This window comes from Equus caballus, chromosome 26 (assembly GCF_041296265.1).
Source record: "Equus caballus isolate H_3958 breed thoroughbred chromosome 26, TB-T2T, whole genome shotgun sequence".
Lineage (NCBI taxonomy): Eukaryota > Metazoa > Chordata > Mammalia > Perissodactyla > Equidae > Equus > Equus caballus.
This window is the reverse complement of record NC_091709.1, coordinates 36,743,851-36,804,798: the sequence shown is the minus strand read 5'-3', so window position 1 is coordinate 36,804,798 and position 60,948 is coordinate 36,743,851. Positions and strand designations below refer to the sequence as shown.

Genomic DNA, 60,948 nt, shown 5'->3' with positions numbered 1-60,948 from the left:
TTTAACAGCCCTGGAAACCCTGTCAGGTAGGTCGTGTTATCACCCTGATTTCACCTGCGAGGACAATGAAGCTCAGAGGGGCCACACAGCTAGTCGACCACCCTATGGCGTGTGTCATACGTCATCAGCTTCAGGGCCACTGTGAACGAGATGGTTTGGAGGGGAAACAAAAAAAAGGAGTCCAGGGCCTTATCCTCAGCAAGCTTAAATCTGATGGTGGAGTCAGGATCAAAATATCTGAAGAAAAGGGAGGAATCTGCATAAGGGGAATAGAGAAGCATTTACGAACTGAGCATCTCAGAATCAGAATTAGCTTAACATGAGGCTCAGGCTACTTTTCTTTTCTGAAACTCCTGACATACTAGGAAAAAAAAAAAAAGGCATGCCAAAACAGGGTGACATAAAGTAGACCTATTTTAAACATTTACATTAAACAACTGAACACTTGGACATGTCAGAAATACAGTGTCAGAGTTAGCCTCAATTGGCGATAACATGAAAAGCCTGAAAAGTGAAGCCTGCTGGGAATGTGAGCTTCCGGCTCTGGGCTGCACACAGACCACAGAGAAGAGCCGACGTGAGCAGTGCCTGTGGTCCAACAATGAGAACGGGGTAAGCACCACTTTGCACCGTTCAGCTGGGAGGATGGAAATCCCCCATCACACAATGACCAGAGGGGTTGGACAGGACGTGTGAGGGTCAGGAAGGGGAGGGGTCCGTACAGAGCAGGCTGACAGAGCAGTTGGTGACCCCGTTTCCCCTGCTTTCAGCCAAAGAGATCCCAGATGTCCTGGGAGAGCCGTTGGATGCCCTCGGCTCTGAGTTTCCATGCCTCTGCCAGCTTAGCACCAGACAGTGGTCTCCATCCAAAAAAAATGTTTTTAGAGAAAACCTTTTCTTGGGAGCCCTAAAGCTTGTGGCTTCAGAATTAATCCAGAAAAAGGTCTTTGCTGTGCTTGGGAAGGGAGCTGCCAGCCTCAACACAGCTCCTAGGAGCAGACATTTGAGGCTCGGATTCAAGCAGAAGTGGTACATGTCATTCTGTTTTCTGATCTTCTTAGGATGAATTTCTCCACCTGCAATCAGAATTACCTGGCTCCCATCAAAACCTGCTGAATCAGAACCTGGGTAGAGGCAGGGAGGGGCCAGAGCTATTGCGGGTGATCGTCAAACACCCCGAGGCCCGAGGTCCATCACTCTAAGCTTTGGGATGGACGTAGGCTGGGGAAGATGCTGTAAGTTGCTGATTCTTGAGTAACCAGGAAGTCGCTTCAAGTGACTGGGAAGGACAAGGCCCATGTGCTGGGGTGGGTGGAGGCTGTGCCATTGTGCTGGCGGCTATTTAGGCAAGACTGGGCCGGGCACCATCCCCTGAGCCTCAGTTAAGAAACAATTCTCATATCATTTGTTGTGTTCTATTTATTCTGGTTACCATTGCTGTGCAGCAAATCAGCCCCAAACCTAGTGGTTTAAACAACAACAATAATTTTATTATCTCTCATGATTTCTGTGGGTCACAAATTCAGGAGAGGTTCAGCTGAGTGGTTTTGTTGGAGTCTCTCCTGTGGCTGTAGTCAGATGGTGGTGGCAGCTGGAGCCTCAGGGATCTGGGGCAGCTCGGGGCTGGCTGCGCATCTCTTTCTCCGTCTCTGTGTGTACTCACATGGGATTGTTTGGGCTTCCTTACAACATGGCTGCCTCATGGGCCCTTTCTCAGCATGGCGGCTCAGGGCGCTGCATAAGTAAGTGTTCCAGGGAACAGGGTGGATGCTCCATCACGTCTTCTGACTGAGACTTGAAAGTCATGCAGTGTCGTGGGGGCCGGCCCGGTGGCACAGTGGTTAAGTTTGCACGTTGCACTTCAGCAGCCTGGGGTTTGGATCCCAGGTGCCAATCTACACGCTGCTTGTCAAGCCATGCTGTGGCAGGCGTCCCACATATAAAGTAGAGGAAGATGGGCACGGATGTTAGCTCAGGGCCAATCTTCTTCAGAAAAAAAAAAGAGAAGGATTGGTGGCAGATGTTAGCTCAGGGCTAATCTTCCTCAAAAAAAAAAAAATCATGCAGTGTCACTTCTGTCACATTCTATTGGTTACAAGTGAGTTACAAGCCTGTCTAGATTCAAAGAGAGTGGGCATGGACACCTGCCTCTCAATGGAGGAACCTTCAAAGTCATAGACTATAAGATCACGTGGGATGGGAGATATTCTTGCAGCAATCTTGGAAATTATATATATGTGTGTGTGGGTGTGTGTGTGTGTATAAAATATATATAATATATTTGATTCAGGGTGTGATTATTAATAATTATATATTATATTATATGTAATACATATTTATAATTATATATTTTATTATAATGTAAATATAAATATAAAATATGCCACACACTGAATCAAAACATTGTTTTAAAAACAGGCATTTCCTCTGCTGATCCTTCTGTCAGTGATGGGGGAAGCCGCCTTTCCTTGGATTGTTCTCAAGGAGTTGGAGCCTTTCAATTTGCAAATAAGGAGCTGGAAAGTCTTTCTTCTTCCAAAAATATGTCAAGTGATTTTTGAGGCCTAAGTCCTAGGTAGCATTTCTTCAGACAGCACTTAAAAAGTTTTGCTTGTTTCTGCATGGATGGGTGCCTAAGAAATACTTCTTCCTAATTTTATTGATACGAAATTGAGGTTCTGAGAAGAGACCCGAGGTCCAGTGTAATAACAGAACTGGGACTAACTAGGATTAAGAATTTCTGGTTTCCACGTGAATACACTTCACACTACTAAAGTGTACGATTAAAAATTGTTAAGGTGGTAAATTTAATGTTATGTGCTTTTTACCACAATAGAAAAAAAAGAATTTCTGGTTTCCACACTGACGCCTCCATCAGGTGCCCTGTGAGTGTGGGGAAGCTGTTCGCAGTTTTCAGGACCCATTTTGCAATATCTGGGAGCTGATGACACTCCAAAACTCTTACAAAACTGAGAGCAGTTTGCTCCTTGCTCAGAGGTCTTCAGTGGCTCCCAGCACTGAGGGGATGAGGTCTCAATCTCTTTGCAGGATGCTCGGGGCCCTCCATGATCCCACATGTTCCCTCAAAATCTGCCTGCGAAGGGAGAGCCCAGCAGGGGCACTGGATACCTTGCTGACCTCCCACCCCTTCGATAAAACGGGGGGAGCAAAAGGGTCAGGTTTCTTGTACGAACCATTCCTCAAAATTAATTCATACTTAATAGAGGCTGACAGGCATTTGGTAAAGATGACAGTTTCTGGAAAAGCCACTGCCCCATTGCTCCCCGCCCCCAACACCCACCCACTCTTCGTTGAAGAGCTCTTGTGGGTTTTAACAAAGGAGAGAGACCCACTTTGAAATTTCCTTTGTTCCATCTGAGGCATGAAGCTGACGGAGAATAGGCTTCGCCGTCTGGACTGACAGAGGAGTGACGGGGGTGGGGGCAACAGGCTGCGGAGGAGGCAGGAGAAGTCTTGGGGAAGTTTCCATATGCTGGGAGTTGGTGAAAGAACTGGAAGCCAACTGCGCTCTTTTGGACAGTGCTTGTTCCGTACAGATCTGATATGTCCCAAGTGGCCCATAAAAATTTTACTACATTTTGTCCACCCGTGGATACTGTGACCTGCCGTGACCCAATCAGAAATCTGTTTTGGCAATGTTTTCAGAGGGGATTGGAACAGCCCCGGGCTTCGGCCGCGTTGACAGTGTTTTCTTTAATCTGGAATGATGGCTTCTGGTGGGACTGGAAGGCAGGTGCTACGGGAAGCCGTGAACTTTGTCACAGAGCAATGACTTCTGTAAAACTCACAGCAGCTCCTTCCAATTCTGTCTGGATGAGCTGGAGTGACTACAAATGTGTCCTATGGGCTGCAAGGAATGATGCGGAGAGAGTCTTATTTCAATCTTGAACCCATGGGAGGGAAGCTTCAACAGGCGGAAATATGAAATGTTTTAGTTGGAAAATATTTTACCCTATTCTTTTATTTTAATAACTCAGATTAAATAAATGAAAATAAATAAAAAATATGGGCTCAATTATTCTAATCTATTACAGTTAATTTATTTGCAGGATGTGTCTCCTAGATTATCATCGAACCCCTCCATGGTTGGTTAAGATGCACACAAGGGACAGAGAGGGTCCAGGTGAAAATGCCTGGCTTCCAAAATGATGACTGGTTTTACTCTGAAGTCCCTAAAAACACTGAGACTTTTCTCGGTGTTTCTAAATGTGGGCTAGCATCAACAAGTTCCTCTGGATTCTTATTCACGTGATTCAACACAGGGATGTCTCCGAGCCAGCATTTGATGGGCTGTTTTTGTGGCTGTTCTGGTACTGTCTCGTCAAGCACTTTAAACTTCACGCTTCTTGTACACTGTCCGTTTCTTGTTAACCTGTCAGACGAGGCCCAGGGATCCCAGCCACATGATCAATACTGTTTCTGGCAAAGCAGTGACACCATCTTGGTGAATTCTGCCTAATTTTAGGTGATTCTACTTGACCTTGGTAGAAATGGAAGCACATAAAAAATTTGGTGATTTTGGTGAAAATATACCAGATGCAGAATCTCGAAGTGGTAGAAGGGCTTTGCAGACATAAGGGTATTTGAAACAATAAGGAAATCGCCGCCGTGGCCACCACCACCATCGCGGGAACCCTGTGAGTTAACGGCCATCTGGAAGTACTGACCCTGCCATGAGCAAGGCTCCTACAACAGCTCTGGCCATGTGAGTGGTGGCTTTTCATTTTTCCTGATTTTCCCGTTTTTTGCAGAGCTACGGCCTTAGCAAGTATGCTCCTCTAAGATCAGCCTCCGGCTTCATTACGTTTACTTCACTGCCACCAGCAAAATAAGACTGGTGACTGAACCAAAATTCACCAAAATCCAAAGCAAAATAGCCACCAGAAAATTTGAGTGCAAAGGTTTAATTTGCTCAGGCTTGTGGCGTTTGGATAGGTGACCAAAATAAACTTCGCTTTCCCCTGGAGCTGTGGCTCCTGCTGAGGTGGAAGTGTGATCCTCGCTGATTGCTTGAGAGACTGGCTCAGGCCCCTCAGCCCGTCTTCCCTTTTCCTCCATCCATGAAGATGAGGACCATACCCCAGAAATGGCAGATGAGGAAAATGGGAGAAGCCATACCAGTACTGGCATGCCGGAATCCAGAGTCTCACATGACAGAGAGAAACTTATATTTCCTGCAAGCCACTTTTTCCAGGCCTTTTACCGGAAACCAAACCTAATTTTAACTTGTAAATTCCTTTTATCCCTTCAAAATTTACCTGCTTGTTTTAATTCCCCCAGACCAGAGCCATTTGTCCTACCTGGTGGTGGTTATCTGATACATTCAACTAATTCAGAGCAGTTAGTGGTTATCTTCTGCTCCCCTTTCAAGTAAGATAGTTATCTTTTTACTGCAGCCTTCAGAAGACTGCATCCCAAACCAGTAGTTTAAAAAAAACTTGCTTTCTAAAGAAATTCTGTCCCCTTCTCATTGTTTCTAAGATTCCTGGTGTGTGTGTATGTGCTGGGCTGGGGGATGAGCTTACATTGTACTGGTTAACGTCTGTCACCTCTGTGCCCATACTGGTCCCCGGCTCTTTCCTCCAACACATTTGAGAGCTTCCTCATTGCTACAGTTTACTGGCTTCTCTCCACTGCTCTCCCCAAGCATGGATGCAGTCTCCTTCTTTCATTTCTCAAGGCATCTCTAACATGATGCTGACGAACTTTTACTGTATAATGGATTTTTTTATTGAAAGTTTGGGAATACCAGAGTGTAATTACAGCACAGACAAATGAAAACTCACAACTGAGTTTCTATCATCACCGTTGCTGGAGTTCCTTACCTATACCCACTTGGCATCAGTTAGGGCGGCTTGAATGCTGTGGACTGGCGTCATCTGAAAGCTCGCTCACTCACATGTTTGCTGTTGGTGCTGGTTGTTGGCTGAGATCTTAGCTGGGCTGTCAGCTGGGACACCTCCATGTGATCTCTCCATGTGGCCTGGGCTTCCTTACAACATGGCGGCTGAGTTTGAAATGCGAGCATCCTGAGAGAGCGAGCCAGGCAGAAGCTGTATTACCTTTTATTACCCAGCCTCAGAAATTATGCAGCGTTGCTTCCACCACATTCTATTTATTGAGGCAGTCCTGCCCAAGTTCAAGGGGAGTAGAAATAGACTCCACCTCTTGACAGAGGGTGGTAAGATTCTGGAAGAGCATGTGGGAATGGAAATATTGTTGTGGTCATTTTGGGGAAACACAGTCTGCCACACCCATCATGGGTAGGCCATCACTTTGCTGGCCATCATTCCTGGGTTCCTGGTATTGTTTCTTCCAGTGGGGTCCCTGTCCACTTCCACTGTTCTCAGGTTATTCCTCTCAATAAACTCCCATTGTTTGCACCAATCCAGAGAAAACTAAAAGCACCCACTTTGTAAATGATTGTGCAGAACCATTGGTTCTCTTTGTCTCACCCTCCCCATTCCCAGCTCTGCCCTTGAACTTCCCTCTCATAACCAAGAAGTTTGTTAAAATATTCCTTAAAACTAAAGACTGGTTCTCTTCTGAAGTAAAATGGGCAGAAATAACAGGCACTTTTAAAAGTAGTATTTTTCTTTTTCCTTCATACATCGCTGACCCTTTTAGACACTAATCTACTTGCAGCTAATGACTTTTGGGAAGTCATGGGAGGGTGGAGGAGGGGTTGAAATAAGGCAGAAAAGACGAGAATCCCTGTTTTACCATTTGTTAACTGTGCTCTTGGGTCGGTTGCTTAGCTGTCTTTGCCTTTTTTCCTTCACCTATAAAAATAATAGTAAAATTCTCCACATTAAAGGTAAGGACTTTAATAGGGCGGCTGTGAGTACTAATGTGATGCTGAGTGAAGAGGGCTTAGCACCAGAGGATATGCTCAAAAATGAAAGCTGCTGATCCTATTAAGGCTGAGGTGGGGGTTGGGAGAAGGGGATAAAAAAGTTTTGTAAGTTGTTAATTTCTAATAAATCCCGAGAGAGACGTTCTTCAAAAGCATACTTGTTAAAACATTTATCAACCAGGGAAAAGTTCTTAGGAGAGAAATGGAAAATTTTTTAGCAGAAAGCTGATTTTCTAATATTTGAGCAAAGCTTAGAAGACGGAGTGGTCAGCAGAAAACAGCCCCTAGTCCCCGGACTCCAGGCAGGTCCCACTATCTTGCTGGAACTCAGTCTCAGCATCTGTGAAATGAAGAGTATGTGGTGCCAACCACGCTCTGGGGTCTCCGCCTTGTTTGTTGTACTATACATGAAAACATTTTATCAGATGTTTGCTCAAGTAGGGGTTATATGTATATATTTCTTGCCTGAAAGTCACTGCAGCGAGAGTAGGCTGGAATTATGTTTGGGGTGAGAAACTTTTCTTGGTGGGCTGGTTTTCTTGATCTTTAGACCAAAGCTTTCATTTATGATAGAGTGGTCTGTCCCTAGCAGTTCCTGAAAGCATGGGAGGTGTCCTTGGTGCTGAATTACAGGCAGGGACCCTGATAATCAACACCAAAGATCAATATCTCTGCATTTGATGAGAGACAGAAAGACACAGAGAGACGGAAAGAGAGGAAGAGGAGAGAGAGCAGAAACCCAACATGTGACACATTTCTGGGTTTCCTGGGCTGTTGTTTGTGTTGTCTTGTGTTTTGGAAGGGGTGGGGAGGGGGGATGTGCTGATCAGAGAAAGTCTGAAAAGAACAGATCCCTAAAAATAAAGCTGTGGTGATGCCCAGGGGGTGGGTGCTGCCCAGAGCTTTTCAGGGCTTCCCTGTGTTGTCATGGGGATTAATTAGTCAATGTTTGTGCCTTATTTTGGAGTCACTATGAGTTAAGCATGTGCGGGTTGCTGAGACTCAAATGCTAAACTATTTTCAAAAGGGAAAGTGTGTGTTAGGGTTTCTGAGCGGCGGGGCCCCCATACATGCAATATGGCACCTTCAGAACACTCTTTTGAATTATATGAATGACATCTTACCAAAATATGTCCTCTATTTTTTGCTTAAAAATTTTAGGCTAAAATTAAATTTGCAAGGTGACATCTCAGAAGAATACATTGGAAACCACGAGAGAATTGGAGTCAATAAGATCTTTAAGAAAGTTCCCTCCCTTCTTTTCTTTATCCTTCCTTCTCTCCTTCCTCATGACCGCTTTTCCTTTCTTACACTGAGTTTACATGAGAAACATAGGCCTTTGCATGGCATTAAGTCTTTACTGGTAGATTAAGCTGCTCAAGTTTATTCCACCATTATTCTGTATCTTTTCTTTTCAAAACAATAGATAAGCCTTATTTATCTTTGTAGTTATCAGAGCAGCTGGAACTGCATTGCATTCATTCATTCAACAAACATTCATTGCCAGTTACTCTGTGCCAGGCCCTGGGCATGGAGTGGTGTCTTGTAGAGCTCTAGTTCAATGCTTCTGTTGGGATCATAGGGGCCCCCACAATGCCAGTGGATCAGTTTTTTTTTTTTTAAAGATTTTATTTTTTCCTTTTTCTCCCCAAAGCCCCCCAGTACATAGTTGTATATTTTTCGTTGTGAGTCCTTCTAGTTCTGGCATGTGGGATGCCACCCCAGCGTGGCTTGATGAGCAGTGCCATGTCCGCACCCAGGATTCGAACCAACGAAACACTGGGCCGCCTGCAGCGGAGCGCGCAAACCCAACCACTCGGCCACGGGGCCAGCCCCGGATCAGTTTTTTTAATATAATTACCTGTCTGGAAATGTAACAGCCTTAGATTCTTTGAGGCACCAGATACATGCATATGTTTTAATTAACTCTGAGTTGATTCTCATGACCATCAACTGTTTCTGGAAACCTATATGTAATATAAACTTTCTTGCCTTTGCTTTTAGTTAAATTTTGCTTTTCAGTATAATCCTTTCCAGGCAAAAAAAACACTTCCTGGTTCCCATCTTGCTCTGAAGAAGTAGATTGTTTCTTGGTTCAGGCTGCTCCCAGGTAACCACTCGTGTACGGTGCATCTTCAGGTAGCCCATTGAAGATGCTGGTGGTCATTGGGAAACTCCTCAGGCCTGAAGGAAGACTTAGGTATTAAAAGTCACACCTACGTTGAGTATTTAAAGTTAATATTACTTATGGGGTCTTGTTTAGAAAACAACATGATATAAAGTGCTTATAAATTGGTTTGTATAAACTCAAATATACCAATCCATATTCCTCTTGAATTCACTGAGAACACTTCGTGGGTCCTTTGCACGTGCTCCATGCCTGATAAATACTATTTGAATATTTGGATTATGGGTGCAATTTGCTCTTTGGATCTTTTCTGTTTTCTGTGGCATGCATGCTAGTCCCAGGGAATCTTGAAGGATCATATGTGGCAAAGTATATGTCTGTAATTGTCATTCATATTTAGGAAACTGCACTGTTATAAATGAATTGCTGTTCAAAACCCCATTTGTTAAATCACCACGTGACATTCACAGCTTATTTGTCAATAAAAGTACCATTGAACCCATTTTTCTACGTATGTCATAAAGCTCCCGGGGAGCAAGGACAGAGTCTTACTCACTTTGGGTCTCCAGCAGCCAGTACCATGTTTGCTTGAAGTACGGGCTGCGTAGTGAAAAGAATGACAGTTTCCCCCTCTTTCCCAAATGTCCCCTCCCAGCTCTCTACCTCCTGTTTTCCTTTGAACTCTTTAAGATTCAGCTCAAATGTGACACCTTCTCCCAGTGACCCTGGGCAGAACTTATCTGCTCTTTCCTCATCCCCATGGTATTTTCAACAGGTATCACTTATCACATTGTATTTTGATGAATTTGTGATAATTTTTCTGGTGTCCCTGTGAATTTCTTTTATTTTATAGAGGTCGCGTTGGTTTATAACGTTGTATAATTTCAGGTGTACATTATAGCATATCAGTTTCTCTATAGACTGCATTGTGCTCACCACCAATAATCTAGTTTTTATCTGTCACCAAACATATGTGCCCCTTTACACCTTTTACCCACCCCCTTGCCCCCTTCCTCTCTAGTAACCACTAATCTCTTCTCTTTGTCCTTGTATTTGTTTATCTTCCACACATGACTGAAGTCACATGGTGTTTGTCTTTCTCTGTCTGGCTTATTTCACTTAAAATGATACCCTCAAAGTCCATTCGTGTTGTTTCAAATGAGAAGATTTTGTCTTTGTTTATGGCTGAGTAGTATTCCATTGTATATATATATACCACATCTTCTTTGTCCAATCATCAGTTGATGGACACTTGGGTTGCTTCCACATCTCGGCTATTGTGAATAATGCTGCAGTGAACACAGGGGTGCGTAAGTCTCTTTGTATTGTTGATTTCCTGTGAACTTGAGGGCAGGGACCCTGATTCACTTATCTGTGTATCTCTAACACCCAGTCCAGTCCCTGAAACCTGGCTGTATGTCTAAAAATTTAATTGAATAAATACATATTTGTTAGAGCTGAAGGACACCCCAGAAAAACTGTAACCTGCGGTGTGCTGGACTCTAGTGCCCCTGGAAGTGATCACTGGGGGTAATACAATTTCTAGGCAAAAACTCAGTCTGAAGTTCAATGTTGGAAAGAGGAGTGTCCAGTATGGGGGATAGAGGGTGAGAGAAGGGTCTTTGGAGGAAGGGAAGTAAGAAGAGGAGGCAAATCCCAGGCATTTCCATTAGGAATAACGGTGAGAAAGGGGAAGAGTTCCAGGACCAGTGATGGGGATGTGTGTCCTCAGCAGGGACAACCATTGACATGTGAGGGATGGACGTCACATTTGGAAACCAGAGAGCGCTTGTCAGTGAAAACCCCCCTTATCTCCCGCTCTGGCTGGATGTGTGGTGACACTGGGAGCCACGAAATGGTGGCCTGGGTCTGCTCTGCTCGTGCTCCCATGGCATGGAGGGCCAGGGGCTCCAGCCTGGCTCGCTGGGGCTGCAGGTGGGCAGTCTATGAGGCAGCCACTGGACACTGGGTTTGCTCTGTGCCCTGGGGACAGATAACTCTGTGTGCTCCATTCACCATGTCATAAAGGGATGCTGAGACATGGCTTCTGTGGGAGTCACATCCCTCAGGGTCAGTGAGAGACAAGAGGCGGCAAATGTGATGGACTTAAAAGACAAAACCTAAACCCATCCTGAGGACCTTTAAGAAATGGCAGCTGACTGCTGGCTTCAAATCTGTCACTCTTTCTCCCAGCCTCCAACTTCCAGCACAATAGGTCAATTTTACTAACAAGGCTAAGAGCCACCATTTAAAGTCGGTTCTTCAATGTGAACAACCACAGGGACATTTAAAGCAGGAAGTCGGTGGCGAAATAGAGCGGGGTGCTGGTGGTATCCTGGCCTGATCTCGGAACACTCCACGTTGTCCTCCTGGTTAGTCATTTACTCCTCTTTGTTCTGTTGGGTCAAACTTTAAAAAGGGAAATACCCCTTCTGGTCATTTGGGGGTGTGTGGAGACAGAAAGGGGTGGAGGAAAGAATATATTGAAAGACAAGATTGCGGAAACAGATGAAGTCCAGTGATGGCTAGCGGCTCTGTCTTGCTGCCGTCCGGCAGAAGGCCGGGAGGAGGGGAGCATAAACAGAGGCATCTGGTCCCCCAGCATGGAGCGGCGGGTCCGTGAACTGTGGCAGATGCAGCCTCAGCTGTGATTGGGCACGAGGCATCGGTGTCCAAGCCCGGGTCACGAGCAGGGCCCGTTTTAACTGTGACAGTGCAGTGTCAAACTGCCATTCTTTTTTTCTCGGGTGGTTTTTTTTCCTCTGAAATCTGCCAGCTCTCGGAAGCAGCATAGACTAGGCCCCTCGGGTTCACAGGCTGGAGGAAGCAAGCAGGGAAAAGCAGTGAGTGACATCCAGAGAGGGACGCTGGAGGGGGAGCCAGAAAACCAGGAGAGAGCACGGAAAGATGTGAAAACGGGCTGTTTGGGTTTTGTGTCACGGGCAGAATTAAGTACAGACAAGGCACAGGTGTGTGATTAGCAGATTATGCCGAAGGACGTTTCAGGGCTTTGCTTGTGAGGTGTAAACGTGAGCTCTGGGAAGACGTCAAGAAAGTGCTCTTTATCAAAACTTGGGAGGAAAACCAGTAGTATCAAGTTTCTTAAAAATCCCTTTGATACATTCGCAGAGGAAACTAAAAGAATAGGTATATTTGAGTTAGAGATGCTGTGTTCTGGCAAAATGTAACTTTGCTCGCCCAGCTCTGTGGGGTCTTTAGTTAATATAACTGCCCTCAGCCCGATGTTTGCCTGTGGGGAAGCTAAGGAGAATGGCTGCTTTTCTGAAGGCGATGTTCCTGCTGCTAACTATTCTGAAACCTCTTCTGAAAGTGATTTGAAATACCCTGGCTTTCTCCATTTCAGGTTTTGCTCAGTTTCTCTCTCTCTCTAGGAAGGAGGAAATTATTTCTAGCACTTGGTTTATTAAAAAACCACACCACCAGCTCGGGTTTTTACTTTCTGTTTATTTCCGAAAGCCTGGAGATGGGGAGTGAGGAGATAATGCCGTGGTCTGGCCCGGAGGAATATTTTATCAATTGGCAGAGACTGTGGTGGTTAAAGCCACATGGCTTGATAACCTTTCCTTCTGTACTCCAGGCTTTTGTGTTTAGCTTTTCCTATTCTCCTTCCTTTTTTCTTAGTGCTCTGTCCCTCGTAGGGTTCATTCCAGGCTTTCCTCATTTCCTTTCCCGTCCCTCATCCAGCAGAGATGGACTAGTAAGGCAGACAGGACTTAGAAATCTCTAGGCAAAAAATACTTCCAGTTCCAGGTGGAGAGACCTGATAAATCCCCTGGTGATGGGGCGTCCCAAGAGCCTGGGACCTCAGAATCCCAGGGAGATGTGTTGGATTGTGCTTATAGTTAAAAGATGCAGTCTATACAGAAGTTGAAATATAATAATGTATGCCCGAAATTTTACACAATGTTAAAAACCCATGTGACCTTAATAAAATAATTAAAATCATAAACAAACAAACAAAAAACTCAATCATAGTACTTGCCATCATCTGATTTCTATGAAGCTTCCAGATGTGGATTCCTGGGCCCCTACATCCTGTAATTTCCTGTAATGATAGAACTTTGCTCCTTTCCCTTCTTCCGCACTTTCTCTCTCTTTATGGACGTAGAGTGCTCAATCCTACGTCTTAGATTTTGTTTCTGTTTCTCACTAGATCTGTATTCCATACCTACGCCATGGTCCCTCTTGACTCTTCAGCTTGATGGTGTATTTCCCCATCTCTCTTTTTATTTACACATCGCCCGTGTGTTGGACTTTCTCCCTCTGTGTCATGCTGTATTTCTTCCTATTCCTCCCTCCTCCATTCCTAGGGAACCGATCAGCTTTTGGTACTCACCCAAGCACTTTTTCTACTCCAACTCTTTTGAAACGGTGCTCTGACACCCTAAACATTTGCTTAGGTCTTTGCGTGGGAGAAATCAAACAAATGCGCTGCCTCAAAGTGTGCACAGATGAACAGCCTGTTTCTAAATGACGTGCAATCTGCGTGTCAGAGCGATTTGTTTTCAAATGAGCTTGTCCCTGTCCAGAGGAAGGCTTTTATTCACCCCAAGTGAAGTCTCCCTGAGAAGGCCCTCTCCACATTTGTAAAGTGGCATGGAGAGTACAATAAACAGCAAACTTTCACACTGTCCTTGGCGCAGGGGGCCTTTCTTCTCCAAACATCTGGCCCCTGGATACATTGTTACGGTGCTCCTGGACCAGCGCGGAGGCTGTGCGCACTGCTCCAGGTCTGTTCTCAAGTTGTTGCGGGGACCCTGCCGTATGATGACAATTAGGAGCTGTTAGTGTGCAGATGAGGCCCGCGAGTGGCAGGTGGTGGGAACGGGGCTCAATTAACTAACAGGCACCAAATCCCTTCCTAATGAGGCTGGGCCACCCAGATGAGCCAGGAGGCATGTGTCAGCGACAGCAACAGAGGATTTGAACTGGAGGAGGGGAGAGGCTGGTCAACAGGTACCTGGCTTGGCCGCAGAAACAGCCTTTTTGGTTTCGTGGCTCAGAAAGACCAAGTGGCCTAGGCCAGCCTGGGGCAGTGTCGGGGGCCAAAGGCAGGAGTTGTGGGCTTGGCGCATGGTGGACTCAGTTTTGCACATTTCATCTCTCTGGGTGGCCCCCTCGGGTCAGTTCGCCTCCTTATTGTGTATAAATGAAGTTAGACCATCTCCCAGGATAAACGACACAGGAGATAAGGCCGGCCAGTGGGTAAGGTAATGACTATCAGCAACGTAATAAAGAGCCACAGTCTTGAATAGAATTTGAATTCCAAATCAGACACCATAATAATGCTGCAAGTGCCACATTGGGTTCTGTAGTTAAGGGCTGGTTGCTATTTCCATTGCAAATCTTCCGGGGGGCCTCTGTGTGGATTCATCATCTGAATTGGTATGGTATTGAAACTTGTGTGGCTCACTGTGAGCTTTTAAGAATTAAAAAAAAAAGAAAAGAAAAAGAACAACTTTTAAGAACCCCCAGAGTGTTAGCGGGGCGGCATCATTCAAAGAATTCTGTGCTGGGTTGCTCCAATTCCTTGTCTTCAACAGCTTGCCAGAAAGTTTTGAGACTTGCAGGAGCGAGATCCATTGCCCTGGAGTGTGGCTCTCCCCAGTTTTTCAAGAAGTTGAAGCAAATTAGGACCTCTCCCTAGCCGTGTGTTTGGCTTATGCTGCGGTGTGGAGAAGGGTGCCCTAATATATGCATTTTCCCGGGGCCACAGCTTGCGCCCTGGGGACCCTCAAGAGGGGCCTTTGTGCTGTGCACAGTTCTCTAAGCATAAAGCCATATTCCTGCGTGTGCATTAGAGCTGTGTTTTAAACTGGTTGTTCGCAATTCTTCCCTACCCCCTTGATTCTTTTCTTGCAGCACAGAATAGTGTTGAAAATGATCCGACACCTTAAAAATAAGGCACAGGTCTGGAATTGGGGATGTGGCTGCCTCTTTGTCCACATGTGTGAGGGCGTTTGGATTACACTGTGAACCATATGTGCCAGGCTGCAGAGCTCGGAGACAATGGGGTAAACCAAGAACCCACCAGGGACCCCCACACGTTTCTCTCCTACTGTCGTTTCTGATCCAAATGGTGTTTAATTGAACGTTTCTGTCCTTTCCCTAATTTTGTTGTTATAACAACATATGTTTAAAAAGAGGATTCTCCTTTTGAAAGGGGGAGTTTGCCAACCTTTGTACCTCCAATCGATTTTATCTTTACGTGTTTGTAGCTCTGTGGCTTGGACAACTGAAGACTCTCTATTTAAATTCTGCGGCATAAGTGTTGCCATTCCTTGTCTTGAGCATCACGTCTCCAAATCTTTTAGGGACAATCCAGAAACACCAGTGACTCTGTTGAGTTTAAGACTAGAAGATGGTACAAATTTCATTTTCTTTTTCCTTCCTTTCTCTCTTCCTCCGACCCTCCCTTCATTCCTTCTTTTCTTTCTTCCTCTCTGTCATTCTCTCTTTTTTTGGGCAAGACACAGCTCCTAAGCCACTTTAGGTCACATATGTCTTTATTCTTCCAGAAGCTCTATAGGGAATAAAATCCCTCTTTCTCAGAGATATCCAATGTCTTCCAAACCAACACAAGAAGTCTCCCTCAGTGATGCTTCAACTCCTCTCAGGCCCTGATGCATCTGTCATGGCATCCCACCTCACATCATCCCTCTGAGAAGGGCAGGGGACAGTCCTGTGTGTACCCACTTCACGGAGGAGGAAAGCAAGGCTCAGACAAGCGCAGCAATTTGCTTAAAGCTTCATGGCCCGGTTTGTGGACAGGACCAGTGGTGTGGCTTGTGGGTTTCCCTGTATATTGTTAGTCAACTTTCCATGCACGGATGCATATAATTAGAATGATACATTTTAGCCCTAGAGGTTAACTAAAAAAATGCCTGGTCCTGAAATAAGACAAAGATTTCCTTTATTTTAGAGACGCTCTGAGGACTAGAAAAGTTACCTGCTCAAGAGTCCATTGCACGTGGAGTGCGTGAATGGCCCCAAACTCTTACATCATTATGCCCACATTCCCAGGTTCCTAGTAGAGCCAAGGGGAATTTCTAGCCAAATGCCCAATCTATCCTCAGTTTTGCCTTCCCCTCTACATCCTAGGTTCTATGTTAGCTCCCTTCTCTTGCCCTCTGAACTCTAACTTGACCAGCCTCAAACTCAACAAAGACTCCCAAGCAAAAATTTCTTTCCAGCCATGGGTGCGGTCAAGGTTTAACCATTGGCTATCCAGGGGTAGGGGTGGAGACAGCCATAATTTTTAGCATTTACCAATTTCCGTGATGTAAATACTCCCACCATGGCTCTTTCTGAGCCTCCAACAGAATGTTACTAAACACAGAGTTGGGAAGAGATGCTCACCATGGGCACCAGTGCAAGCTGGGCTCCACATACCAGCACTTCTAGTCCCCAAAGCCACCAGAACTCCAAGGCTGCTGGATGAGCCTCCAACAGAATGTTACTAAACACAGAGTTGGGAAGAGATGCTCACCATGGGCACCAGTGCAAGCTGGGCTCCACATACCAGCACTTCTAGTCCCCAAAGCCACCAGAACTCCAAGGCTGCTGGAGCCGAGGAGCTGAAATGCCTCTGTAATTGGAAAATCTCCCAGCCCCACACACCTATAGTCTCAACGCCCCCCACCATCCAATTCTATTTCCCTACAGCCTCACCATCCCCCGTCCATCATCCCCTCCAGTACTTCTAGCTGGGGTCTCGGTCCTTTCAAAGGGTCCAGTGAGGACAGCTGCCCTTGGGGAGGGGCGGTGGAGGGAGGGGTCCTCTACTTCCCTCTCACCATGTGGTGACTGATGGGTCTGCCTGTCAGGTCTGGCTCTTTCGGCCTAACTGCAGAGGTGCCTGGATCTCCCTCCAAATCCTTCTGTAAGGTGCATCTTCGTTCACTGGGATGACATTGGGACGGGGTAGCATGTGAAGCTGACACTGCTTATATTTTGTACTTAACTATACTGGCTCATTGGGTTTACAGCCAGGCCCATGCCCAGGACACCTCCTCAGGGAAGCCTTCTGTGACTTCCCCCGTGTGGAGTTCTTTGTTGTCACTGTCACAGACCTGTGTTCTTCTCCATCAGAGCCCTTAGCTCATTCTTTAATGAGACTATCTAATTGTCTCTCTCCTGCACTGGGCTCTGAAAGGGAAGAGTCTGTGTCCATCTGGGCTCACTGCGGTGTCAGCAGACCCTGTACAGTGGCTGGCACATGGGATCAACAAATATTTGTGTGAGAATAAACCACACATGAACCAGATGAATGACAGAACTGGGGTGCTCCTGCTCTTGGGGAACCATTGTTCTCATCCCTGGCTGGCTGCACGTGAGAATCATCAGGGGTGCTCTCAAAAAATACTATGCTGGGGAGTTTCCAGTTCTGGCAGTTTTGAAACTCCCCAGACGAGATTCGCACATGCAGCCAGGGGTGAGAACCTCTGCCCTTGAGGAAGGGGTCTGAGGAGTCTTGGAGAGAGTGGTTTTCAAACGCGGCTACATCTTGCGACCCAGATGCCAAGACTGCCCCCTGGAACAGAGTCTTTGATGTGAGACCCACACATTAGTATTTTAAAAGCTTCTCTAACTGATTCCAATGTGTAGACAAAGTTGAGAACCACTGCAAAATGTCCTACCTCTCTTAAGCTTTCCTCCACTCTCTCATCATGGTAGATTACTTAGAAATCTACTGTTTAGAAATATTTACCCCTCCCCAACCTCCGTGGTCACCCCGTGCCTCCATAGCCATGTAGGTATGGCTATGGAACTTGGATGGCCTTGTCACTTTGGTGGATGGGACGTTAGTGGACCCGAAGCAATCAAAGGCTTTCAAAAGCTTTTGCAGGACTGGGCCTGCTCCCTTGTGCTTTTGCACATGCCGTGAAAAGAACATGTCTGGCCTCCTTGGTTCAAGGAGGATGAGAGACACGTGGAGCAGAGTCGCCCCCTCAGAGCCCCAGGCCCTCAGTGAGTCACAGGGTCACCCCAGCTGCTGCGGTCTGAACTCGGCTGCCCAGGCGAGCCCAGCCCAGATCAGCCAAACCCCAGCCCACTCACAGACACGCAGGCGCGGGAGTGATCATAAATGATGGTTCTTTTAAGCCACTGTGCTTTGGTTCGTTACATAGCGACGGCAAACTGATACATCCACTTTTCCACAATGGTGTAAATATTCACCGGGACCTCTTTAGCAGGCAGTTCACCTTTGCAAAGTTTTTATGGTGTTAGTTTCTTCACTGCTTTTCCAAGAGAAGAAAGATGACATGGAATTTCAACTAGTTTAAAAAGTTGCACTACACATGCGTTCCGTAAGTCATATGGGTCAATCTCCTTCAGTTCAGTCTGCAGGTTGGGCAACTGTGTGACCCTGGCAAAGAGGATTAGAGGACTACAGGATGGACGTTATCCATTGTTGTTATCACACCCGTGCTTCACACAATCATAGTTTTACAGTGTCATCAATGTGGCCCTGATGTGTTTAGAGAATAGAGCTCCCTTCGTACCAGCATCAATCACTCACATATTTGCATTTTATCTCCTTTCCCAAACTAAAGGGCATGGTTTGACAGGATGTTCATTAATCTTGTTGGAGTACATTTATTTGGAAATTGTCAACAAATAAAATATCTTAAATGTCTTATTAATTCAGAAAACATCAACAATTCCTTGTCTCCAAATATGAGTAGAATGAAATAAAGGCTCTGAATCACATACAGATCTTTTCCCCTTCACCTCCCTGGTGACCTTGATGTCCAGAGTCTTTGGCACCTGCGTTGGGAGCCCCAGGCTGAGGGGAGGTGTTCTGATGTCTGATTGGAGCTTGGGTTGGGTCTTTGCAATGCCATTTGGGTTGAAGTCATGTCCCCTGGACTGACTGGGGACCCATATCTCAGCTCCCAAATGTGTTCTGGGGTGGGGTGCCATGAACTCCCTGAGGATGAAGGCAAAGCGTGTGCATGAGTGTGTACTCACACACACGTGGGCACCATTCTGGGGGGAAGGTTCATAGTTTCATTAGATTCTCAAAGAGATCAGTGACGTCCTAGCAGGTTAAGAACCAGCACCCTGATGGAAAGTCCAGTGCAAAGGAGAATCTTACCCTCCAAGCAATCATCCTTTGACTTCTATAATTCCAGGGCTCTGAAGACGAGACGTAGTAACAGCAATGGCATTTACTGTGCTCCAGGCATTCTCAGTGCCGTATGTGTTTTACCGTTTTGCACAGAGACCCCATGAGGTTTAGAAACCAGGACTGTCTGACTTGAAGCTCAATCTCTTCACCATTATGCGTTGAGCTCCTGCAGAAGAGCCTCAGAACACACAGTGCTGGCCCCAAAGGGTCACACAACCAAGTGAAACACGGCAACAGCTTGCAACCTAAATACCCATCCCCCTTATTCAATTGTACTCCTCCAGATAAAAACGGGAAGGAACTTGCCAGAAGGACCCCATGGTTCCAAGGTTTTCTGTTTGGAGGACATGAGTGCTGGGTCTATTTGTGAACCTGGAATTTGGGAGGAATATCTCTCGTTGTGGCACTCAGATGCTATGCGGCACAAGATCCTGCTCCATAGGGAAACGTCCAGCAGCCACCTCCTCTCCCGGGTGTGCCGTCTGAGCTGTGCTGTCTGCACTGGCAGGATGTGAGTCTCAGGGGATGGCCTGCCCGGGCCCACCCCGGTTCCTGCCTCTGTGGTCACGGCCTCTCATGCTCCCTTTCCAGCACCTCCAGGGTTTCCTCCCCTCCACTCTTGATGTCCCATCCTGATTTCTCCCCTGGCGTGGATTCAGCTTCCCCTTGCTCTTTCGAGTCGAGATCTTCACGCAGAACCCAGGCCCCCTGCCAAGCCAACACCCTGCCCTTGCACTTCTGGAGGATTCTGTCTCCTGTTCTTCTTTGGTGCTTCTCCCACTGCAGCAGGCAGTCCTTTCGAAGTCTTTTGGAAAGAAGTAGGTAGTATAAATAAATTCAACAAACAAGGAAAAATAGTCCCCGGCAGGACTCCAAGACTCTGAGCTCTGGGCTGTCGTGTAGGCCTCTGTGGCCACCTTTGTTCTTGCTCTGGGTTTCCTTGGGCCTGTGTAACCTCCAAATTCCAGAGGTGGTTTCAAATTTGCCCCACTTCTGGCAGGTAGAAAACATCCCTCAAAAGGTGTGGGATATGGAACACTTTCTGACAACGCTTCTCAAGCTATGCCCTCAGGAAACCAAAATGCATTCATTTAGTCAATCAACCATCATTAATTGAGTACCTACTATGTGCCAGCCACCATGACAGGCATGAGGAGTAAAGAGGAGACTAAGAGGTAATTCACGCCTTCAAAGACTCCCCTTCTGGTTGGGGAAATAACTCTCTCCCTGGCGCCGACTCTCCCACTGAACGCAGTGAAGAGCATGCGTGTTAGCAACACACAGAACTCGCCTCGTCGCTTGCTTCTGACATTTGTTGAGTTAACTTGAATAAGTCACCTCACGTCTCTGAGCCCAACTTTCTCATCTGGGAGGTGAGAACTTGCCTCAGAGACAAGTGGGTCTCTGAGTGCAACGCTCCTGTCACAGTGCAGGACACATAGTGGGTGACTGATGATGAGGGCTGCCCCGTGAGCATCTCCTCCCCACCAGCGTCTGTTTTCACAGCTTCAGGAGCTCGGTGCTTCCCAGACCTCACCTTCCTCCTCCCTTCCATCTTCTCTCAATGCAGCCATGAGGGGGTTTGAGTGGAATCTCAAATGTCTTCCTACGGCATTCTTTCTCTTTCAAATGGGTTTGGTGTCTGGCAATCCAATCCCATTTCAAGGGCTCCTGGGACACAAAGTGCCCCCTTCTCTTGGAAGGTGTGCAGGCAAAGGCCTTGTCCTTTGTCTGTTCTCTGGCCTGGAGTGCCGGCCCAATGCTGGGGAGCCACTACTCAACCCCTCTGCAGAGTATCCACACACATAGTGGCAGAGGGAGGGTGACCTGCAAAGCGAATGCTCTCCACACCTCTGACCCACCAGAAGGGCCGTTTCTCTGGAACTTTCAGAGTCCACTCAGGACTTGAGTCCTCAAGGCGCTCTTCCCAATGAGAATGACCAACACTCAAGCCATTCTTTTGGGTCATCTCAGCAGTTCTGCCTCCACCCCTAAGATGAAAAAAAACAACTACTACCTATTGTAGCAACTCCCTCTGGGTTACAGCTGCATGTTTTCAGGGCCCATTGCAATCCTGCTTCTACTCCCTCCCTCCTCATCCTCTTCCTTCCTTCCAGGACACTCTCCAAGTTTTCCTTGTTGCTTTTAGGCGGTGGATCCCCAAACTTACAAGAGCATTCCCAGGCCAGGTTGAAGGCTGAGAGAAAGACAGTTAATTACAGAACTCAAATGCCAGGTGCCTCTGCTGTCACACGGAGAGCCATGTCAGAGGCTGAGAGCCTGCGGGGTGAGTGTGGTTCTGGGGGTGCTTTGGGAGCATTTGGGTGGGAAGCCCAGCACCTTGTCTGTAGTTTGGTTCTCCCTCCCACTGCTTTCTTCTGGGGGTGCACATTTTCCCAGCAGTGAGGGGCACGCCCTGTATCTGCCAACGTCTGCATGGATAGTGGGGGCTTCCATGCTTGTTCTCATTAAGAAAGAGTTAGGGCTGGCCCCATGGCTGAGTGGTTAAGGTTCTGTGCGCTCCACTTCAGTGGCCCAGGATTAGCAGGTTCGGATCCTGAGTGCGGACCTACTCCACTCATCAGCCATGCTGTGGCAGCATCCCACATACAAAGTAGAGGAAGATTAGCAGAGATGTTAGCTCAGGGCTAATCTTCCTCAAACAAGAAAACAGGAGGATTGGCAACTGATATCAGCTCAGGGCGAATCTTACACACACACACACGCACACACACACACACAAGAAACTGTTGTACTCATTTACACAAACTTAGGGGACGGGACAGTGCATTGATAAACAGTGCAAATAGTATCTAGGACCAAGTAGAGGGGAACCGAGGATTATCTGGGCAAAGGAAGATGCCCAGGTTTCCCGTCCTCCCAAGTCAGGGCACATCCCTCAGAGCTCAGAGCACAGAGGTCCCACCGATGTCAGAGCCAGATGTCTGGCTCATGTGTAAAAGGTGTTTTGTTGTTGTCCCTGAGAAACCCAAGTGTGCATCCAGTCACAATTTCTGTGTGAATGCCCCAGACTGGCCGGCCTGCGACAGGGCAGGCGAGGGCATCATAATCCTTTTCCTCACCGTTAAATGTGGCAGCTACAGAGCCGGGCACTTCCCCTTTTCTGTGTGGTCTGATCAAGCTTCTGGACCACTCCTCAGAGTAATGTTTTTAAATGCAAAAAATAAAATACTCAGGGTGACAGAGGAAACCAGTTATATTGAAATAACAGTGATGAAGATATTTTTAAAGAACAGATCTGTGATATATGTGTTTCTTTAAAACACACGTTAAATAACAAGACCCAGTGGTGAGTCATGTATGTACGTAATTTCAAAATAGTGATGTGTAAACAGTATTGCAAGACATTTCCAACGACCATAACATGACTTGAACGTATCAGCAATTTTGATTGGTGACAAATACTATTATGGTCTGTCCCCTCTATTTGTAATCAAATTCAAAATTTCAGTTAGAGGTTAGTGAAAATGAAGGTGTAATTTCTCCCCACCGAAGTTCACAGAGCTCAGTTTAAGCATGTCTGCTGCAGCCCTAGGAGGCCTGTTATAGGTTGAACTGTGTCCCCCCAAATTGGCGTTCATTGAATTTCTAACCCCTAGTAGCTCAGAATGTGAGCTTATCTGGAAACAGGGTCATTATAGATGCAATTAGTTAAGATGAGGTCATACTGGAGTAGAACGGCTCCTGGATCCAAAATTACTAGTGTGCTTGTAAAAAAGGGGAAGTTTGGACACAGAGACACATGGGGAGATGGAGTCAGAGGTCAGGGTGATGCTTCTACAAGCTATGGAACATCAAAGATTGCTGGCAGACCCCCAGAAGCTGAGAGAGAGGCACAGCACAGATCCTTGCTCACAGCTCTCAGAAGGAACCCACCCTGTGGACGTCTTGATCTCAGACATCTAGCTTCTAGAATTGTGAGACAATACAAAATTATTGTTTAAGCCACTCACTTTATTGATTATGGCAGTTCTAGCAGGCTCACACCTGGGTTTAGGGTGCAGGGGACCAAGAGTCCAGCTCTGCAGTCCCAAAAGCTGGGTTCAAATCTCATCCCCACCACTCGCCGGCTGTAGGAGTCTGGGAAAGTATCACCTGATCCTTGGGTCTCAGTTTCCCCGTTACAGAATGGAGACAGCAATAATGCCTACCTCACAGGGTTGCTGGGAGGCTGGAATGTGTGGCAAAGAGCTTTGCAAGCAGTAAAAGAACTCTATGTATGCTCCTGGCTCTAAATCACCAAGGAGAGCCTTCTTAAGTTTTGAGAAAGACTACAAATTGAGTCAATCCTTTCAAATACATTGCCCCCCAATTTTCTGCCAAACTGGTTTGGGTTTATCACCGCTGTCTTCTTTCCTTCCACCATAAACCTCTCGTTGGGGGTACACAATGGATTCCTAGGAAGATCCTAGTCATCGCAATTTTTAAACAACATCTGTGCGGGAGTTGTAAAATTCTTGGCACCAAAACAGAGACATTGTGCTTAATTGCTAGGCTCAGGCATGATTTTGACAGTTACAATACCTGGTTCAACATTGCCGCTAGCCAAAAGTCACCCGTTGAACATGTTTTCTTAAACAGTGACTGATAAGTTGTTATCTTCCAGCTTCTCCCGCTAATTAGACATCATGAGTCAAAGTTAATTTGGTGGAAAACATTTCTCAACTTAATGACATTTATGGGTAATTAGGCACGTGTGGAAGGGAACCCACATTTACATTTCAGCCTATTTCCAGGGCTTAACAAGAATCTCTTCTTTCCCGGTTGGAGATTTCTCATTCTCTGAGGAATATGTTCGATACAGACACCACGGGCCTCCTTGTTATGCTAGAAACCGGTGATTGTTTGCACGAAACAAGCTACCACACAGTAATGAGGTGCAGACGGAGATAAAATTAGGCTCAGTGAAGGCTCTTGTGTTGTTTGCACCCTGGGCTCGTGGCAAGAAGTCCTGAGCATCGTATGCAGTGAAAACCGCAGTTGCAGACTTGCATCACTGATAAATGTGTGCCAAACACATATTTCTCAGCCCGTTGTCAGAAATGGCTTCTATTTTCAGTGTTCACTTGTTTGAAAAACAGTTAACCATGTGAAAAATAGCATTCCTAAATTTCAAGATTATGTCTTTGCTGTTGGTTTTTGTTTTTGGGGTTTTTTTGGCCAGCAAAGTATTCTCAATGGGTCATTTTGTCATGATGAATTGATGCATCCCCTTGCCTCCACCCGTCACTTGGAAATCCGGTTTGAGCTGTAGCCTAGAAGCAAAGGCATAGGCTCTTGGGCACTTCAGTCCCGGCTCAGCTCCTGGACAGCATCGTGCCCACCTGCCCCTGTCTTAGCCAGCATCCGCTCTCACCTGACTTCTGCTTCGCTCCAGGAAACACTTTAGTTAAACTCACATGGGCATGCTAGTCTTTTTCCTTTGGAAGAAGAGAGTTGTGTTTGCATGTACGTACACACATCACAGCCAGATAATAAATGGCGGTAATTCCTCCTCCTGCCCCACTGGCAGGATGGTTTATGGGTATAAAGAACTAAGATTAAGTGGAGTGCCCCATTCCAGTAATTTCAAAGCAATTCAATGGGCTAAGGTATGAGTTGGGACTTCTTACAATTAACCAAATCCCCAAGCTCGGAGCCAAGGGTCTCTCATAGGATGCCAGGAATTCACCGTTCTGGAAAACCTGGGCTATGAGATACCCCTGGTGCCCCCAAATTTGCAAAAATTCTCATATTCCACTTAAATATTTAAAACATTTTATTTTGTTTAATGTGCAACACACATATATGTTATGTATACAAAAATTTTTTTAAAGCATTTTCTGGGTGGTTGAAGGGTGGACTAAAACTTTACATAACAACTAACAAAGATAACTTTGGTGGATGCTTACTCTGTACTTTAAGTATTATGAAATGATGTTTCCTAAGATAACGCAAAACAAAATGAAACTTTCTAAAAATATTGTAAGAATATTTTAACATATAAATATTGTTAAAACATATAAGTATATACTTAAGCTATAAATAATACATAAATATTAAAATAAGAAGAATGCACAAAATAAAATAATGATCAGGTTAAAGCTCCTAAAATCAGCAGGACAAATAGCACTCTCTTTTAATCAAACTTTCTAAGAGACAAATATGATTTTCTGATGAGCTGCACTGCAATGGAGATGACAGTTCAGTTAGACCCAAATGTCCCAAAGAACCAGCACAGGGATGAGATCCCCCCCATCTCGGAGAAAAGTCCACCCAGAAACCAGGGGGCAGGTCTTGGTGGGCAGCTGAAGAATGAATATTGTGCGTCCGAGGAGCGGTGAATTGCCGGCGGCCTCCATGCGCCCATTGGAGTAACCACGTGGGGCTGCTGGAAAAGTGACTTTTCCATGGAGAATGTCCTCGTGGGCTGTCTCATCTAGACTGCCAGGTGCTTGGTTACACCCTTGCTGGCTTTGTGGTTACGAATCCCGTTTCTTTCCTCATCTGGAGAATGAAGATAATGATCACCCCTCCATAGTATCGTTATTATAGAGATTAAATGAGCTTGTACATGTCAACTGCTTCCAACAGTGCCCATGATGGTGGCAGTAGTTATAACAGTAATAGAGATTGCTGACCCCTACAGCCGTGCTAAACGTGAGCTCTTACTCGTAGCGTGCCGATACCAGTTGGGCTAAGAATGCCAAAAGGGGAAATTGGAAGACCCGATTTGAGTCCTCGCTGCCCTCTCAATGTTCCCCTAAAGCCACATGGCTGCCTTGAGCTTCAGTCTCCTCTCTGTAAAAGGAGCCATGATACCTGCCTTACAAAGCTGTTGGAAGAATCAACAAGACCATGGGTACTGTAGGCTGTGACATGCCGACCGTGGACATCATCGGAGCAGGTGGTCAAGAGAGAAGAGCAGCTCTGACGTGGGCTTTTTCTTTGGACTTAGGAGCTGTCTGCAGCCTCCATCTGGGCATTGCCTCTGGACCACACGCCGTTCTCCCGGCCTTTCCCACTCCTCTCCCCCATCACAATATGCCTAACCGATGTCCTTCTCTGCAGGCTCCTGCTTCCTGCTAGGAGACAGCAAGATAATCCAGCCACACACTCCTCGCTAATGGGGATTAGGGTGCTAATGAATTCTCCCTCTACGTTGACATATGTACTGCTACAGAGGGGCCTTTGGAAGGTGATGCTTTTGCCAGAGAAATGAGTCTAATGGACTGAGTTTGCAGGCAGTGGGAGGGCCCCTTGCAATGCGGTCACTCACATGCTCTCTTGGCAGCCCCTACTCACCTCTGCACAAAAGTCCAGCCAAACTCTTCCAACATACCCACTCCATTCCCCAGTGGACAAAACTCAGAAAGCTTTTCTTGAAGGAGAAAAAATACATCCCTTAATGAATTAATCAACTCATCCAATATTTCCTGAGCACCTTGTAGAACCATAATGATAATCATCATTTATTAAACACCTACTATATACCGAACCTCGTGCTTGGTGCTTTATGTATATTATTTCTTTTAATTTTCACAACCACCGCATCCACATCTTACAGATGAGGAGATAAGTTTTTTGTTTTAATTGTGGTAAAATACACCCAGCATAACATTTACCGTCTTGATCATTTTTAAGGGTGCACTTCACTGGCATCAAGTCCATATGCATTGTTGGGCGACCATCACCACCATCCATCCACAGAACAGTTTTTGTCTCTTGCAGAACTGAAACTCTGTAGCCATTAAACAATAACTCCCATTCTTTGCTCCTCCCCAGCCCCTGGCAACCACCATTCTACTTTCTGTATCTATGGATTTGACTACTCCAAGTGCCTCATATAAGTGGAATCATACAGCATCAGCATTTGTCTTTCTGTCTGGCTTATTTCACTTAGCATAATGCCCTCAAGGTTCATCCATGTTGTAGCATGTGTCAGAATTTCTTTGTTTTTGAAGGGTAAATAATACTCCTTTGTATATAGGGGGGCTATAAAGCAGTCTTGTCCTCAGGACATGGCGAAGCAGTTATAGAGGTTGCTGTACTAATACTTATGATGCAGAGAATAATAAATAATTGCATATGGATTAGGGCTAAGTGGGATGTCTGGAACAGAGTAGCAGGGAACCCAAGAGAGCTCCTGAGAGTGAGCGTGGCACCCCAAGCAGACTTTGTAGACAGGATGGAGCTGAAGCATCTTGGAAGGGTGAGGAGTGTGTTCGAGGAGAGGAAGCAACAGAAACAAAGGGCCGCCAGTGGAAATGAGCCCAGTAACTCAACTAAGAGGGACAAAGAGGACTATTGGAGTGACAACGTGTGTGTAGCAAGACAAGCCTTTCTCTCTCCCACTTTCTTGATGGATTCCCGCACTCAGTAAGACTCTGATGACAGCAGGGACCTTTGGTCATTCAATTCATGGTGAAGAAGGAGGATTCAGACACTCTTTTGACCCAATAATGAATCAGAGCGATGCCAGCAAGGGGTTAATCTTAGCTCTGTGACACTCCGTGGGAGTGGGATAAGGAGGTCAGCAGCCTTTTGAGGGCTGTGAGCATTTCTGCAGGTTGGGAGGGGCACAGCAAGCAGTAGCAGGAATGGGGGACAGTCTCCACATTTATTTGTAAAATAAACAAATATAGGGTGTCTGTAAGAAAAGCATAGAAAGTGTCTTACAGACTGAAGATGCCTCTGATGACTATGTATATTGAACTATATTTCTGGACTTATGGATACCATGTATATGGAGGCCAATATGGGAAAGAAATTTCTCACTGTTGAAGATGGAAGTTACAAATGTGGAAAGGAGAAATCTAGAATAAGCCCTTTGACGATGGCATGGAATTAGAGGTGTCTGTGTAAACTCAGTATAAATTCAGACATAAATATATCCTAGATCTGTCTACTGAGAGAGCCTGGGGCAGTGCCACCCAGTAACGGACAACACATTTAGTGCCACATCTTGGTTCCTAAAGTCCTAACTAAAAGGACTCAGAGTTCCTTGGAGAAATGGCTGATTCCAAAGCTAAGGCAGGGAAAATACTAGATGAGGCTGGAACACTTTGTGCCAGAAAGTAAAGAAGGGCCCGAGAAGATGGGACTCTGTCAAGAGAACATAGAAGCCAGCATGAGGCAGCTCCTACTGGCCAAATGGGGACAATCTTGGCATAAAAATGAATAATGACAGTAATATAATCTATTAAACAAAATAGGAACCCATGAGTTCCTACTGATATAAGTAAACAGATGAATAAATAAATGGAAAAAGTAAAACTTTCTCCTTAAAGTAGAATTCGAACTAACAAATACAGGAGGAATGATGGAATTAGAAAATCATCAATTGGCAATCATCATAGTAATTATTAATCCAACCAGGAAACATCAATGGATGTTTGATCTATTGAGTGAGAAAGTTTGATGAGGAATGGGATATTTGCATAGTCTCAAAGTATCTCCCTATAACGCAGCTTGTTAATTACACAGGAGGAAAAAGTAACTTTCTAGTGGAGACACATGGGAACCATTACCTTGATCATTTGATTTAAATTAAAATCAGAAGTCTTGGGGTAAATTGAAGTCATGTACCACTTGGCCAGATGCAATGAGAAGAACCCAGCATCACTTTCCTGATGTTCTTGTCAGAGAGGCACAGCCTGAATCTAAAAATGAGGGATCATCTAAAAAACCCACGCTGAGGGACATTCTACAAAATAATTGGCCTGTAATCTTCAAGTGTGTCAAAGTCATGAAAGAAAGGCACTGTTCTGGATTGAAGGAGACTCAAGAGATTTGACAGCTACATGCAACGAGTAATCCTGGATTGAGTCCTTTTGCTATAAAAGACATTATTGAACCAACTGGAGAAAACTGAATGGTATTTGAGGACTAGACGGTAGTATGTACCAGTGTTACTTTCCTCACTTTGATGGTTGTATTTTGATTATGACAAAGAATGTCTTGGTTTGTAGGAAATACACACTGAAGTATTTTAGGGTAATGAGACATCATGTCAGCAACTTATTCTCAAATAACTTAGGAAAGAAAATTCTTCGTACTACGCTTGCAACTTTTGCATAATTGTGAAATTATTTCAAAATAAAAAGAAAAAATATTTATTAGAATCTCCAAGTTAACATGCAGCATCAGAATCTGGGCACTACTCAGTAATGAATAATCGAGCAAAGGCACATCCTCTAGAGAATGTGACAACCGGGGGTGGGCATTAGAGTTCCAGCCTGGCCTTGAAGGACAGTCCCCCTTTGCCTTATTTCCCAGTGTTAGACACATTTTTAGTTTTCTCTTCTTCCTCTTAAGCAGATGATATTATGGTGTTTGGCAAGAGTCTAGAACGGAGGCTATGTCCACGCCTATCGGGGAAGCAGAAGCAGGTGGACTGGAGAAGCCGCTCCCAGACCAGCACCTACCTACAGACTCTGCATGTGTTGGAAAACGCCACTCAAAGTTGAAGCAAAAGGCAGTGTGTATACTCCACGGCGTTCAATGTGTTTTACTACATAATAGCAAGACGATTTGATCATGGAACATCGTCCTTCTCCCAGCAAAGACACCGGACCCACTCCTGGGGTTATAGATTGGTTTGGAGAAGTCGGGGAGAAGCTGGAAGAAGAGGAGGCAGGAGTAGAGTGTTATAAAATGTTTCTTGAGGAAGGTGGAGGAAATCAGACTTGATGGAGCAAGCACGGGGAGCCACGGCTGCCTCCTAGACGGGGTTCACTATGCTGCCTATGGCACTGGGAGGGATTAAGAAGCCTGACTCCGAGCAATGAGCTAGACTAACCCTCTATTTCCAAGGAGGAGGGTGGTGGGCTATTATACTATTCTTTTGATTAAACCCGGGGATTCAGAATTAATTAATGCATTTGGTTTGTCGTGAGAATTAAATGAATTAACACATGGAAAACAATAGCTAGTGCCCCGAACAATAAATACTAGCCAAACAAACATATAACAAGTCCCTAAACAAGACCTGGACTTATGAGAAGCAGCTTTTTAAAAATGCCTAAAGCCTTACCTAACCGCGTCAACTAAAGACCTACGAGTCTGCAGCCAGGGCACTGGCCCTCTTCTCCACCAACACCAGCATTGTTGACTGCTTTATTTTATCTGCGATGGCGCTTTCGCTCTAAGGAATTCCAGGGTTCTTTACAAACTTTAAATTACCCAAGAGGAATGAATCCTCACAAGCAAGAAAGCAAAATAAAGCTCCTCAACCAAAATAAACTCTCTCCACCTCTCATCTCCCTGTGTGCCAACCCCCTCACCTGAAATAACCCAGGCCAGCCTTCCCCACGCCTGCCCAGCTGCTGCCTCGCCAGATGCCACCCCTCTCCTGTGATCAGCTGACCCACTGCGTGTTGCTAACAAAGCCCGTGCACTTTAATCCGAAGGGTTCCTTTGGAGAACTTGAGCAAGGTGCCAGTCCCTCCTTAGTTTTTAATGACTGCCCTCTGACATCAACCACTTAGCATTCAAATCCATCCTGCTCACGGGGAACACGGGTTCTCCCGTCACGATGTTGGATGTTGATGGAGGCTTCTTGATGCTTGGATCTGCTGTGATCACACAGTGTTTGTGGTTATTGGTCTCCTGGGAGAAACAGCTCCCCTGATGATAAAAGTCCTGCAGATAAACCTGATTTTGCAGAGACCACAGTTCAAGACAGAGGGGTAGGCAGGAGCCTTAAGCTGGGATTTCAACAGCGGCTATTCCCCTTGTGCTCAAAACGCTATAAATAGAGATGAAACAAATATGTCAATTTCCAGGTTGCCCTCGGTTTGGGGAGGAGCCCGGAGCCGGCTCGACTTACAACTCACAGGCCAGTAAGGGGCGCTGTTGATTGATACACTGGGGCTGGAAGGCGGGGAAGAGAAGTGACCAGCGGATGTTTTCTGTGTTCTGCGGTCCTTAGAGGCTTCCCTCTTGGGGGGTGATCTGATTCGAGCCGGAAAACTGAAACAAGTGCTTCAGCTTCAGCGGTCTCACTGCTGTGGGCTCTCTGAAGCGGAACCCATCCCCACGGCAGTTTACCCTGCTGAGTCCTCCCTCGCTGTCCCTCTCCCCTGGTCCAGCCACCTCTTGATCCCCAACAGTGTGGAGGGCTCCATTCCGGCTTGCTCTGATTGCATCCAGGCTGTAAACGTCAGCCTCCTTGCTCCCCTTCTCTTTTCTCCTGCCTTTATGTTTATTTAGCCGAGAACTCTCAGGGGCGAAAACGGTCCTTTCCTGCACTTTCTGCCGCTGGCCCCCTATGTGGAAATCTACCAAGCGCTTGACTTGATAGATTACTAAAATTGTTGACCGAAGTTCTCAAATCGGGAGAGGAAGAAAGCAAAAAAGAGAGAGGCAAGAGTCGAAAGACATTGGCATTGCATCTTTATCCTACTTGTGATGGGACCTATACTTGTACTTGGATAATATGTGTTATACACATCGTCTTTTGAAAACTCCCTGGTCCCCAGTTAATCTGGGTCTTGTAGACAGCCTGCCTCCTTGCCCTGAGACAGGACCAGGAGCTGTGACCCAAGGCGGGAGGCTCCTCCTTGGCGAGCTCCTTTGCTGCAGGCCGAAACCTGTGTGCCTTGGGAAGGCACTTAGAGAGGCCCTCAAAAAGAGGCTATAGAAGTGCAAATTATTAATAGTCGTTATCACACTGATGCTCACTTCAAACCCCATTGGCCGCAGATGAAACAGTCGAGGCCTCTGGCTATTTGCTTGGGTTTCTGCTGCTGTACTCTCTCAAGAGAGGACGACACCAAACATTCGATGTTTGAAAACTCAAGATCTTGACATTCTTTTGTTTTTATCAGCCAAGCGAGGGAACCTGGGTTGCGAGGGAAAGGTGCGCTTTCTCTTGAGCTGGCAGTGAACCAGTTAAATGAATACCGCTTCCCTTTCTCTTTTTGAGGTTATATTTGAAGATAAAAGTGTCCCTATTAACATGCAGATTTGGGTGTCCATTTGCAAAGAACAGAGTTATTTCAGACGCTGTATGGGAATCCTTTCTGTATGTGTGTCTTTGGGGCTGGAAAGTCCGGCTGTCTCTTCTAAGATTGCCCATAACTCTTCAGATGTCAACAAATCATTGAAATGTGTCAGAATGAGGGGAATGAAAGATAATTATTCCAGCCGTGGAGAGCTACTTTGAAAGTGAATAGAATCTGTCAGATCGTCTTTTGGAAACAGCAGTTGGCTGCTTGTCTCGGCCATATTAAATGGATCTATCTAGAGCCCAGCGAGGTTGTCTGAGATGGCGGTAATCAGCTTAAGTTGGTTTTGGTGGAGGGAAAAAAGGCACTAGAAACGGGGCAATTACTGAGTTGGCGTGGAACAGCCGCCCTGATATGGCGAGGAGGGGGCTTCTATTCAGTTCCTGAAAAATGGAATCTTACATTCTTTGTGAACGAATAAAGAGCAAAGTCCATAAGGACTTGGTAATTTCCAGATGGGGTGGGTGTGGGGCCGCAGAGCAGACTTCAAGGGGATCCTGTGGCCTGGGGTGAGCGCAGTTCAGTCTCCTCTCAGGAACTGGACCAGGAATGGGAGGACAGAGCGACCTGGAGGCTGGATAAGGTGGATACCACGTGCTTACGCCGAAAATGAAAACAAAGGCTCATCAGATGTGGGTTATGTTCTCAGGTAGCAAAACGTCAAGGAAGTGATTTTAGACGAATGCTCAGCATTATATAGAAGCTGGAGTTATTTCTGCTTCTCCCATCCCAGAGCCAGATTCCGGGGAACTTGAACTTAGCTGTTTGTGGAGGAAACATAAGATCCCAAAAGGGAAGGCCAGGAAAGGCATGGCCCGGGCGCAGACCTAGACTTTCGGTGCTCCCTCCGAACAAGGCTGCCAGAAGGTCCCAGAAGGATAGCCAGCTGTGCAAGATCCAACACCAGGCCACACCGCAGTGTACCATGAAAGAAGGTCTGGCAAAGCTTATAGTTAGTCTGTGGCTAGTGTAACTGTTTATGCGCTGTGCTTCTCTGTTAAAAGTAAAGCTGTAAAGTAGATGACAATTTGTCCCAGTTTCAGACTTTCTTCATTTGCTGACATAGTGGGAGCCCCCAGTGGTCTGGGTGGTGCTGGCCTTTGGGAACGGGGCAAAGCAGACTCCTCCTGTCACAGGAGCTTGGGACAGGTGGCTGGGTGGCTTTGCCATCTGCGGCACAGGACTCCATGGCTCCCAGCTACAGACACTTGTCTGCCACCATAACAAGGAGTTGTCCTGCCCCACCTCTCTTCTCATATTTGGGGCAAGTCAGGTGGGGAGGGGCCTTCTTACCCGATGTGGACTGTGCACTCTGGCCCGGTGGGGTTGCAAGGCCTTGTCGTGCATGGGGTCAGGCACTGGGTGTCCCCCTCCTGTCCCTCCCTGCCCTCTGCCCAGCCCCTGACATTTTTATATGTAGAAAGCCTACCCCAAACAGGCAGCTACTGAAGGTGGGGGACCCTGCCTGCTCCGAGGACAGAATGATATTCTGCCAGTCTGCTGTGTTTCTGCAGACGCTCATGCCATCCCGGTTATGGTTTGACCAGGGACTGTCAGCCTCTTGCCATAACCAGTGACCAATGTTGCACACAGGATCGCCCTCTCAGAATTCCAGGGGCCCCTGAAGAGTTTTATCCTGTTGTCCCTGCTCCCCACAGGGCAACTTCCTTGCCAACACAGAGCTCTCACTGTCCTTCTATGTCCTTTCCTAAGGCGGGGTGGGGCAGTGTAAAATTCTTCTGACTCGACGTGTGGATTCAGGGTGGATTCCGACACGCAGTTTTTTAAGCCCTGTTTGTTTACTCACTCCGGGCGTGTTTCTCTGCAGGGCTCCGGCTTCAGAAGGAGTTCCAAAAACGGCTCTGAGTGCCACCAACCAGTCTTGGAAAGGCGCGTGAGGACCCTCTGCCGATTTCTGCATCTTGGCTCTTGTTTTCTTTGACCGAGGCCGACATCATGTGGGGTGAGTGAAATGTTTGGTGCTGGGCTCCTCAGGGCGCTGGGCTTCTCTCCAAGCATCCAGAGACCCAGGTTGTCTTTGGCCTGGCCTCTGTCAGCAGTTAGCTGCTTGCCCCTGGGCAAGTCCTTTGCCTTGATTGACTTCAGGGTGAATTTGAATAAGAAAATAGATTTCCCTTTTATCATGGTTCACGTGTTTGTTTACATGGCAAGGTTGGTCCCATTTTACTCATTTTCTGGCACACTGCCACCCACTGATGAGTTTCAGAGCCATAAAAATGTGGCTGAAAACAAGAAAGTGCACCCAGACTCCCACTGAGGCCACCACAGGCAAGGCGTATGAGCATTTCTACCATGTTTTGCTAGCTGAGGAGGACAGAGTCTAAAGGTGGCTTGTCCACCTACGGCTTGGGTCACCTACTTCTGTTCAGAGGCCCGAGAGGGGCAGATGCCTTCCATTAGGAAATGGGGACACAGGAGGGGAGCCCTACAGCCCTTTCCATTGCACACAGGCTGGGGAGGAGGCAGTGACAGGGTCCCCAGGGCTCTCAACTCTGCATGCGATTGAGGCCTATGGCCCCCCCCCCCCCAACTCTATTGTCGTCACAGTGAGAAGAATTTGTGTGGGCCCCTTTTCACTCCCTGACAGGCCCGTCTAATGAGTTGTTGTTTCATTGATGGATCCATATATCTGTCCTCAATTTTTCCTACTTGTTAAGAAATTTTACTTTTGCACTTGTGGAAAGTTTGTTTGTTTGTTTTAACTTTATCTTGATCTTTAAGGTAAAAAGTTTTCCAAATGGAGAACAGCGAGAGGGGAGGAGTGAGATCTATTTCATCCAGGAAATATTTTTCTGAATACCCCTCAAAATCTTCAGAAACACGTTAGAAAGACTGACCTAAGAGTCTGAAAATGTAGGTTTTAATCCCAGTCTCACTTTCTAGCTCTGTGACCTTGGGCATGTCAGTCAGCCTCTCTGAGCTGCATTCTCCTTCTCTATAGAATGGAGATACTAAGACTTACCTCGCCTTGGATATTATCCAAACAAATGACCATATGTGAAGACAGCTTGTAAAAGGGAAAGAACCGTACATATGGAAAGCGTTGGTCTTAGTAGTAAAACCAGATAATCTGATGAGAATGACTCGTTGGGTCATCCTTGTTATGAGTTACATCTGATAATAAAATAGTTATGAAAAAAATATACTTTTTAGATCATAGAAAAATACAATTGTATTTTAGTCACAGAAAAGACAGCCAAGGTTTCCGCCTGTCCTATGGGCCCCCTGCACCTGTTAATGGGAGAACAGCTTCTAGTCAGTTCTGGGCTCCAGAAGCAGTACTGACCAATTAGAAGGGAGAAGAGTCTTTCTCCTAGGTCTTATTGGTTACAAGAGGTGTCAGTCATTGCCTGTCCACTCACAACCCTGTAATGGGATTAAATGGCCACTGTCTACACCCTCTGACCTGTGCCCCTAATTTCTAACTAGTTTTTCTAGCTGCAAAAGATGAGTGGGACCCTCTGATTGATGTCAGGGGGACTGGAATTGGAAGAGTAAGTTAGCCAAGTGAAGGCAGATGAAGCAGCAAAAAGGGCATGTGGGGCTCAGGGTTTGGTGGCCAGTGAGGGTCATGTGTGAGTTTTAGGAGGGAAGCACGAGTGTGGAGTGGGTTCCCAGAAAGACCTAGAAACACCATGAGGGGAAGGCAGAGTGGCTGCCTGGGGCCTCCACCTTCCTGTGTCTGTGCCTCAATGTCTCCAGACTCTGAGTCCCCTTCTCCTCCAGGTGACTGGAGCGAGTTTCTGTTCCAGACATTCTCCTGCCTAATACCCACCTCAGGGACAGGGGGTGGATTTGAGAAGTCCTGACAGGCTTCTTAGGACTCAAAAGCACAACCTGGAAGAGGGGAGGTCGGAAGAGGGGAGGTCTGATCACTGAGACCAGCTCCAGCTCTGCCACAAGCTGCTCCTTGGAGGGGAAACCTGTGTCCTTTGCAGGAGAACCCATCCATGGGTCAGGGGCACCTGGGAGCCTGGCCATAGGCAGGGGAGGTATTTTTTTTCTGTAGATCTAATGACATCTTGGTTAGACAACTGCCTATTTCTGTCACAGCATGTACAAGGGAGCCTGCCTTTGTTCAGTCTTCCACAGTGAAAGCGATGATCAGGGATGTGGGCAAAGCATATAGCTGGTTAGGGACAAACTGCCTTGTTGGCGGAGTAGCTGGGAAGGGACAAAATCTTGTTGGTGGAGTAACTTAAACCTCATGACTAACTAATGGTGGGTTAGCGTATCCTCAGAAATGTAGACTGTATCACATTGTTCCTTCTGTGTGAAGGGCAGTGGGTGGAACCAAATTGGTTGTAATAATAATAATAATAATAATAACACTGATAGCTAGGTTAATGGCCCTTGAATTCACAGCACGCACCTAGTAATGATATATGCTAGGCTCTGCAGTAAGTGCTTTACATTAACCTTGTGAGGTAGATCATACAATTATCCCCATTTTGCAGAGAAGGAAACTGAGGCCCAGAGCCACTAAGTGGCTTACCGAAGTCCCACAGCTAGTGGGTGGCAGAGCTGACCATATTCTGACCCCAGCGTCTGGGCTCTTGAGTATGACATGACATGACCTGTGTTGTCACAGAATCCACAATAAATAACCACAGACCACAACAACCCCACAGCTGGGGTTAGTCAAATCATCCTTCATATTATATTTTTTTAGCCACAGACTTATTATGCCCAGGAAGTTCTTAGGGAAAGGGCTTACTTTTTCTCTTTGGCTGTAACTCCTTCAGCCTTTGGCATGGACCTCCTTCTCACAGCGGGTGTCCAGGAAGTTTAGCTGGCCAACTCTCCCTTACGAGGTTGATGTCCTCCCACCAAGGAGCATCAGCCGCTGACAGTGAACCATTACTGGGAAGCATACTTTTTATTTGTATTACTTTTGGCAGTACAAAAGGATTATGTGTTTTTGGTTTAAAAATGTGAGTAGTAACAAAAGGCATGCTGTAAAAGTGAAAAGTCCCCCACTTTCCACCTTCTGAATGGGTTGATGTGCAATCCTCTAGGTAATTGTCTGTATCGTTAGACGTAGATACAGATATAGGTGTAAAGCGTGCTACGCATAGGGCCCCCCGCCATTCTTTCCATCGGGTGTGCTGTAAGTTGTTCAGTTGGTCCCTATGGGTGGATATTTTGGTTATCTCCAATTTTTCACTTTTGCAAATAATATTATAATCAAACGCCTTGAACATAGGTTCTCACACACTTGAGGGAGTAGTTCAATAGGATATAGTCCCAGAAGTGGAATTTCTGGGGCAGAGGGTATAGACATTCTACGTGTTGGTAGAGACTCCAAATCACTCTCGAAAAAGCTTGTTCCAACCCACACTGCCACCAGCAGTATTGGAGAGGATGTGACCCCATGCTCCCATCCCAAAGGTATCTTTCTAAGTTTAAGTACATCCCTGTTTGCCCTTAGCTTGACTTGTTATGGGTCCTGGCTCCCAAGTCGGCGTTCATTTGCACGGATGGTTGTTACTCTGGGAGCAGGTTTCCTACTAAAATTAACCAAGATTCATGGGAATAATGTTACCTGAACCATAGCTTCCACATTTAAGCATTAAAAATAAAACAAAACCCTAGCCAAGCAGAGGTGGAGATTTGTGCATATGTACTGCATATTTTACGTATTTCCAAAGATATAAAGTCTGGAAGGTTTTCCATGTGGAAACTTCCATTAGCTTTGCATGTGCTGGGAACACGTTAAATTTCTACTGAAAATGTCAGAAGGAGTCATATGAATGATAGTTGAACTTATTTTAATCATGTCCTGCTAAATGGCTTTACCTACCTGTTACAAAATTTGGACTGTAAAGGGTCCAGAGCTCAATGTATAGTTGGTTAAGTATGGCATTTGTGGTCATTTTTATGAAGAATTGTTCTTCCCTAGGCTCTGGGTCTGGATTACGTCCTCTCGACTAACTGACTTTTTGAGAAAACTCAGCATTCATAATTTCAACCAAATGGCTTCATTTCAAGAAGTGAACCTGTCATAAGTGCAGACATTACTCTTAATTGCAAGCAATTAAAATCTTGGGAATGATTGAAAGTGGAGCAAAAGTAAATAAAATCATTTTAACATATCAGGCCAGTATCAATGACTTTACACCTAACATATGGCTATTGTGCATGTGGTTTCTCATTGTTTTTTTTATGATTGTCACAAGAATAACTTAATATACAATTTTGGCCGGTTTCATGCTGCGTGAAGAAAATGCTAGCATGAGATAAGCTAGAGAGCAAGCCAACTAGTAGTATGGTAGACAGTCTAATTTTGCCGAATTATTTGGGCTTATGTAAAATAATAATGATAATAATAAATGCTACTCTTATCAAGGGTCAATGTGCATTTCGATGGATGCCTGGTACCCTGGAAGCTGTTTTCCTACTGAAACTAACCAGGAGCCATAGGAGCAATGTTACCATTAGCCATTGTCATTATTGTTATAGCTACTATTTATGGAATAACCCTTACCGTACGCCAGGCATTATGTTAAGTGTTTGTCATATATTTTCCAAATTCCTGTGAAAAAGAAAATGTCCCTTTTTACAAATGAGGCTAGAAACTGAGAGGTTAAGTGATTTGCCTAAAACGATGGGGCTGGTAAATCTTCACATGGGAATTCAACCCTCCTCCGTTTATTCCCAAACGTGGTGTTCCCATCACTGTGTTACGAGTCATCCCACAGGTGGGTCTTGCTGCAAAGGGATCAAACGCCTCCTTGCTTTGGGAAGCATTTACAGACCTTATTTTGTGAGGCAGTCTATGTGCAAAATGTTTCATGAACAAGAGTGGATCAGGGTTTCTTTCATGAAAAAAAAAAAAATAGGAGTTAGAACAGGTGGAATGCTTAAGCCAAGCCAGCTTTTGGGTCTGTTCTTCACCATGTCTCAATTTCTCTAATGAAATTTTCCCACCAAACAGCAACACTCTTGGTTGTGGAGACTGAACTGGGTCTTTTCCGGAGAATGACACTTCTTCCATTGAAACAGCCCCTTTCTTGGATGGGGTGATGGGGAGGGAGTGTGTGTGTGTGTGTGTGTGCACTTGTTTGCCTAGTGAAGCGGGCATTCAGGTGGCGCAATGCTGTGAGTGACTTGTTGGGCTATTTGTGAAGAAGCTGGCAAACATGGGCCTTCTCCCTGGCAGGGAGGAGAAAGGCCCGCTTGTTTCCGAAATATCGGAAAAAAGGCTGGCGCAGGTGGGGCCCCCATCAGTGAAATGTTGTTGGAAGCGATGGCTGCAGGTGCTGCCCCTGGACACGGACGTGGGCTTCCTGGGTCGGGCGCTGCAGAAAGAGGACTGCCAATCCCCAAATAGAACTGCACTGTTGTCCCAAGGGTGAATGAAAAAGATGTTTCAGGGCTGTGGATGGCTCTGCATGGTTTGCCACGGAGGACAAAACGTCTCCTATAAAATTCCATTTACATAGTCCGATCTCACTTGGGCTTTTGGTGACCAGATTCAATTGTGCTGGTGTCCCCTGGGCAGTGTGATATCATAGCTTCAGAGGAAGGCTTTATTTAGAGGTCACACTAGTTTGTCCTGGGGATGTAGTGATTTTTTGTGTCACAGACAATGTTTTACTGTGGAGATATGAGCCAGATGGCTCAGCCACTTGCAGTCCGGAGCTAAACAGTGTCTGTATTGTGGGCGAATAAACAGAATCTATTGTCTGCTGCTCATGAAACTCTAGTGCCCACCACTGTTTAGAGATGAAGTATTTAATAAATTGTTAGGTCTCGCTTAATCTGTGAAACAACATCTCAGAAGGAGGCAGGCCTCCCCAAATATAAATCTCATGTGTTCTGAAAAACTGCCCCATCGCCACGTTTCTTGGGTTCTCCTCCTTCCCCGCCCCCATCTACACTTACAGTAGCGAAGGCTCTGATTTTCCTTTCTTTCCCACCGCAATCCATATGCTAATATGATCTGTAATCCTCCCCATGCAGAAAGATGAGGGAACAACATGACGCCTGTGCTGGACCTCCTCCGACTTTCTCACCCGCTCCGAGGCCCCGAGCAGCACAGTGCAGCCTTACAGGGGAGAGAACGTCCCACGGAAATGCCGCTTCAGGATTTGTTTCTTCCCTTCTGCCTGAGATTATTCGTCCTGCCTGAAGATAGAAGGTGCAGTGTCGGGCAAGCCCCTTTCACACGCTGAATTGGCTCCCGGCGGGGGGGCGTCTGCTCACTCACCCCAAACAACAACAACAAACAACACAGCCCGGCAACACGGAAAGATTACAGACTATTTCTCTCCCTTGGAAGCATGCATTTCGAGTGTCACTTTCTGAGCATTTATCACTCTTTGCTTCTGTTTCTTTTTTTTTTTTCCCCCAGCCTGCATCTTGTCTTTTCTAAATGAACCACACTCTTCCGTTTAACTTCGCCCAGCTGTGGCTGGGTATATTGCAATGTCAGAAGTATTCGTTTCCTGCTTTAATTGCAGCCGAAGCCAACCTTGACTGGCAAGGAGAAAGCCACTGACAGGTTTGGGCTGTGTCCAGACCTCCTCAGACTTTCTGTCAGCCAACTGTTTGACAGTATATGCAAATGCATGCAAATGTGGGGACACTGGCCGAACACCTGCAGAAAGTGACCATCTCCGCTCTGGCTCGGCCTCCCCGTAACTGGGGGGTTTTGAAATGTTGCTCGGTCGATTACTGTCAGTTGATTATGCATTTGTCAGCAGAATGTTGGGCTGATAAAAACGCTCCTCTTTGTCCTGAAGAGCCGCAGAGCTCCACGTGGAACTGCAAGTGCCAGGGATAGTGGGATGGCTCCTGGCCAGCCCTTATGAGTCCTCCTTTCTGTCTCCAGGACCCTAGTGGCAGCATCCTAACTCCTGTGGGCTTGCCTGCATCGAGCAAGGCCTTCTGTTTCCCGGGGTGTAAAGACATAATGTTGGTGGTGGGGCAACAGAGTGAAAGGCCAGCTCTCTCCAGCAGCTGGAGCTTGGCGACTTTGAGCCACAGTGTGTCCTGGATTTTAAAAAGCCAGAGAAAAATCTGCCCGAGCTGTCAGGGAATTGGAAAGGGGGAAAGAGCCTGCCACCTCGAGTGGGAACCGAATTGCCAGCCACACACACCACCTCCAGACTGTGGGAACACTGCCAGGCGGCGTGACTCTGGCATCCACTTGCCGGCCGGCCATCTCGGCTCCCATCTGCTCAGGCCTCCGCTGGCCTCTGACAACCCCTCTCTTTAAGAGATGCTGGGACCAGCCAGTCGGCTGTTACTGAAAAGTTATGTGTGGGACTGTGTAGTTTCGAATTTGGCCTTTTTGACCGTAAGGCAAGTGGCCCAACCAGCACGGCCCCACAACTCATGGCTGGCGGAAAAGCCCTGGGTTCTGGGACCTTCCTTGAGCCGTTGCTGAGGAGGAGTAAGGCAGGGATACAGAAGAGCAATGTTCTATGCGGTCCTTAAACCTCGGCTCCCAGACCTGGGGAAAGCATTTTGTGTTTTTTTCTGCACCTGAGGTTTGGTTTTCCAGAAGAATGGGTCATTTTGGGAGGTATTGCACAAACCAGACTTCTAAATGCCCCCACCCTCTCTATCTATAGGTTGGAAGGACTTTGAAATATGGGCGTCCTCTTGTATATTTTTGGGCACCTGAATATGCACAACCTAGATATAGGACCACCATGTCCTGGGTGTCAGTTCCATAACCGACTCTGGCAACATCTGGGGAGTAAGCAGGCATCACTCGTAATGAACAAGTGAGTCAGTGTAGACTGCTGATCCAAGTAACTTAGACTCCAAAGTGGATTTTCTTTTCCCGAAGAATCATTTCGCAATTCACGCAATCAAATAATTGCCATTCTTTCTTGTACATGAAGAGAAATGAAAAGTCACAGTCTTTTGAAAGACTTACGATATTTGACCATCCACTTTTTTCCCTCTTTAGAGGGAAAAAGCATATCTTTAGGCTTCCCCAAAGCTGCTGTTCTGAGACCTGGTGGAAAATGGGAGTGCGGGCTCTCTGTGTTGAGACCGAGTATGTGCGGACATCTCCTGAGCAGCCTCGATCGAAACCCCGATGCATCTCCAAGGGGCCCGACAGATTGACTAGGACCAGAGGTTAATAACTGGTGAACATCTGGGCATTGATATCAGCACCATGATGGTGCCAAGGGCTTGTGGGGTAGTGGTTTTCCAGATATCGATTTATTCAGAGGGAGAAAGAGGGCAAGCTAAGCCCAGAAAGGTATATTGGGTACCTGCTAAGTACCCAGCATTGGGCATCTTCCCTGATGGAGAAACTGAGGCACAAACGCATTGATGGGAACTCGCTCAGCGTCATACAGTAGATCAGCTCGTCGTTAACAAGAGGTCCCCAAAGCCTGCTTCAAGCCCATCCACAGGCCTCCTGTCAATTATGTCACACAGTTTGTGCAATAAGGAAAACTCTTGGTGGGACCAAATATCCACAGAACCCAGGGAGATAACCGTGTGAAAGATAAAGGTGTCTTAAATTAGAATAAAGGAAGCTTCAAGAAGGGATGGAGACGTTATGAGGGAGGCCTCTGATCAGGCCCTCAGATCTCCGAATATCCAAGAGACTGATACTGTTTGAGGTCGTCATAACATCAGCATGGAACGAAAGTTGGAATTTTGTCAGCTGGCCAGTTGCCGGTGGATGTTTCCAGCCCCAGTGCCTAGCACAAAGGTGACTAGATCCTCCTTCTCTGCCCAGAAAGCCAGCGCCAAGGCAAGCTCCATGGGCACCGATCTTGTTTTACTGATTGGAAAGAGGATTTCATCATACCAGCAGTGATTCATAATGTACGGGCATCTCTTATTTAAATGAGCCCACTGTTTGCCTTAAAAAAATAAAAAAGGCCAGAAAGAAATAAAATGCCACATACATGAGACCATTTCATTTCTCCCTGGCTCTCTCTCTCTTTTAAAAATAAACCTTAGAACCCAAGGTAGTTGTATTTAAGCAGCTTTCATGTCTTTTCAGGGCTGTGTGCAGGGTTGTGGTCACTCAGGCAGCAGTAACTTTGAAAAAATGACCCGTCTACACCCAAACAATAACAGAATCCCCCTTTTTATGTTGGAAACGCCCACGGCTTTCTGTGTCTCTGCAGACTCCCCACGTAGATGCAACTGTTTGACCAGCCTTCCACTGAACAACCTAATTAAGGAAAAGAAAACGTGTCAGTTTCTGCCAACCTCACAAAAACAGAGCTGTGGGGGTAAAAAGGGTCGGCGAATTAACCCACATTCCTGAACGGGTTCACTAAAGCGAAGCCTGGCTTTGCAGCAATGCCAAGGGGAACCGCGCGCTGGATTGCCATTCAGATTTATCAAGCCATATTGTTCGGTAGATCATACTGAACACAATTAAGGCTGCAGTACCTCTGGGGGCTACAGCTCGGTGTGAGCTTAGCTTAATTTAAAAAAAAAAATCTTGTCACGACACGGTGCCCACCATTCACATTCTACACAGTTACGGAGACAAAACAGTTTTATCCCACCATATGAAAACAGCAAGTTGTTTTAGTTTTTCCCCTCGGCAGTATCCTGCCTGCCCTCCCTCCCTCCCTCCTTTCCCCCTCCATGAAAGCACATGCAATATGCAAAACGAATGTATACCCTGCATGCAATTTGTACTGGCCAGACCAAACCCGAGTTTAATCCTTTTATTTCATCCTGAGGGCGGGGAAGTGCCATACCTAAATCCTTCTTGGGAGCTGAGAAAGCGTGGCCCCCAGGAATCCTATTTCCTAGCCATCCTAGCCAATTAAATTTAGGTTTTTTTTTTTTTTTTTCCAGGCTTGGGTTTTGATTTTGCTTCCTTTATGTGAAACCAGGATGGAACTTAGTGCCCAGAACTCTTCCCCCGACCCCCAACCCTCTCCCCACCCCCATCGGAGCCTCCCACGGTCACCGGGAAAAAGCAGGGGCTTCAGTGACAGCCAAAGTGAATTCGGAAACATCACCGTGCGTTTGGGGAGAAATCGGCTCGGCACCAGTTTGGTGTTGAGGCCATGAGATTGTGGTGTTTTTATTCCCAATGATTCCTTTTCTCTCTCTCTCTCTGTTTAACAAGTCGTCATATAGCATTATTCCATGCAGAAAGCGCCCCACCGTTGTCCCACATTCTGAGGCTAGAAACACAGGCTCAGGGCCACCCTCAGTCCCTAAGTTCGCAGGGAAGCTGATATGCCAGTGTTGGTAGGTTGGAGGCCTCCAAGTCACACACTGGAAGGAAGTGGGCTGGCCAGTCCCAGATGAGCAGAAGCACTGATGCTTTTCCATGGGGACAACAGGGGGCCTTACCTTTCTGAGCCTCCTGATATGCAAGGAACCTTCTGATTAAGAGGCATTTCTGCTTGATTTCTCCTGCAGGTTTTCTTCAGTGTGGAGAGATGTTTCCAGTTGAAGATTCAAATGTGGCTCAATTATCAGAAGACCATAGAGGCTGCTTTTGTTTGCTCTGCCACTTGGAAAAAAGATATTCAACTTTTGCTGGATAGGGTAGGAGCAGAGGAATTGGCAGAAGAATTAATAGATTAATTAATCTATTAATAGAAAAATAGAGCCCTGTGCGGACGGCAATGGTGGCACTCAGCATGCACTCTTTGCAGATGTGCACGGAGTGCCACAAGCCATTGTGACTTTTTCTTCTGATTTTAAAATGGCTTCTCTCTTGAGCTTGACATCCCACATCAAGTGGGTCCTCTGAGAGGCTTGAAAAATACTTCCAGTGCAGAAATTTACCACCAACTGTTTGAAACACACGCAAGAGACACTGGTCAAGGAAAGCAGAGAACATTAGCGATGAAATGTCATCAGGGGTTTCCATCAGACAATTATCCAGAGAGTTCATCTCAAAATAATTATTTTGTCCTAGGTATACAGATGTTTCAGGCAAAAGCCATCAAGCCTCGACACCCATGACAAGAAGAGCTTATCTTTTAAGGGTTCCTTCTATCTACAGAAAATGATCCACGTGTCTTCTTGGGGTGTTCGAAGATCTGGGACTGGCTTATATTTCTAACTTTATTTCCAAATAGTTTAGGCCTCCAAGGGGATTTTTCTTTTTGGTCTGAAGGGTAAAGCTTGTCCGGTTGGCACCCTTCATCTCCCCAGATGTCTCTGTGCGGTCCCCAGATGGTTCTTCTGGGGCCTGATGGAAAATCTGAGCTGAAGAGCTGCAGTGGGCACAAAGTCCCAGGATGCATCCTCTCCTTCAGGACCAGGGGCACCCGCCAGGGCCAGTGGGACCCTCGCCTGCCTGCGGCGCCCCTCCTGGCTTCCTGCTCTCTGTCAGTCCCCACCATGGGAAGCGCTGTCTCTGCAGAGGGCTCAAGGCCGCTCTCCGTGCCTCTCACTGCTTGGAGTATGGGCACCCGGAGAGGGCTCCAGGGCTTCAAGTCTCCTCTTCACTGTGGTATGATTTTAGGCAAATTCCTTAAGGCCCCTGCACCTCAGTTTACCCATCTGTAAAACAGGGCTAATAATAGTATTTGCTTGGGGAGCTGTTGCAAGGTTTGAGTTAATTTATGTAAAGGGTTAGAACTGTGCCTGGTGAGGAGGCGCAATTGTCATTATCGCCCCTGTTAGGGAGCAAGCGTGACTTTATTTGTTGGAGCACGTCCAGGAGGTGGTCCATCTCCAGATTGGCTTCCCCTCCGATCTGCACAGCATAGGGCACATGGTGATGTGGCCTGAGTTACCGTCTTTCGCTGACGTGGGCTGGATACCCCGGGCGTTCCAGCTGAGCCAGAGTGCCAGTCCCTGGAAAGGTTTCCTTTGAGCACATGGCAGCAGGATGAAGGCTGAAGGTGATCAGACCCTTCCTTTATGTTGGTTTTGCTGCAGAGAGGAGGGTAGGCAAGGACCAAGACGCTCTTAGACCCCAAAGGGATCTAGCAATCCCCCACCAGGCCCTCCGATTCCCTCACTCCCCAGCCGGGAATGGAGATCAGAGATGTAAAGTGACCGGCCCAGGGTCGCACAGCAGTGGCTGGGACTAGAAGCTGTCTTTAACCCTTTGGCTGTATGTTTTTGCTGGGCATCATCCTCACCTTCAGAGGCAAGACATGTAATGCAGCATTCAGCACATCATTATACTCATTCAAATGCTTCCTTTCATGAACACATGGCCTGAAACGTGGGCTTGAAACCTTCCAGATGGGGCTTAACAGACCTCTCTCTCCAGCGTAAAGAGAAACTTCTCCACCGTCCACTCCCAAACGTGTCCTTGGGTGTGGATTTTACGCACGGAGGGACCCGGTCCACATCTAAGGGTTGTAATAAATCAGCTAATACCAGAGGCAGAGGGGCATACGGACACACACTCACAAATACGGCTGTGAGCGCATCGACCCCCAACAACTCTGGCGTCCCCAGCCCAGCCCCACGTGCGCCCCGGAGCTCCGGAGCCCGCGCTGGGGCTGCGCCGCGATTAGCAGCTGGGAAGTTTCCCAACGCGCCTGAGCTTGATGGGAGCCTCTTGTTGGAGGAAATTTATGACCCGGCACTTGCTCGGGGAGACTTCCCACGTCGAATTGTTGAACACTTCTGACCTTCCTGCCCTAAACAAGGGAAGGGTGGGGAGGGGAGGGGCGGGAGGGCGGAGGAGGTAGGCAGAGGGTGGCGCCACGCAGCCAGATGTCCGGGGGCGGGGACCATGCAGCTGCCGAATGAGAACCTGCGCGGCGGGCGCTGGGGCGTGGGGACCAGGGGTCGCCAGGGCGCCCGGCTCAGCGCTGTCTCGCGCCTCCCCGAACCTGAGTGACCGGCGGCGGCACGCGCTGGGCCTCACAGATGGACCCAAGCCTGGGGGAGCGAGGACCTGCCTGGGTCCAGCTTGTCCTACCTGTGCGTTACCTGAAGACGCCCTCAGAAATCCCTCAGCGGAGAAAAGGAACTGCTGAATCTGGGACAGACTTGTGGGGTTGGCTGGTTATCGGTCTTCGGTGTGTTCGTTTTGTAGACGCTCCTTCATCTGCAGATTACGTTTGGATCTGCTCTTTCACCATCTAGTCCCTTCTTTGGCTGAAAGAAAGTCCTGAATCCTTTGAGACGATTAGCACTGCTGCTCTTTCTTTCCTCCCACTTGGGGGAAGGACAGACTTTTCCGGAAGAGTCTCTGGGTTCACAGCTTCTCAAACTTGGCTGCACTTTGGGATTACCTGAGGAGTTAAAAAAAAAAATGCTAGTGCCAATACTAAAATACAAAAATACTAGTGGGCCTCCCTTCCAAAGAGTCTGACTTAACTGGCCTGGGGCGTCTGGGTTTTAGATGCTGGCCTGGTGTTCTAATGTGCAGTATGGTTCGAGAAGCGCCAGCTCCGTTCTCCAGTCAGCCCAGCGTGACATTTAGGGTCTCACCTACTCAACAGGGAGCTTCTGAAAAGTGAGGTCAACTTCAGACTTATCTGTACAGATTTCAAGATGAAATGAAAAGTAAAAGAGTTACTTACTGGGGGGAGAGGGGCAGGCAGTTAACAGAATAGAATAATTTTTTGACTAGTGATTCCTCTAAGCTGGGCAACCATTTACTAAAATGAAACTGAGCTAACCAAAATGCTTTTTATTTTAGCGAGTGAGTTCCAGTTGGCCGTGACCCAGTGTACTCAGATGCACGAGTGGTTTCTGGCCTCACCACTGTGACCCTGTCACTTTGGGATGAAGACGTACATCCTTAACTAGACTCTGTGATGGGCGTCCCCAGCTCCCTCACCAGCCTCATCTTGGTCCCCTTGGGGTTCCTGTCACATGGTGGGGCTCTCAGTCCTGCACACATTCCCTGCCTCAGGGCTTTGCACAGTGCCCACTCTGCACTGAGACCCTCATACCCCCTCCAACCTCCCAACACGTACACCACACACACTTTATCTGGTCCATGCCTACTCATTTGCCATCACTTATGTCAGCCATCACTTCCCCATAGCACAACCCCAGACCTCTCAGACCATGTGAAATCTTCCTGCCATATGTGCTTGCTTCTCCTGCATAGCACTCATCACCTAGAAATTCAGCAAAAATTAACTGTATAGCTAGTTGCTTAATATCTGTCTCCCCTGCTAAGATGTGAACTCCACGAGACGTGAAGCAGGACTTTCTTATTCGTTGCTGTGATTTTAGATTAATAACAGGACTGGCATAAATATTGGTCAAATGAGAAAGATGGACCATCCTTGTCACTTAAAAAATCATCTTTGGGGTCCGGTCTGACCTTCACGTGGGTTTTAGTGCTTCAGGCTTGCTTTGTGTGTGGGGCCTGGTGGCTCTGGTGTTGTGGGAAAAGAGATTGACTCACTACTGTGCTCTGTTGCCTGGTGACTGTTCTGTTCTTGGTGACAAACCCTTTAGATGTCACCTCGTGCCTCAGTTTATTCAACCACGAAACCAGCAGAGCTTACAGAAAACCCATGGGAACACAGACAAGGGGTGTGCTACAGCTGTGAGATGCTGTGAACACGTCAAGTTTCATACAAATAATAGAAGTTTTAATGACTCCTTATGGGCATTTCTTAGCAAGTTTTTGATGTTATACTTAAAATGTTTACAAGAGGGATGATCATTAAGCTTTCTATGCCATAATCAAAGAAAAATTTAGAAAAGAGCTAAGATTTGTTTATTTACTGTTGACAATATGCCAAGTATTTCGTGCCATTTGATCCTAACAATACACCTATAATGTAGGTCTAATTATCACCATTTTACAGACGAGCAAATGGAAATTCAGAGAGGTTCAGTAACTTGCCCAAGGTCACATAGCTAGTAACAGGTGAAGATGAAATTTGAAAACAAGAATCCCAAGCCCACTACCCCACACGACTTCCCTTTTTTAAAAAAAAAGAATAACCATCTTGGGTTGATGGAGTTCTAGACTATGATACCTACATTTTGGCTCTCTCTCTGTTACAGAGATTAATTCTGAAAAATTCCAAAGGAAAGCCTAATGTTTGTACAAAACCTTGACAAAACACCCAAGTCTTATTTTCCTGGAAGTTCTTTGTCAATAAACTTGGGAATTCAGTGCTTGAGTCTAGATGGAACAGAGAGTTTCTCCTTTGCAAACGAGTGATCGGTTTTCAGACCAGAACCCTTGAGATCAATAGACCCAATTAAAAAAACCTGGCATGGTGTAAATTTTGTTCTATTGGTTCATTTAGTGTAAAGTCGACATATACATTATTCTCCATCTACCTACAATCAGGCCTGATCATGTGTTTTACTTCCTCGTTTCTCTGGTGACATCTTTTCAGGTAGGTTTTTTTTTTATTCTTAAAAAAAAAAAAAAAACCCAAACCTGTGAAAATAATACCTAAATTTTCAAATATATTTAAATCACAAATTTCTTATTTTATTCTTCCCCAGGAATTCACTTGGGTTTTAGTGGTTCTATTTCATGTATCTCCTTGTCATTTTCCCACCCCCAAAAACCCTTTTTATTTTTTATTCAGTAGTTATCATGTGGTTTTATTTACAGACATTGTAATGGTCAGTTGGTTATATCCTGAAAGGACGACTGGGCATTATGGGGTTGACGGTGATTTAAGGGTTTTCCATAAATGATCTCCTCCTGTGAAGTCAAGATCCAAGAAATGCCATAAACCCTGGAGTTCCCAGTCACTATGTAAATCAAGATAGGTCCTTGGATAGTGGCCTTACAAGAATCCTTACCATGGAAATGCAAAGCATTTTATTGAAAATTCAAATTATATCCTATGTTATTAGTACTGGAATTTTCTTAAGCCTTGAGATACACATAGCATCCTTTTTGCTCTTCAAAGCAAAGAAAAGACTAATGAAACTCTTCTGCAAGGCAAAGATTGTTTTGAATTTGTTCCAAGGTGAGCGAGAGAAGGCTGTCAAGAGGACTTGCATAGCTGGTTGGGTGCTGTTCCATCCATAGAGATGCGGAAAGATGGAAAGGACCCAGGTTTGTGGGAGAAAAGATCTTGAGCTTTATTTTGAACATTTTGAAAATAAGATGCCTTTAAAACACCCAAGGGAACAGGTGGAATAGGTCATTGGACACGTGATCTCTGAAAATGGAGGTCGACATTTGGAATGACGTGTAATGGGCCATCTTACAGATGCCAGTTGGAGCCACAAGCAGGGAGATTGCCTAGAAAGAGAACTGGAATGAAAAGAGCAGGGGGCTTCTCTTTCACCCTTGGGGAACTTCCATATCTGAATGCCAAATGGAAAGTAAACTTGCAGGAAAAATCCTGAGAAGATGTGGCCAAAGAAGCAGTAAGAAACTCAGGAGAGTGTGGAGTCACGGAATTCAAAATGAGACCATACTGCAGGAAGGAGGGGTGCTTATCATTGGCGAGTTCGGCAGAGTAAGATGGAGGCTGACAAGCAGCCTTGGTTAACAGTCTGGAAGCACAGATAGCCACTTGGGTGGAAGGTGGACTGTATAAAAAAAATGGAGGCAGTAAGCGCAGACAACACTAAGGGGAAGCCCGTCTTTGAACGGATGGGAGAGGAAGCGTGCCTACTGGAGGTGGAAGTGGAGGGAGAGGAGGGCTCTTCTAGAAAACATTTTAAGTTGGGAGAAAATGTGTGTGTTTAAATGATGAGAAAGAGTCCACAAGAGCAGGAGAATGTTGAGGCCGAAGAAGACAGCTGGGATAATTCACAGGGAGGTGCCTGAGAAGCTGGGAGGTGGAGACTCATCAGGATAGAGTGACTGGACTTGGGTGGGAGGAGAAACACTTCTGTGATAGCCACGGAAGGGACCCAGGCGAAGGCAGCACAGATACAGGTATGTGTCTGGGTTTGGGGTTGGGAAAATAAGGGGTGTCCGTCTGTGGTGGCTTCTATTTCCTCCATGGAGCTGTAGGCAAGGTCATCTGCTGAGGGGGCTGGGGAGGTTGAGGGGCAGTGGTTTGCAGAGAAGGTCTGGCACAGCATTGTGGAGGCTGAGAATGCACCCTGAGCAGTGAAAACTCTTGGGATTGCTGGTGGGGTGGAGGGTTGCGCTGAGAAACGGAAATCAGAACCCAGATCAGATGGGTGCTCAGCCATGTTGACCTTTTTGGAAAAAGCCCAGCTAACCCTCTGCGCCTGGTTTTCTTATACTCTTTGTTCCTGGGCTGAAGTGTGTTGAACGGTGGCCCCCAAAAGATATGTTTACGTCTTAAACCCCAGAAACTGTGAATCTGAACTTATTTGGGAAAAGGGTCTTCCCAGACATTATTAAGTTAAGGATCTCGAGATGAGATCATCCTGGATTATGCAGGTGGGCCTTAAATCCAGTGGCAAGTGTTCTTGTAAGAGACACAAAGAAGAGAGATGCAGAGAGAAGAGGAGAAGGCCATGCGAAGATGGAGGCAGACACTGAAATGAGGTGGCCTCAAGCCAAGGGACCCCTGGAGCCACCGGAGGCTGGAAGAGGCAGGAAGGATCCTCCCCTGGCGCCTTTGGAGGGCGTGTGACCTCGGCTTTCAGACTTCAGGCCTCCATTTCTGTGAGACAATACATTTCTGTTGTTTAAGTGGCTAAGTTTGTGGTACTTTGTTAGGCAGCCACAGGAAAGTGATACACAGGCCTTCCCGTGAGGCCCTCTCCTCGAGCTTCTGGCCCAGCATCCTCCGGTGGTCCCTCCCGTCACTGCCCTGGTCATCCCTCTTTTCATAGAGGCAAGGGGCTATGGCAGTAATCCCTGACTGGACCCCCAGCTCCCCGCTTCCCAGCCATGCGACCTTGGGCAAATTCGTTAACGTTTGGGGACTTCCATTGCCTCTGCTGCACAAAGGTAGCAAAGCCACCTTTCACCCAGGATTGAGGCAACCATTTGATGAGATGGCACATGTAACTCACCAGGCACACAGCAGCCATTTACAACTGGGAGGAACCCATCAAAACCCCTCCCTCATTGCTTGTCGCTAAAGTTTGTTTGCAATTTCCACTCTAAATTCCCAAGCTGCTCCCAACTCTCCACTGCCATTCCCCTTCCTGGGCATCATTCATCTCGGATGCGCTGAGGTGCTTCCTCGGTGCTCAGCGCAGCTTCCCTGGGACTGTCTGTGTCTTCAATGAGGAGGTCCTTTCAGAACTCACATCACAGAGGACGGTAACTGGCCCAGGGCCTCCCAAGGATGGAGCATCACCTCAGGGCCAACGTCCTCTCACAAAAGGGACCATGAATGGACTGGACTTCTCATTGATCTCCCCTCTCTCGCCACCTTCAGGACACTTAAAACTCTCCCCCAAGAGCACTGAGGATGCTTCATGCTTTGCTTTGTGCTGTGGTTTAAATCTTGGCCTCCAAAGCAAACATTTCCGAGTTTCCCAGCTGGAACGGGTCACGGTCACGCTTGGAGATCTGCTCCCCTTGGCGTGAGTGACCAATGTGTCCCGGTTTGCCCAAGACTGTCCCAGTTTCAACACTCAAAGTGCCACATCTTGGAACCCCCTCAAGTCCCAGGCAAATTGGCAGGTCCGTATGCTGGGCAAATATTATCATTTTCTATGTGCGCTCTGAAAAAAACCCAAACTTAACCTTCATCCTCTTCTTCTTCTTTTTTTTTTTTTTCTGTAAGGGAAGATTCACCCTGAGCTAACATCTGTTGCCACTCTTTCTCCTTGTTTTTCTTCCTTGCCATCCCCCTCCCCCCCAAAGCCCCAGTACATAGCTGTGTATAGTTGTACGTTCTTCTGGTTTTTTTTTTATGTAAGCCACCACCACAGCATGGCTACTGATAGATAAGTGGTGTGGTTCCATTCCCGGGAATGGAACCTGGGCTGCCGAAGTGGAGTGTGCCAAACTTTAACCACTAGGCCATCAGGGCTGGCTCCTTCATCCTCTTCTAATTACAAAAGAGGCACGTTTCTGTTGAGAGGAGATCCTTCCCTTTGTGACTTCACTCCTCTGCTCTCTCTTCTCCCCTAGGGCTTGGGAAGGCAGCCCAAAAGGACTATTTTCTTTCTTTAAAAAAAGTTTTGTCTTTTCTCATTGTAATAATAATGCACGATCATTGCAGATATTCCAGACAGATAAAGGAAATGTAAAGATGGAAACTAAATTCCCCAAGAATTCTGCCTTCCAGAGTGACGATGAGGATGAAGATGATGAATATCAGCCTGTATTGAGAGTCTGTATGTCTGGCACTGTTGTAAACCCTTTATGTATATTAACGCATTTAATCTTCGAAACAAACCCTCTGTGCAGAGGAGGAAACTGAACCACTGGGAGTTTAAAATAACTTGCCCAAGGCCTCAAAATCGCTTTCTGATTTTCAGACCCGTATTTTAAAGTCCTGCACATCATGCCTCAGAAAAGCAGAGAACCACCCTGGATCTCAGCCCTCAGCACCCCCTCAGTGATGTCCCCTCAGAGCGCTGGTGTCCTTTGGGCTACCCTCAAATGTCCTATGAAAAGTGGTCCTTGCCCCCGACTCCCTGAGACCACTGGGCAAGTGCACAGCACTTTTCCCCTTGTTCAGTTTTACCTTTCTAGCCTCTGGTTTCTTCTTAAATCTTGGCACTTGCAGCCACATTTATATATTCAAATGTAGCATTAAATGGTATCGAATGTGACACCAAACAGTATGTTTCACTGTTCCAGGTTTCATAAAATTGTGTTGCATGGGGCTGCACAAAATACACCCTGACTTCCCAGGTTCTGTCTGTACCCCCAGGAGGTGGGTCACAGATGGGCGTCATCTCAGAGCCTGGAGCATCCCCAGGACTGTCCTCCAGCTTCCTCTCTCCTTTGAGGCCACCCTGCCACCTGCCCGGCCTGGGGAATGAATGAGAGCTGTCAGCCTACAGGCAGAGTTATGGAGGCCCGAGGAACCGTGGGTGCCTCTCCCGTCCCCTGGGCTGTCACTCTCGAGTCCCTCCCACTCCTACTTGAGATTCTCCACCCCTCCCCGACACTCCAGGCCACAGGCCTCAGTTAAGATCCTGCCCCTGTGCTGCTGTTCTCAGTGGGCACCGCCTTCTCCGCCCCCTCCCGGGCCCAGATGACAGCACTTAGTGACCTTTCACACGAGCACTTCAGGCCTTTGTGTGGGGCAATTGGTCTTCCTGCTCTTTCTGTGAGAGGACACGGAGGATGGCGTTACAACTGTCAGCCCACCCTGCAGCCCTGCGCGCAGCGGGAGAGATGAACGGCAGGGACAGAGGCCGCTTAGAGGAGCCAGGACGGTGCCCAACCTCCAGGGTGACCGCGGTGCTTCGGGATGTGTGTGTGTGTGTGTGTATGTGTGCAAATATCATTTTGTATGTGTGCTATGACGTGGGGAGAAAAAAACTCAAACTCAACCTTAATCTTCACCCCCTTCTACTTATGAGAGAGGCACATTTCTGCTGGGAGGACACACCTTCCACCCTCATCACCAAGTAGTAGCTGTGTGTTGAGTATCACCTGCCTATGGCCGGAGGAAGTTTCTATTTCCCCAGGTGACTGGTCCCCAACTACGTAGCAGAGAGTTGGGTCTGCTTCTGGTTAGGACTTGGCTGTGTGACTCCAAGAGGTCCTCTGTCTCTTTATCTCTTAGCTCCAGGGCCATTAGGAAAGGAAATCAGAAATAGTCTCAGCTCCCGGGACCAGAGGCCTGTGCATAATCCAGACTGTGAACGACATGAACTCTAGCACTATGACTAACAAGCTTACTGTTATCATTATTCCTAGAACTTCTCAGAACACTGTATTTCCTTGTGCTCTGATAGACTATTAAAATAAAAAGAGAGGAAACAAAATGATATAGACTCTATGATTTTAGCTTTGCGAAAAATAAAAGCATATGTTCTAATTACATATCCATGGAAAAAACAAGTGGAAGGAAACACCCCTGGATATTAACAATGCTTCCCTCTGGGAGGCGGGATTGCACGTGCTTTCCTTTCTTTCTCTTTCAGTATTTGTTTGAATTTAACACGCACCTGCATATTTTTTTGTAATCCGAAAGAAACACTAAGTGTTGTTTTTATAAAATGTTCATCTGTATGCTAGACCCTAGAAATGTTCTCTACTCCTATTCTGCTTGAAAATGAAGTAATTGCTGCTTTTCTGGAAACCTGGGGTGGGTTGTTTGAGAGAGGGTTTCTGCCCTGACATCCACTCTACCTTCAGGAGGCGACTTCAGAAAGAGCCGAGAAAGGGATGGAGTTTGCTGTACCCCCACCCGAGACAATCAAAGGACAGAGGGCGCGTGTCCTTCGCCTCATCACGCCTCTGAATACTCTAGCAAGTTTGCTGTGGCTTACCGAGTTTTCTCTTTTTGATTTGGTGCTCTGTGCCAGGGAACCGGAAGAGTCAGTCCCCGGGTGAGCTGTCATTCACTCGCCCCCCCCCCCCCCCATCCGACTTTGTCTAATCGTATCATCAGCCAGAATGACGCCTTTGCCCCAAGGCGCCTGAGGAGCACACGGTCAAGTCACACGAAGTGATCCGGTTCGGACCAGCCTCCCTTTCTGGTAGACAAGCCATGTGGCCCTGCTGCCATGGCGAGCAGCCCTCAGAAACCCGCAGAGCATTTTGCTCAGCCCCACCTGGTGCATTCTCCTCATTCTTCTGAGCAGCGGGGCATCTTCCAATGGGCTGGAACCAAAGAGTTTGGTTCTAAGGCTCAGAGTGAAGTGCAAACCTAGAAGACGATTGTTGTGGAGTATTTTTCTGTCACTCTTGATGTCGTGCAAGTTAACAAGGGTCTGGGACACTTTCCTTTGCCTAACTTCAGAGCATGTACGTGGATGGGCCAACTGCTCCAAAGAAACCTGCTGGCTTCCAAGGGAGCTTTCTCTAAAGACAGAGCACGTGACCCCCAACTCAGCCTCTTCCCCACAGTCTCGGCCTCTCCCGGCCTTTTCCCTAGATCTCGTTGGACTGAAATCAGATTGCAATAAATGTACAGAGGATCAACCTGTTCCTTTCAAGGAGGGCACGTCAAACTCAGAAAAGTCTCTGTTAACATGCATGGGCGATGGAAAAAGGAAGGTAAACTCTTGAAATCCAAAAGTAAGACCTTGAGAACGGGGCAGGTGAGAGAACCCAGCAGTCCAAGCCCCCAGTGCATCAGGACGGGGAGAACAAGGGTCCATGCAGCCCTGGCTTCATCGTGGCCTCAGAAGCTCTCGCCTTCTGCCTTCAAATCGCCTCCAAGATGCTCACCAAATGCTCTCAAAAACATAATCCTTTTTCAAAAATAAAATAGATTTCTTTTTCTGATTGAAAAAGGAATTTTTCTTAATTATAAAAATAAAAGTCTGTAAGTACCAAGAAAAAAGTAAAAATCAACCAAAATGCCTCCATCCAGAGATAAACACTGTTAACATTTAGCCAATATTTCTCCAAAGATTTGTCTACATACACACACAAAATGAGATACACTTAGATTATATTTTACATGACTCAACAAACCGCTCAACAATATATTATGACATCTTTACATATCTATCTCCCTATTATCTATCATCTTTTTTTTTTTTTGAGGAAGATTAACCCTGAGCTAACATCTGTTGCCAACCCTCCTCTTTTTGCTGAGGAAGACTGGCCCTGAGCTAACATCCGTGCCCATCTTCCTCTACTTTATATGTGGGACGCCTACCACAGCATGGCTGGCCAAGCGGTGCCATGTCTGCACCCGGGATCCGAACCAACGAACCCCGGGCCGTCGAAGCATAACGTGCAAACTTAACCACTGTGCTACCAGGCTGGCCTCTATCATCTTCTAATCAACTAAAACTCCAGATTATTATTTCAGATCATTTCAGATTCACATCATTAAAATGGCTGCATAGTATTTTCTTGTAAGGTCATAGCAAAATTTGTTAAACTCGTCCCCTAAGAATGGGCATTTTGGTCAATTCTTATTTGGTTTTAATATTAAAAGGAACTTTGTGATGAATGTCCAGATACATAAATCTTTAAGCCCTTATGCTTTGCCTATTTAGAATAAAATGTTTGAAGAAGGAATGCTGGTTCGAAGAGTAGGGTCATTAATCATTTATATAATATACAATGTATACATGATGTAATGTATAATATAGTACAATTACTGTAGTGTATGTAATTATAAATTATAATTATTATATATCATTATATTACACATACATGTAAAATAATAATTACATATTAAATATATATATGTAATTTGTTAGAGACTTTTATGAACACAAAAGGTTTAGATGTACTCAGTCCTCAGGCATTGAATGGAGGCAATCATGTCTTTTAGATACTATACTTCATTTTTTCTTGAAATTCCCAGGGACCCTCAAGCTGTCTAAACTCTGCAACAGGCTTATAGCCCCCAAACCTCTTATGAGAACTCCCTCTAAGGTGGGGAGCCAAGAAGGAAGCAAGTCTTCGGGAACAAGGAAGGAAGGAGGGAGTAGCCTGTATTGAAAAATAGCGCGTGTGGCTTCGACGACAGCAGCGCACATCTAGACCCCAGCGGGTGAAAGGCGCGTTCCACATGGGCTAAGTGTGGACCTCAAGTGGTGAGTTCCTACGTTGAGGGCAGATAAAAAAGGAAGACACCGGACCACTGTGTCAGACGTTTTTTGTTTTGTTTTATTTTTGCTTCTTTTTTTCTTTTTTTGTGGCCAATCTGATTATAACTACTCTGTTCTTTTTGACCTTTTCACAGCTTTTTTTTTTTTCATAACTCGAAAGAATTAAAAATTAAAGCATCCATGAATAAATATAACTCTTAGCTCCTTCTTATTAACGACATGCAATCGGGGAATAAATACAGTGAGTGTTCACAAAAAGAGTGAAGAATAGAAAATTGTTTAAGTGGCCAAAGAAACTTTATCCTATTGTGTGGCAGGCCAAGCTATGCCAGCTATATGTAAATGCAAGCAGTGGCCTGTGTTCCTGCGTCCACTTTGAAGTTGCCATCTGAATTTAATTCTGCCTTTGTGATTAAATCAGGCCATTACGTTTAATCTCACTTAATAGTAAGAAACGTCCTTTGTTGTTTTCTATAGGCAACATATTCTGCCCCTAACATATACAGCTTGGTATTCACACTTTACTATTAATCCCGATGGCTGGTAATTGCTTCGTCTCCAAACCCTCTGTCCGATTCACAAGGGGCTGATTGCAACTATTCTTCCTCTATACATTAATGCTCTGTTTGGGTCTTGCTTCTTTGGCTCAGTGAACCCCATCAAGCTGTCCACATTTTCTGGGCATGTGGGTGTATTGTGAGATGTTAAATTAAATTCTGTGTTGACCCCCGCCCCCCCAAACACCAGAATCTATTAGCCCCTGCAACTTAGCTGATTGACAAGTGGGACTACTTTTCCACTCAAAATCCTGCAATAAAAAACAACAACCGGCTGAATATTTTGTTTCTAGGCAAGGTCTGGGGTCTTCTTACCGCTGTCTTGCTATTCACATTTTCGTGACCACCGCAGGATCAATTGCGTTATTGTTACAACCTTGTTTCGTTGATCTTCCATTGGTCTGTCTCATCATTTCTCTGGGAAAGATTATTAGAACTCAGAGAAGTACCATTAATTGCTTGAAGGTTTGAAATGATTTTCTTCTCGATTTTTTTCCCGAAAATGTTGCTTTAGATGACCGGTCTTAGGGCTCTCTCCACTTGTTATCTGTCCCATGACTTGCTCAGGCAGAGATCTTTGAGGGCAAAATACCAGTGGGATGAAGAGCCGTCTGTGTTTCCTTTTTGCACCTAAGGAAACAGATGCGGCTAATTTTAATGTTAAGTTTTATGAAGAAAAGAGGCTTTCCTTTCTGCTACTCATTCATTAGATGGGTAATAGTTGCTAAGTTTTTCGTTGTGCTAGTTTGGGAATACTATCATTATCAAGTTGACTTTGTGGTTCTGAAAGTATTACTAGCTACTGTGTCTAATTCACGTTAACCACGTCTAGTACCCAGAGTTTGAACAGTAGCTGCAGCAGACACGTAACAGTATTATTCTGCCGGTAGCCTTGCCCAACGTTATACAATTTCCTCCCTGCTGGTCTTAGGGCTCTTGGGAAACCTACATGCCTGGTTCTAGTGTTCTTTTCTGATTATGAAATCAACCTCATAAAAGTCATTTTATTTTTGTATATTATATAACTATGATGTATATAATATACAATTATATAAGTAATAATTAGATAAAAGTAATCTACTATTTATTATAGAAAAGTCTTAAAAGTTCAGACAAAACTGAAGAAAAAGGAAAAGCCATTTCAAATCCCACAGATAGATATAGTTGCTATTATTATTTTGGTATATTTTCTAGATACACCTTTGCTCTGTAACTTACATGTGAATAGACTCACAATGTATATAAAAATACATACACATAACTTTTTTTAATTTCCAAAGGATTTTATTATATTACCTGTTAAATAATTCAGGCACTGAGAAATGTGTGCCGTGAAGTTAATAGAAGTCTCTTACTTGTTAAATAAGCTTTTTGTTTTGGAATAATTTTAGATTTGTAGAAAAGTTGCAAAGATAGTGAAGAGCTCTTATATGTCTTTCAGCCAGTTTCCCCTGTTGCTAACATCTTATATAACCATGGCACATTTGTCACAAGCAAGAAGCACACATAATTTTAAAAAATATAATTAGGAGCATATGGTTTCTTAACAAGCTTTGTCTATCATATAAATAAATACTCTCCTATGTTACTAAACATTCTTGTAAAATGTTGTTGTTTTTTTAAAGAGAAAACTAAGTAACAAGTATGACTATCAAATGAGTTAGGTGCTAGGTAAAATTTTGCTAGTGTGTAATCAGAAGGCTGCTTCCAGAAAACCTGCAGTCCTGGGGAGCGCCCTCTGGTATGGAGGCTTGCCCAGGGGCACTCCTACCCTCCAACCTCAAATTTGCCCTGGTGCCCATGTCAGGGTCCACTGGACGCCTTTGGGGAGCATCAGCTGTAGTCCAGCCTCTGCAACGAGAATCTGTGTGCAAGCAAAAGGAGTCGAGGCGTTATCATTTCTAGCCTTTAAAAATTACAATAGGAGTACATACTCACTAGAGAAATTTTAGAAAATATGCATAAAAAGAAACAAGCAGAAAGCACTAATACAGCCACTCAGAGACAACCACTGTCAACATGTAGATACATATTTGAGGTCACACTGTTTTGCAATCTACTTTTTCACTCATATCATGAGTACTTTTTGCTAATATTTAACATTTTCATTTTAAAAAAATTCCCCCAGTAACTGCCTAGAATTCTATCCAATGACTTTATTGTAGTTATTTAACCTCATCTCATATTTTTGGGCATTTAGGGTGTTTCCAGCTTTTTCCTATTATAAAGGGTACTGTGATCTTTTTCCTATTGTATAATTTTTTCCTATCTTTCCCTATTTATATTTTTTGTATTATATTATTTTTCCTAATATTTTATTATAATATAGTATAATGTTATTATAAAGGGTATAACTAGGTAACCTGCCTTATTATTTCTTAGGAAAAATCCTCAAAAGTAGAAGTAATGGGTTAGGTCAAGCTTGCCAGATTTGTGCCTTTTCTGAGTGGTGATTTTCAAAAGCTACAGACAACAGCAAACAAATGAAAATTTGAATTTCCCTGCATTTGGTGGGGGAAGCACTGTGGAATTGTGGTCCTCGGAAGAAAAGACAAACCCTTGCTGTGGCTTTGGTGATACACTGCTTAGAAGTTTCTGTTTAGTCACCCGTGTAGCTCCCTGGGGCTCCCACACCAGGAGATGGGTGTTACCGTGTGCAGCACTGAATAGCGCCTGCACCGAAGGAGCCTCCCAGGACCAACCGAGAGGCAATCAAAATAAAAACAGGAGGAAACGAGGAG

The 60,948-nt window shown here is 46.0% G+C and overlaps 1 long non-coding RNA gene across 1 annotated transcript; it reads left to right on the top strand.

Annotated features, from left to right (window-relative positions):
- Nucleotides 1-11,078: 11,078 nt before the first annotated feature.
- LOC111770769 (uncharacterized) lies at nt 11,079-43,082 on the top strand. The gene is made up of 3 exons (XR_011432755.1): nt 11,079-11,377; nt 34,000-34,134; nt 40,158-43,082. It is a non-coding gene; the product is annotated as an uncharacterized lncRNA (long non-coding RNA).
- The last annotated feature ends 17,866 nt before the right edge of the window (nt 43,083-60,948 follow it).